The sequence below is a fragment of the Pongo pygmaeus genome, chromosome 15 (assembly GCF_028885625.2).
Source record: "Pongo pygmaeus isolate AG05252 chromosome 15, NHGRI_mPonPyg2-v2.0_pri, whole genome shotgun sequence".
In the NCBI taxonomy this organism is placed as follows: domain Eukaryota; kingdom Metazoa; phylum Chordata; class Mammalia; order Primates; family Hominidae; genus Pongo; species Pongo pygmaeus.
The window spans coordinates 50741356-50813444 of record NC_072388.2 but is presented as its reverse complement, the minus strand read 5'-3'; the positions used below and the strand labels follow the sequence as shown (position 1 = coordinate 50813444).

General features: G+C 39.8%; 1 pseudogene; it reads right to left on the bottom strand.

Moving 5' to 3' along the window:
* Positions 1 to 45527: 45527 nt before the first annotated feature.
* LOC129012339 (cytochrome c oxidase subunit 5A, mitochondrial-like) lies at positions 45528 to 70033 on the bottom strand (annotated as a pseudogene).
* Positions 70034 to 72089: the final 2056 nt, after the last annotated feature.

The window sequence follows — 72089 nt, the reverse complement described above, 5'->3', positions numbered from 1 at the left end:
GACCTTAACCCAGTGGCACTAGAGGAATTAAAGACACACACACACACACAGAAATATCACGCGTGGAGTGGGAAATCAGGGGTCTCACAGCTTTCAGAGCTGAGAGCCTTGAACAGAGATTTACCCACATATTTAATGACAGCAAGCCAGTGATAAACATTGTTTCTATAGATTATAGATTAACTAAAAGTATTCCTTATGGGAAATAAAGGGATGGGCCAAAATAAAGGGATGGGTCTGGCTAGTTATCTGCAGCAGGAGCATGTCCTTAAGGCACAGATCGCTCATGCTATTGTTTGTGGTTTAGGAACGCCTTTAAGTGGTTTTCCAGCCTGGGTGGGCCAGGTGTTCCTTGCCTTCATTCTGGTAAACGCAACCTTCAGTGTGGGTGTCATGGCCAACAGAAACATATCACAGTGCTGCAGAGACTCTGTTTATGGCCAGTTTGGGGGCCAGTTTATGGCCAGATTTGGGGGCCTGTTACCAACATCTTTTCTTCACGTTTTTTACTTTTTATTATGATTGGACAAAAGATATTTTATAATGCATGCTGTAATCCAGGATTCATTGTTTTTATTTTCTTGTAAACATTTTAGGTGACAAAGTTGACGTTCTACTTCCTCCTCATTTTCACAAGATGTGAGCAATTTGAAAATAAAACATTTTCTTAAAAGACTCAGCCTAAATGGAGTGAAATAACTAAAAATTAAATATAATTCCTACAAGTTATTTTGCCTAATGTTACCAATGTCTGTGTACCAAACAATTCTACAAAGATGATAATTATAAGTAAATTTCTATTATTCTACCTTGCATTATTATTTAAGGTCTCATAAATATTTATTTTAGAAGGAGATATTTTATTTCATAAAACTCTCCTGTGAACGTATCTTCTCTTAATATTTTAATTACCATTAATCTGTTTTCCTGTTTATTTAACTTTTCACAATCATGAATTGTTGCAGCATTTTCTTTTTGAGAAATTGAGAGAACTGAGAGAATTCCAATACATAACTGAGAGAATTTCAGTATACAAAGTACATAAGGAAATCTTCTACTTCAAGTTACATCTACATGTTTTAAAGTGAATATTCAGATATTATCAGTAAGTCTTAATAACTAATTTTGTTAATATTACTAAGATTGGTGACCTCATTTGATATGATGATAACTTAGCCACATGATCATTGATCCTGCATAGGTCTAGAGGTGACAAAAAATTTTTTTCTTTCTTTCTTTTTTTTTTTTTATTATACTTTAAGTTCAAGGGTACTTGTGCACAACATGCAGGCTTGTTACCTATACATGTGCCATGTTGATTTGCTGCACTCATCAACTCGTCATTTACATTAGCTTTTTCTCCTAATGTTATCCCTTAGCCCCCCATCCCCAGACAGGCCCCAGTATGTGACGTTTCCCACCCTGTGTCCAAGTGTTCTCATTTTTCAATTCCCACCAATAAGTGAGAACATGCAGTGTTTGGTTTTCTGTCTTTGTGATAGTTTGCTGAGAATGATGGTTTCCAGCTTCATCCATGTCCCTGCAAAGGACATGAACTCATCCTTTTTTATGGCTGCATAGTATTCCATAGTGTATATGTGCCATATTTTCTTAATCCAGTCTATCATTGTTGGACATTTGGGTTGGTTCCAAGTCTTTGCTATTGTGAAAAGTGCTGCAGTAAACATACTTGTGCATGTGTCTTTATAGTGGCATGATTTATAATCCTTTGGTTATATACCCAGTAATTGGATCACTGGATCAAATGGTATTTCTAGTTCTAGATCCTTGAGGAATCCCTATACTGTCTTCCACATTGACTGAACTAATTTACACTCCCACCAACAGTGTAAAAGCATTCCTATTTCTCCACATCCTCTCCAGCATCTGTTGTTTCCTGACTTTTTAATGATCGCCATTCTAACTGGTGTGTGATGATATCTCATTGTGGTTTTGATTTGCATTTCTCTGATGGCCAGTGATGATGAGCATTTTTTCATGTGTCTGTTGGCTGCATAAATGTCTTCTTTTAAGAAGGGTCTCTCCATATCATTTGCCCACTTTTTGATGGAGTTCTTTGTTTTTTTCTTGTAAATTTGTTTGAGTTCTTTGTAGATTCTGGATATTAGCTCTTTGTTAGATGGGTAGATTGCAAAAATTTTCTGCCATTCTGTAGGTTGCCTGTTCACTCTTATGGTAGTTTCTTTTGTTGTGCAGAAGCTCTTTAGTTTAATTAGATCCCATTTGTCAATTTTGACTTTTGTTGCCATTTCTTTTGGTGTTTTAGTCGTGAAGTCCTTGCCCATGCCTATGTCCTGCATAGTATTGCCTAGGTTTTCTTCTAGGGTTTTTATGGTATTGGGGCTAACATTTAAGTCTTTAATCCATCCTGAATTAATTTTTGTATAAGGTGTAAGGATGTGATCCAGTTTCAACTTTCCACATATGGCTAACCAGTTTTCCCAGCACCATTTATTAAATAGGGAATCCTTTCCCCACTTCTTGTTTTTGTCAGATTTGTCAAAGATCAGATGGTTGTAGATGTGTGATGTTATTTCTGAGGCCTCTGTTCTGTTCCATTGGTCTATATATCTGTTTTGGTACCAGTACCATGCTGTTTTGGTTACTGTAGCCTTGTAGTATAGTTTGAAGTCAGGTAGCGTGATGCCTCTAGCTTTGTTCTCTTTGCTTAGGATTGTCTTGGCAATGCAGGCTCTTTTTTGGTTCCATATGAACTTTAAAGTAGTTTTTTCCAATTCTGTGAAGAAAGTCATTGGTAGCTTGATGGGGATGGCATTGAGTCTATAAATGACCTTGGGCAGTATGGCCATTTTCATAATACTGATTCTTCCTATCCATGAGCATGGAATGTTCTTCCATTTGTTTGTGTCCTCTTTTATTTCATTGAGCAGTGGTTTGTAGTTCTCCTTGAAGAGGTTCTTCACATCCCTTGTACATTTGATTCCTAGGTATTTTATTCTCTTTGAAGCAATTGTGAATGGGAGTTCACTTGTGATTTGGCTCTCTGTTTGTCTGTTGTTGGTGTATAAGAATGCTTGTAATTTTTGCACATTGATTTTGTATCCTGAGACTTTGCTGAAGTTGCTTATCAGCTTAAGGAGATTTTGGGCTGAGACAATGGGGTTTTCTAGATATACAATCATGTCGTCTGCAAACAGGGACAGTTTGACTTCCTCTTTTCCTAATTGAATACCCTTTATTTCTTTCTCTTGCCTGATTGCCATGGCCAGAATTTCCAACACTATGTTGAGGAGGAGTGGTGAGAGAGGGCATCCTTGTCTTGTGCTGGTTTTCAAAGGGAATGCTTCCAGATTTTGCCCATTCAGTATGATATTGGCTGTGGATTTGTCATAAATAGTTCTCATTATTTTGAGATACCTTCCATCAATACCTATTTTATTGAGAGTTTTTAGCATGAAGGGCTATTGAATTTTATCAAAGGCCTTTTCTGCATCTATTGAGATAATCATGGATTTTGTCATTAGTTCTGTTTATGTGATGGATTATTGCCAGTATTTTGTGAGGATTTTTGCATCGATGTTCATCAAGGAAATTGGTCTAAAATTCTCTTTTTTTGTCATGTCTCTGCCAGGCTTTGGTATCAGGATAATGCTGGCCTCGTAAAATGACTTAGGGACGATTCTCTCTATTTCTATTGATTGGAATAGTTTCAGAAGGAATGGTACCAGCTTCTCCTTGTACCTCTGGTAGAATTCAGCTGTGAATCTGTATGGTCCTGGACTTTTTTTGGTTGGTAGGCTATTAATTATTGCCTCAATTTCAGAGCCTGATATTGGTCTATTCAGAGATTCAACTTCTTCCTGGTTTAGTCTTGGGAGGGTGTGTGTGTCCAGGAATTTATCCATTTCTTCTGGATTTTCTAGTTTATTTGCATAGAGGTGTTTATAGTATTCTCTGATGGTAGTTTGTATTTCTGTGGGATCAGTGGTGATATCCCCTTTATCATTTTTTATTGCATCTATTTGATTCTTCTCTCTTTTCTTCTTTATTAGTCTTGCTAGTGGTCTATCTGTTTTATTGATCTTTTCAAAAAACCAGCTCCTGGATTCATTGATTTTTTGAAGGGTTTTTTGTGTCTCTATCTCCTTCAGTTCTGCTCTGATTTTAGTTATTTCTTGCCTTCTGCTAGCTTTTGAATTTGTTTGCTCTTGCTTCTCCAGTTCTTTTAATTGTGATGTTAGGGTGTCAATTTTGGATCTTTCCTGCTTTCTCTTGTGGGCATTTAGTGCTATAAATTTCCCTCTACACATTGCTTTGAATGTGTCCCAGAGATTCTGGTATGTTGTGTCTTTGTTCTCATTGGTTTCAAAGAACATCTTTATTTCTGCCTTCATTTTGTTATGTACCCAGTAGTCATTCAGGAGCAGGTTGTTCAGTTTCCATGTAGTTGAGTGGTTTTGAGTGAGTTTCTGAATCCTGAGTTCTAGTTCGATTGCATTGTGGTCTGAGAGACAGTTTGTTGTAATTTCTGTTCTTTTACATTTGCTGAGGAGAGCTTTACTTCCAAGTATGTGGTCAATTTTGGAATAGTTGTGGTGTGGTGCTGAACAGAATGTATATTCTGTTGATTTGGGGTGGAGGGTTCTGTAGATGTCTATTAGGTCTGCTTGGTGCAGAGCTGAGTTCAATTCCTGGATATCCTTGTTAACTTTCTGTCTCATTGATCTGTCTATTGTTGACAGTGTGGTGTTAAAGTCTCCCATTTTTATTGTGTGGGAGTCTAAGTCTCTTTGTAGGTCACTCAGGACTTGCTTTATGAATCTGCGTGCTCCTGTATTGGGTGCAAATATATTTAGGATAGTTAGCTCTTCTTGTTGAATTGATCCCTTTACCATTATGTAATGGCCTTCTTTGTCTCTTTTTATCTTTGTCGGTTTAAAATCTGTTTTATCAGAGACTAGGATTGCAACCCCTGCCTTTTTTTTGTTTTCCATTTGCTTGGTGGATCTTCCTCCATCCCTTTATTTTGAGCCTATGTGTGTCTCTGCATGTGAGATGGGTTTCCTGAATACAGCACACTGATGGGTCTTGACTCTTTATCCAATTTGCCAGTCTGTGTCTTTTAATTGGAGCATTTAGCCTATTTACATTTAAGGTTAATATTGTTATGTGTGAATTTGATCCTGTCATTATGATGTTAGCTGGTTATTTTGCCCGTTAATTGATGCAGTTTCTTCATAGCATCAATGGTCTTTACAATTTGGAATGTTTTTGCAGTGGCTGGTACAAGTTGTTCCTTTCCATGTTTAGTGCTTCCTTCAGGAGCTCTTTTAGGGCAGGCCTGGTGGTGACAAAATCTCTCAGCATTTGCTTGTCTGTAAAGGATTTTATTTCTCCTTCACTTACAAAACTTAGTTTGCCTGGATATTAAATTCTGGGTTGAAAATTCTTTTCTTTAAGAATGTTGAATAGTGGTGCCCACTCTCTTCTGGCTTGTAGGGTTTCTGCCAAGAGATCTGCTCTTAGTCTGATGGGCTTCCCTTTGTGGGTAACCCGACCTTTCTCTCTGGCTGCCCTTAACATTTTTTTCTTCATTTCAATCTTGGTGAATCTGACAATTAAGTGTCTTAGGGTTGCTTTTCTTGAGGAATATCTTTGTGGTGTTCTCTGTATTTCCTGAATTTGAATGTTGGCCTGCTTTTCTAGGTTGGGGAAGTTCTCCTGGATAATATGCTGAAGAGTATTTTCCAACTTGGTTCCATTCTCCCCATCACTTTCAGGTACACCAATCAAATGTAGATTTGGTGTTTTCACACAGTCCCATATTTCTTGGAGGCTTTGTTCATTTCTTTTTATTCTTTTTTCTCTAAACTTGTCTTCTAACTTTATTTCATTAATCTCATCTTGAATCACTGATACCCTTTCTTCCACTTGATCAAATTGGCTATTGAAGCTTGTGCATACATCATGAAGTTCTCGTGCCATAGTTTTCAGCTCCATCAAGTCATTTAAAGTCTTCTCTACACTGTTTATTCTAGTTAGCCATTCTTGTAACCTTTTTTCAAGGTTTTTAGCTTCCTTGTGATGGGTTAGAACATGCTCCTTTAGCTTGGAAAAGTTTGTTATTATTGACCTTCTGAAGCCTACTTCTGTCAACTTGTCAGTCATTCTCCATCCAGCTTTGTTCTGTTGGTGGCAAGGAGCTGCAATCCTTTGGAGAAGAGGTGCTCTAGTTTTTAGAATTTTCAGCTTTTCTGCTCTGGTTTCTCCCCATCTTTGTGCTTTTATCTACCTTTGGTCTTTGATGTTGATGACCTACAGATCGGGTTTTGGTGTGGATGTCCTTTTTGTTGATGTTGATGCTATTCCTTTCTGTTTGTTAGTTTTTCTTCTAACAGGTCCCTCAGCTGCAGGTCTGTTGGAGTGTGCTGGAGGTCCACTCCAGACTCTGTTTGCCTGGGTATCACCAGCAGAACAGCAAATATTGCAGAACACAAAATATTGCTGCCTGATCCTTCCTCTGGAAGCTTTGTCCCAGAGGGGCACCCGCCTGTATGCAGTGTCTGTTGGCTGCTACTGGGAGATGTCTCCCAGTTAGGCTACATGGGGGTCAGGGACCCTCTTGCAGAGGCAGTCTCTCTGTTCTGAGCTCAAATGCCATGCTGGGAGAACCACCGCTCTCTTCAGAGCTGTCAGACTGGGAAGTTTAAGTCTGCAGAAGTTTCTGCTGCCTTTTGTTCAGCTATGCCCTGCCCACAAATGTGGAGTCTATAGAGGCAGTAGGACTTGCTGAGCTGCAGTGGGCTCTGCCCAGTTTGAGCTTTCTGGCCACTTTGTTTACCTACTCAAACCTCAGCAATGGTGGAGGCCTCTCCCCCAGCCCAGCTACAGCCTTGCAGGTTGACTTCAGACTGCTGTGCTAGCAGTGAGCAAGGCTCCGTGGACATGGGACCTGCCAAGCCAGGCACAGGAGGGAATCTCTTGGTCTGCTTGTTGCCAAGACCATGGGCAAAGTGCAGTATTTGGGCTGGAGTGTCCCGTTTTTCCAGCTACAGTCTGTTACAGCTTCGCTTGGCTAGGAAAGGGAAATCCCCTGACCCCTTGTACTTCCCTGGTAAGGCAACACCTCACCCTGCTTCAGCTTGCCCTCCATGGGCTGCACCCACTGTCCAACCAGTCCGAATGAGATGAACGAGGTACCTCAGCTGGAAATGCAGAAATCACCCATCTTCTCTGTCAATCACGCTGGGAGCTGTAGACCAGAGCTGTTCCTATTCAGCCATCTTGGAACCCAGTAGTAGTGACAAAAATTATGTTGAAGTAGGTGTCTGGCTTTTTGACTGTTCAAAAGCCAGGGCTAAAGCCAACATCAAACAGTAGATTTTGATAAATAGCAAAGCTGAAGGAAAACTTCAGCATGTCACTAAAGAGGTTTGCTGAATAGAAAATGCTGGATAGGAAATAAAAATGAGGCTGGATGCGGTGGCTCATGCCTGTAATCCCAGCACTTTGGGAGGCAGAGCCGGGCAGAGGTGGGTGGATCACGAGGTCAGGAGTTTGAAACCAGCCTGGCCAATATGGTGAAACCCCGTCTCTACTAAAAAATACAAAAATTAGCAGGGCATGGTGGCATGCACCTATAGTCCTAGTTACTCAGGAGGCTGAGGCAGGAGAATTGCTTGAACCTGGGATGCAGAGGTTGCAGTGAGCCGAGATCACACCACTGCACCCCAGCCTGGGTGACAGAGTGAGACTCCATCTCAAAAAAAAAAAAAAAAAAAAGAAATAGAACTGTGTTATGGAGAGGGGACTGCCATAGCAATGTAGAGGAATTTACTACCTAAGTGCCTGTAGAGGACACAACAGGAGAAACAAGTCAAGTAGCCCCACAGAGTCCTGGAGAGAATCAGAACTTGGAGACACTTGCAGAACTGCAGAGATGGTGATGAGATGGGAGGCTGACAGCAGGGAGAGACGGCAAGGTGTGTTTATGTGTTATGGGCAAAGTCCCCTGTAGTGAGACATATTCCTCATGCCCACATCTTACTCTACCTACCCTCTTGAGGAAATTAGGCCTTTATTTCCTTTTTGTAGAAGCTGAAAAAGAAAGACTACAGAATAGAGAATTCCAGATATAGAAAAGTGAAGGAGAGAAAAAGCATTTTTAAAAAAGAGAATGAAGTCAAATCCTACATATTGATCAATAAGACCCCTCCCCCAAACCCAACCTGCCACTGCTCTACCTGGAGTGACTGACCCCATCCCTATTTCCAGGCCTTTCCATAGGGCACCCTATCTGGGCATACTCTTTTTCAAACTTTTCTACTATTATTTACTTCTCCCCTTAATTAAAATGTGCCTGTCTTGTGTCCTACTCTTCCAGTGATTTTTATTTGCTGTGCCTCACCTGATGTCAATGAGATAAAAAAACAAAGCTGCCTAGGACATGCTGTAGTCACTCACTCCATGTGGCCATGATTGGGCACTTGAAATATGGCTGGTCTGAATTGAGATGTACTGTTAAGTGTAAAATACACACCAAATTGTTAAGACTTATTTTGGAAAAAATGTAAAATATCTCATTAGTAATTTCATGTTGATTAATGAGTTGAAAGGATAATTTTTGGATATATTGATTTAAAGAAAGTACAATATTAAAATTAATTTCATCTCTTTCCTTTTACTTTATTAAATGTAGCTACTAGAAGATTGAAATCTTCGTATATGAAATTATATATGTTGCTCATATTACATTTCTACTGGGCAGCAATGGTCTGGACTAATGGGTTGCGGACTAGACCTACTACTTGCAGTAGCTACCAGAAGATTGAAATTATATATGTTGCTCGTATTACATTTCTACCGGACAGCAATGGTCTGGACTAATGTGCTGGTCCGGGTGTTCATCATGTTGATGCTCAGGAGCGGTTTCCAGACGTCTCTGCTGTACTGGAGCCTGCCTGGCTTCTGCTGCTGCTCCGACATGAAGGCTGCCCGTATCCGCAAGTTGCTTTCGCACTTATTGTCAGGCCTGCACTCCTTCTGTAACTGGACCTCAGTGTGGTTCTCCAGAGCCTGTGCCTGGTGGGCATCCAGGGACCGCAGCCCCGGCTGCAGGCGATCGGGCATCCGTATAGGTAAAGAGTAGTTCATGGAGATGATGATGGGATGGAGTTTGTCATGGAGGTTGTCCATCTGGAGCAACTCCAGTTAGGGCAGCCTATCTCGGGCATGGAGAAGAAGCCGTGGAAGACAGCGGACTCGCTGCCGGCAAAGCCGAGGCGGGGTGGGCGGCGGTCCTTGTCGGCCTCCAGAGTGTAGGCCAGGGTTTACATACATAATTACATACATAATTTCAATCTTCTAGTAGCCACATTTAGTAAAGCAAAAAGAAATAGGTGAAATTAATTTTAATACTATATTTAAACCAATGTATCCAAAATATTAACATTCCAACATTAATCAACATAAAAATTAGTAATAAGATATTTTACATTTTTTCCACACCAAGTCTTAACAATTTGGTGTGTATTTTACACTTAACAGTACATCTCAATTCAGCCACATTTCAAGTGCTCAGTCATAGCCACAGATAGCGAGTGACTACCATTTTAGACAGTATGTCCCAGGCTGCTTTGTTTTTTATCTGGTTGACCTCATGTGAGGCACAGCAAATAATGAGCAGTGTTTCCAAAATTCCAGGTGAAAAATTAGGTATAACTATCTATCCATGAGTCGAAAGTAAGAGTAAAATCAAGATTTTTTTGAATATGCAAAAACTCGAAAATGTCAACTCTCATGAACCCTTTGTCAGGAGGCTGCTGGAGGAAGTGGCCAGAGTGAGAGGAGGTGAGGTTACAAGATCTAGAAGATCCTCCATATCAGTTTCCGTAGAAGGGGCTGTGGTCTGGTAGCTACTGTAAGTAGCTATCTCATGTGAGACATAGCAAATCCGGAATTCCCTCTTCTGTAGTCTATCTTTTTCAGCTTCTACAAAAAAGAAATAAAGGCCCAGTTTCCTTGAGAGGGTAGATGAAATAAGATGTTAGGGCCTATTGCTGAGATGAGAGATTACAGGAAGAGAGGGTCCTTCCCCCTGGTCAAAGTGAATACCTCCTTTGATGCTATGGGTTCTAATCCTGACATCTCTTCAGGGACCTTCTGAAAGCACGAACTTTTCCTCTTCTTCTATCTTCAGCCTCACCTTTTTTTTGCCTCCCGAGTCTCTGCTGCTCCTTGTTCATTACCATCCCTCCTCCAGCTGCTGCCTTTTCCTGCAGCCTCACTCTACTCCACCCTGGACATCATCCTTCTTTCTTCATTTCTCCAAAGTTCCACTGACAACAGATTGGGGCGTGCTACAGACATTTTCAGAAAGATTGGAGTATTATATGTTAATTGCTGCTCAAGGAAGGAAGCAACAATTGAACCTCGACATTATTATTGCAAGATTTAAAAAAAAAGAATATTCTATCCCCTGCCCCAGAACATTTCTCTTGGGTCCTACCTACTCTCTTCCACTGTGTCCTTTGAGCTGCTCCCTCCTTCTTCTTACCCAGTCATCTGAGGACCACTTCCAAATTCACATGAAGTATTATAGCTCCCTCCCTCCCTTTGAAATAAGGCTTTGATCCTTTGCACATATAAAAATTCATTTTTGGCTCAGCTAAACAAGGAATTATTTGATCTATGACTTTATTGTGAAAAAAAAAGACAAAAAACTGGCAGAAGCTTTGAAACAGCAGTTGTTCTTTAATATAATCCAGGATCAAATTCTTAGGCACAGACTCTACCTACAGAGACCCCAGGGGTATGGGCTGTTTCCTTTTTATAAATGATTATCTTACAAACGTTAGAAGTTATTGTATTATGTTTGCTCAGCTGTTTCCACTGCTTGCACCGGTGCACCACTGCTGGCAAAGCTGTGCAAAAAAAAGGTAACGTTTTCTGAGGCCCCATAGCTTTTTTGGTTAACCTTAGACTTTCTTCATTTTTAAGAAGAGCTTACAGAGCTTTTTTTAAAAAGAAATTGTGATTAAAGAAACATAAAACATTAGATTTACCCTCTTAACACATTTTAAGTGTACATACAGTACAATATTACTAACTATAAATGCCATTTTATAGAGCAGATCTCTAAAACTTTTCCATCTCCTGTTACTAAAACTGTATATCCATTGAGCAGTAATTTTCCCATCTCCCAATCCCTGCCAGCCCTGGCAAATGCCATTCTACTTTCTGCTTCTATAAGTTTGACTACTTTATCAATAACTCATAAAAGTGGAATTGCCAGGTGATGATGATTCCTGTCTGTAATCCCAGCTACTTGGGAGGCTGAGGTGGGAGGATCACTTGAGCCCAGCAGTTGGACACAAGCCTGGGCAACATAACAAGACCCTGTCTCTTAAAAAATAAAATAAAATAAAAGTGAAATCATGCAGTATTTGTCCTTCTGTGATGGGCTTATTTCACTTAATGTCCTCAATGACGCATCCATGTTGTAGCATATGACAGGAATTCTTTCTTTTTTTATGACTGAATAATATTCCTTTACATGCATATAACACATCCCCTTTATCCATTCATCACTCAGTAGACATTGAGGTTGTTTCCACCTCTTGTTGATTATGAATAATGCTGCTATGAACATGGGAGTGCAAATATGTCTTTGAGATCCTAATTTCAATTACTTCAGCTATATTCCCAGAGGTAGGATTGCTGGATCATATGGTAGCTCTATCTTTAATTTTTGAGGAAGCATCATAGTGTTTTCCATAATGGCTGTACCATTTTACTTTCCCACCAACAATGCACAGGAGTTCTGATTTCTCCATGTTGTTGTCAAACTTGTTATTTTCTATTTTCTATTTTATATATATACACCATCCTCACAGGTTTGAGGTCATATCTCATTATGGTTTTGATTTGCATTTTCCTGATGATTAGTGGTGTTGAACATTTTTTCATATACCTGTTGGCCATCTATATGTCTTCTCTGGAGAAATGTCTATCAAGTTCTTTGTCCATTTTTTGTCAGGTTATTATTTTTTATTTTTTTGCTATTGAGTTGTAGGAGTTCCTTATATATTTTAGGTATTAACTCCTTATCAGATACATGATTTCCAAATATTTTCTCCAATCCATGGGTTGCCTTTTCAGTTTGTTGAATTTTTTTTGTTTTTTTTGGTATTGTGGAAGATTTTTAGTGTAATGTAGTTCTGTCTGTCCATTTTTGCTTTTGTTCCCTGTACCTTTGGTGTTAGATGCAAGAAATCACTGCCAAGACCAATGTTGTGAAGATTTTTCCCTTCGTTTTCTTCTGAGAGTTTTATAGTTTTGGGTCTTATGTTTAAATTTTAAATTCATTTTGAGTTGATTTTTGTGTATGGTATAAGATGAGAGCCCAATTTTATTTTCTTTAAAAACATGGACGTCCATTTTTTCCAACATCTTTTGTTGAAGAGACTATCCTTCCTCCACTGTGTAGTATTGGCACCCTCGTCAAAGATCATTTGACTATATATGCATGAGCTCATTTCGGTTCTCTATTTTGTTCCATTGATCTGTATGCCACTTCCACACAATTTTCATGATTGTAGCTTTGTAGTATATTTTGAGAACAGATGGTGTGAGGCTTCTAGTTCTGTTCTTTCTCAAGAATAGAAAGAACAGTTGGGTTTATGGAGGTTTTATGCCCGCAGATGGAAGTGCTTTTCTAGTTTTATAGTCTCCTCCATTGAGGATATTCACCTCAAAATTCTATCATCTTTCGGCCAAAGATCGCTAGAGGTCTGCTCTGATATCTCACACTTCCCAAGGTGGATAAACTAATGACACCCCCCATACCGTGAGTTTAAGAGGCCTTAGAAATCACATATTCTCACCTTTTATTTAACTGATGTGAAACTGAAGCCTATGGAAGTAGTTAGTTGGTGGTAGACCCAGAGCTAGAACCCAGGATTCCTGGCCCTAATTCTATTATTCTTTCTACTCCATAAAATAAATGTACAGGAGGAGAGTTAGGGAGGCAGAAGACATAGCTGAAAGTTGCAAAACAGTATAGTTCTGAGTGAGAAAGGGGGCACATCCAAGAGGACCCTTCACTGATTTAAGGGTTGCTGAGCAGAATCCTGCTGTAGAGACAATAGAGGCACCACCAGGAGCCTGATAAAGTGTCCACAGACTATCCCTTGGGCCAGAGCCTTTTCTGACCAATTCAGGCCACTGTCAGTTTCCTAAAGCCAGGCATAACTTCTGGGCAAGGGGGATTATTCTGAAGGAGAAGCCACCTCTTTAGGGTCTATGAGCTTAGATTTAGGGCTTCCTTCTAATCACTATTGTTCTTGCCAAGCCCTCACAACCAGAAGTGATGGCCTCAGAGACAGAGATCATCAAAAGAGAATCAAAGGAGACAGGACCAAAATGCAACATTTTCTCCATCAGGCAACAGAGGGAGGAGGAGCCTGCAAAGGAGGTGAAGCGACAGTTAGAGAGGTAGGATTTAAACCAGTAGGGCTGAGTGGGAGAGTCCAACATGACAAATGTGGCAGAACTCAGAGGCAAGGGCTGCAGAAAACTGGAAACGGTTGCTCCTTCAGGGAAGCAATTTTTTGTGTGTGATGGTTACAGAGCCAGATTTTGAGGAAGTAAGTGAGGAAATGGTGAGAGGCAGCAAGTATGGACTACTTCTTTCAAAATCTGGTGTTGAAAGGAAGTAGAGGGACAGCTGAGAAGGGTGAAGAGATAATCTTGGTGTTTACTGATAACAGTTCAATATATGATGTTTGAAATTTATATGACGCAAGAGCTACAACAGCTTAGCCCTTAAAGGAAGGCGCTTGGAGGGAAAACTTTTAATATTAACAAAAAAGTCTTTGAGGAAGGAGCAAAGTTGGTGGACTAGAAGCTGCTCATGTGTATTGCTTGCTTGGAAAGGAAAAAAAGAGCTAGTGAACACTGAAGGGCTAGTGAACGCTGACCTTGCAGGCTGATCATCTGCGAAACCACCTCAGGATCCAACAAGGCAGCAGGGGGACACAGAAAGCAGAGAAAAGCAAAGCTGGGGACCAGCCTGTCTGGGCTCAGTGCAGAGCCAGGAAAACCTCTCCAACATGGGAAATGGTGAGTGAGTGAAAGCCCCCTGGGGGATTCACCCTCTCCACAGGGACCATTGTAAGACTGGAAAGGGAAGAATCCTCCTGGCTCCCCCAACACCTTTCCATTGCACTTCTATACAGAGGCAGAAAGCCATGTGGATATTTTGTAGGGGCAACTCTTGAGTCCAAGGGGACCTCTACCTGCCTTAGGCCCTTGAGCAGACCAGCACTGGTGCCACAGCTCCAATAGAGGCCACAGTCATGGTACCTATGAGCAGCAAGATTTTTCCACTTCCTCTCGCCAGATGGGGCTCATTGCCAGCTTCCAGCATAGTGGTCCTGCTTCTGCCTGAAATTGGCCAGCAGCCACAGCCACTTGTCCCAGAAAGCACTTGGATGGCAGGACAGGCAACCCCCACTCACCCCTGCCACTGGTAGCCAGATGGGCAATGCGTGCTAGAGCTTCTGGCCCAGTGGCTCTGCTTCTGTCTGAACTCAGACAGCAGATGAGGCCTCCCATTGACCTAGGAAACACCCAGATGACAGAGTGGGCAATTCTACCCACCCTGACCTCTCATAGCCAGATGGACCACACCTGCTAGTGCTTCCAGCCCAGTGTTCCCACTTCCGCCTGTACTCTACCAGGTGCAATCCAGTATTACCTCAGGAAGCACTTGGACAGCAGATTAGGGCCAACCAGCAATCATATGGCCTGTCTGACAACTGCGGCCCCTGCCTGAGGGAGCCCCATGGAACAGAATACCCAACAACAACAATAACAAAAAGTAGGCATGGAGACAATAATCAGAGGAGGCTCTGGGCTCCTCCAAGACCCATGAGCACACTAGAATTGAAGCCAGTAGACTGAACCCAACTTATTCCACAATCAAACCCCCAAAGGCATCAAAGAAGATAAAAGCAGTTTTAAAAAACCCATCCAAAGGAAGAAATTTCAAAGACTGAAGGAACATCAAACCACATGGAAGAGAAAAACCAGTGCAAGAAATCTGGCAACTCAAAAATTCAGAGTATCTTCTTATCTCCAAATGACTGCACTAGTTCCCCAGAAATGTTTCTTAACCAGGCTAAAATGGCTGCAATGTCAGAAATAGATCTCCGAATATGGATAGGAATGAAGATCATTGACATTCAGAAGACAGTTGAAACCTAATCCAAGAAATCTAAGGAATACAATTACATGAAAAACAAGCTACTCCTGAATGACTTTTGAGTAAACAATGAAATTAAGACAGAAGTCAAGAAATTATTTGAAACTAATGAAAAAAAGATACAACGTACCAGAATCTCTGAGACACAGCTACAGCAATGTCAAGAGGGAAGTTTTTAGTACTAAGCATCCACACCAAAAGATTAGAAAGATTTCAAGTTAACAACCTAAAGTCACAGCTAGAGCAACTGCAGAAACAAGAGCAAACCAACCTCAAAGCTAGCTGAAGATAAGACATAACCAAAATCAGAACTGAATTGAAGGAAATTGAGATGTGAAAAGCCATACAAAAGACCAATGAATACAGGGGTTGGTACTTTAAAAGAATAACTAAGATTGACAGACTGCTAGCTAGACTAATAAAGAAAGAGATAAGATCCAAATAAACACAATCAGAAATAATGACAAAGAGGACATTACTATTGGTCCCACAGAAATACAAAAATCCCTCAGGGACTACTATGAACACCTCTAGGCACATAAGCTAGAAAACCTAAAAGAAATGGATAAATTCCTGGAAGCATACAACCTCCCAAGATTGAACCAGGAAGGAACTGAATCCCTGAGCAGACCAATAACAAGTTCTGAAATTGAATCAAAAATAAAAAGCCTACCAACCAGAAAAAGCACAGGACCAAACAGAATCATAGCCAAATTCTACCAGATGTATAAAGAAGAGCTGGTACCATTACTATGGAAACTATTCCCAAATGTTGAGGAGGAGGGACTCCTCCCTAACTCATTCCATGAGGCCAGCATCATCCTGATACCAAAACCTGACAAACACAACAACAAAAAGAAAACTTTAGGCCAGTATCCTTGATAAGCATACATGCAAAAATTCTCAAAAAAATACTAGCAAACTGAATCAAGCAACACATCAAAATACGAATCCACCATAATCAAGTATGCTTTATCCCTGGGATACAAGGTTGATTCAACCTAAACAAATCAATAAATGTTATTTATTGACCATATAAACAGAACTACAAAGAAAAACCACAGGATCATCTCAATAGATGCAGAAAGGGCTTTTGATAAAATTCAACAACCCAGGAACTGTTGGTGGGACTGTAAACTAGTTCAACCCTTGTGGAAGTCAGTGTGGCGATTCCTCAGGGATCTAGAACTAGAAATTCCATTCGACCCAGCCATCCCATTACTGGGTATATACCCAAAGGACTATAAATCATGCTGCTATAAAGACACATGCACACGTATGTTTATTGCAGCATTATTTACAATAGCAAAGACTTGGAACCAACCCAAATGTCCAACAATGATAGACTGGATTAAGAAAATGTGGCACATATACACCATGGAATACTATGCAGCCATAAAAAATGATGAGTTCACGTCCTTTGTAGGGACATGGATGAAACTGGAAATCATCATTCTCAGTAAACTATCGCAAGAACAAAAAACCAAACATCGCATATTCTCACTCATAGGTGGGAATTGAACAATGAGAACACATGGACACAGGAAGGGGAACATCACACTTCGGGGACTGTTGTGGGGTGGGGGGAGGGGGGAGGGATAGCATTGGGAGATATACCTAATGCTAGATGACGAGTTGGTGGGTGCAGCGCACCAGCATGGCACATGTATACATATGTAACTTACCTGCACATTGCGCACATGTACCATAAAACCTAAAGTATAATAATGATAATAATAATAATAATAATAAAAGAAAAAAAAAGAAAAAAAAAAAAAGAAAACAAAACAAAACAAAACAAAACAACAAAAAAAAAAAACCCAGGAAGCAGACTTTGCAGTGAGCTGAGATCACGTCACTGCACTCCAGTCTGGGTGACAGAGCAAGACTCTGTCTTGAAAAAAAAACCTTCAGTTCTGAAACCCTCAACAAAGTAGGCACTGAAGGAGCATACCTCAAAATAAGAAGAGCCATTAGAACAAATGCACAGCCAACATCATACCGAATGGGCAAAACCTGGAAGGATTCCCCTTGAGAACTGTAACAAGACAAGTATGCCCATTCTCACCATTCCTATTCAACATAGTCCTGGAAGTCCTGGCCAGAGATGGTTTAGTCCTGACGTAAACTATCTCTGTTTGCAGACAACAATATAATTTTATACCTAGAAAACCCCACAGTCTGTGACCAAACACTCCTTGGTCTGATAAACAACTTCAGTGAAGTTTCAGGATACAAAAATCAGTGTACAAATTCAATAGCATTCCTTTTTTTAACTTTTGTTTTAAGTTCAGGGGTACATGTGCAGGATGTGCAGGTTTGTTACATAAGTAAATGTGTGACATGGTGGTTTGCTGCACAGATCATCCCATCACCTAGATATGAAGCCCAATATCCATTAGGTATTCTTCCTGATGCTGTCCTTCCCCCAACACCCCCTTACAGGCTCCAGTGTGTGTTGTTTCCCCTGATGTGTTCATGTGTTCTCATCATTCAGCTCCCACTTATAAGTGAGAACATTATGTTGTGTGGTTTTCTGTTCCTGTGTTACTTTGCTGAGCATAATGGCTTCCATCTCCATCCATGCCCCCACAAAGGACATGATCTCATTCCTTTTTATGGCTGTGTAGTATTCCATGGTGTGTATATACCACATTTTCTTTATTCAGTCTATCATTGATGGGCATTTGAGTTGATTCCATGTCTTTGCTATTATGTCTAGTGCCGCATTGAACATAATGCGTGCATGAATCTTTATAATATAATGATTTATATTCCTTTGAGTATATACCCAGTAATGGGATTGTTGGGTCAAATGGTACTTCTGCCTCTAGGCCTTTGAGGAATCACCACACTGTCTTCCACAATGGTTGAACTAATTTACACTCTCATCAACAGTGTAAAACTGTTCCTTTTTCTCCACAACCTTGCCAGCATCTGTGGTTTCTTGACTTTTAAATAATCGCCATTCCGACTGGCATGAGATGCTATCTCATTGTGGTTTTGATTTGCATTTCTCTAATAATCAGTGATTTTGAGCTTTTTATCATATGTTTGTTGGCCGCATGTATGTCTTCTTTTGAGAGGTGTCTGTTCATGTCCTGGAAGAGACACTACAAATAAAGAAAACTTCAGGTCAATATCCCTGATGAATATCAATGCCAAAATCCTCAGTAAAATACTGGCAACCCAAATCCAGCAGTACATTAAAAAGTTTATCCATCACAATTGAGTTGGCTTCACCCTCAGGATGCAAGGTTGGTTCAATGTACACAAATCAATAAGTGTGATTCATCACATAAACAGAGCTAAAGACAAAAACCACATGATTATCTCAATAGATGCAGAAAAGGCCTCTGACAAAATTCAACATCCCTTCCTGTTAAAAATGCTCAATAAACTAGGTATTGAAGGAATATACCTCAAAATAATAACAGTTATTTATGACAAAGCCACAGCCAATATCATACTGAATGGGCAAAAGCTAGAAGCATTCCCCTTGAAAACTGGCACAAGAAAAGGATGCCCTCTCTCACCACTCCTATTCAACATAGTATTGGGAGTTCTGGCCAGGGTAATCAGGCAGGAGAAAAAATAAAGTGTATTCAAATTGGAAGAGAGGAAGTCAAACTATCCCTGTTTGCAGATAACATGATCCTATATCCAGAAAATCCCCATCATCTCAGCCCAAAAGCTTCTTAAGCTGATAAGCAACTTCAGCAAAGCCTCAGGATACAAAATCAATGTGCAAAAGTTGCTAGCATTTCTATATGCCATCAACAGGCAAGCAGAGAGCCAAATAGTGAATGAACTCCCATTCACAATTGCAAAAAAAAAGAAAAAAGAAAAAGAAAAAGAAAAAAAAGGATAAGGTGCCTAGGAATACAGCTAACAAGGGAAGTGAAGGACCTCTTCAAGGAGAACTATAAATTACTGCTCAAAGAAATCAAGGAGGACACAAATGAGAAAGAACTGGCTAGTCATATGCAGGAAATTGAAAGTGGACCCCTTCCTTACGCCTTATACAAATGGAAAAACATTCCATGCTCATGGATAGGAAGAAATAATATTGTTAAAGTGGCCATACCAGACAAAGTAATTTATAGATTCAAGCTATTCTCATTAAACTACCATTGACATTCTTCACAGAATTACAAAAAACTATTTTAAAACTCATATGAAACCAAAAAAGAGCTCAAATAGCCAAGACAATCCTAAGCAAAAATAACACAGCTGGAGGCATAATGCTACCTGACTTCAAACTATACTATAAGGCTACAGTAACCAAACAGCATGGTACTGGTATAAATGCACACACATAGACCAATGGAACTGAATAGAGAACTCAGAAATAAGACTACCCACCTACAACTGTCTGATCTTTGACAAACCTGACAAAAATAAGTAATGAGGGAAGGATTCCCTATTTAATAAATGGTGCTGGGAGAACTGGCTAGCCACGTGCAGAAAATTGAAATTGAACCCCTTCATTATACCTTACACAAAAATTAACTCAAGATGGACTCAAGTCTCAAATATAAAACCCCAAACTATAAAAATCCTAGAAGAAAATCCAGGCAGTCCCATTCAGGACATAGGCATGGCCAAAGATTTCATGATGAAAATGCCAAAAGCAATCACAACAAAAGCAAAAATTGACAAATGGGATCTAATTAAACTAAAGAGCTTCTACACAGCAAAAGAAACTATCATCAGCGTGAACAGACAGCCTACAGAATGGGAGAAAATCTTTGCAATCTATCCATCTGACAAATGTCTAATATCCGGAGTCTACAAGGAACTTAAACAAATTTACAAGAAAAGCATTTCTATACACTAACAACATCCAAGCTGACAGCCAAATCAGGAACACAGTCCCATTCACAATAACCACAAAAAGAATAAAATACCTAGGAATACAGCTAACCAGGGAGGTGAAAGATCTCTACAACGAGAATTACAAAATACTGTTCAAAGAAATCAGAGAGTCCAGAAATAAAGCTACACACCTACAACCAACTGATCTTCAACAAAGTCAACAAAAAGAAGCAATAGGAAATAGACCCTCTATTCAATAAATGGTACTGGGATAACTGGCTAGCCATATGCAGAATTGAAACTGGACCCCTTCCTTACCCCATATACAAAAATCAACTATAGGTGGATTAAAGACTTAAATGTAAAACCTACAACTATAAAAGCTTTGGAAGATAACCTAGAAAATACCACTTTGGATATATGAATGGGCAAAGATTTCATGATGAAGATGCCAAAAGCAAAATTTGACAAAATGAACCTGATGAAATAGCTTCTTCACATCAAAGGAAACTATCAACAGAGTAAACAGACAACCTCCAGCATGGGGAAATATTTGCAAACTATGCATATGACAAAGGTCTAATATCCAGCACCTAAAAGGAACTTAAACAAATTTACAAGAAAATAAAACAACCGCATTAAAAAGTGGGCAAAGGGCATGAACAAACACTTTTCAAAAGAAGACCTACATGTGGCCAACAAGAATATGAAAAAATGCTCAACATCACTAATTATTAGAGAAATGCAAATCAAAACCACAATGAGATACCATCTCCCACCAGTCAGAATGGCGATTATTAAAAAGTCAAAAAATAACAGATGCTGGCAAGGTTGCAGAGAAAAGGTAATGTTTATACATTGCTAGTGGGAATGTAAATTATTTTAGCCATTGTGGAAAGCAGTGTGGCAATTTCTCAAAGAACCTAAAATAGAAGTACCATTAGACTCAGCAATCCCATTTTTGAGTATATCCCCAGAGGAATATAAATTATTCTGCCATAAAGACACATGCATGTGTATGTTCATCGCAGCACTATTTGCAATAGCACAGACATGGAATCAACCTAAATGTCCATCAGTGGTAGACTGGATAAAGAAAATGTGGTACATATACACCAGGGAATACTATGCAGCCATAAAAAAGAATGAAATCATGTCCTTTGCAGCAACATGAATGGAGCTGGGGGCTGTAATTCAAGGCAAACTAATGCAGGAACAGAAAACCAAATACCACATGTTGTCTCTTATAAATGGGAGCTAAACATTGAGTACACATGGACACAAAGAAGGGAACAATGGACACTGGAGCCTACTTGAGGCTGTTAGGGGAGGAGGGAAAGGATAGAAAAACTATCTATTGGATATTAATTACCTTATTACCGGGGTGATGAAATAATCTGTACGTCACACCCCTGTGACATGCAATTTACCTATATAACAAATATGCACATGTATCCCTGAACCTAAAATAAAAGTTAAAAATATATAAGAATTGAACAACAACAAAACAACAACAAGTCTATGCTGGCATAATTACAAAAGGTGGGGCAGGAGATGCATTCTTTTAAGTGGAGATCCACTAGCAATAGCCACGTCTTAGGCTTGGCCAAAGGATCAATATATCGAGGACAACATCATCATTCATCCTGGATGCTGGGAACTCTGCTCAGTTCTCTTTTCTTTCCTCAGGCCATTGATAGATCCTTACTTTTATAACCCAGAGGTTTAGAAGGCATATTTCCTATACTAGCTCCTCTCCTCACAAGCTGCAGAGGACCTGGGAGAGAGTGGAGAATCTTTGGGTAATCCTGTTATTAATTTCAGCTCATCTACCCTTTAGCAGAAAATTGGCACCTGCTTATTTTTATTTCCACAAGGAAATAAATAAATTAAAATTTAGAATGACATTTCTGAAAGATTATCATCAACTCCTGATATAAGTCATACAAGGGATGGTCAGCAGCTGAATTCCCAAGATATGGAGTGGAAGAGATGAGAGGAGTGTTGAGCGTTGGTCTCTCAGCTCTTGTAAGGTCTTAGAAATGAAATGAGACTGGAGTTGGCTGATGGGACCTGTTGAACTTCCCACTGGTGGTGGCCTCTGTGTTACTTGCCTTGGAAATTTCAGGAGGAATATGCTTCAGTTTCTGTTGCAGTCTACTAATTGTGTCTTACAGTGTGCCCAGCAAAGCAATAGAAATGCTCTCTAAGAAAAACCACTCTACTGAGATTCGAGCTTTGAAATCAAAGAGACGGGATCAGCAGATAGAATTTAGAAGGCTCTGCTAAACAGAGATATTTGTAGATGTGTGACATGTGCTGTATTTCCTGATGGGGCCAGCAATGGGAACAAACACATCTGTAGTATTTGGCTTAGTGACTTATGCCTGTTTTTTCATCAGGCAAAGCAAATGGGGCTAGGATCGGCGGCACCACTTGCCTGATAGTCAAAAGACAACTGTTTGACCTTTTGAGTGGTGGTGGTAGAAGACAGGGCCAGGTTAGCTACACACTAGGCTGTAAAGCTGTGTCAGTCTTTAGTCTTCCTTTATCCACCCCTCTAGTGGTACAGCACTAGGCTTAGGGTCCAGAGTTCTACATTCAAAGCCTGGTTCTGATATTAGCTGTATCTTGCACAATTTTTCAACACCCCATAACTCTGGTTTCCTTTGTAGTATCCTTCCTGGCCCTGCTTCCACTTCCAGTTGGAAGGAAAGTGTAGTGGTTAAAATCCCAGGCTCTGGGGTCAGACTGACCTGAGTTCAGATGCTAGCAGAGCCATTAACTAGCTACTGGACCTTGAGAGGAATTCCAGACATGATCACCAGATCAGCTGAATTAGAATGTTTGGAAGAATGGCCTTCCTCCTTAACAAACTTTCCAGGTTTCATAGGCATTTTAAAATGTGAGAACCACTGTCTGAGAGTTCTTTCTCCATCCCTTTCCATGGATGTGCCAAACAGACCATGTTCCATTTTCTTAATATTAGATCTTGTCATAAAATCTTAATTTGAGGTTTTAAAACAAGGGATTGTTATTCTTTATTTTTGTTATTAATTTTGTTTTATGTAGGTAGCTGGACTCTTTGGAGAGAAGAATTCAAAAGGTCCTTGAATTTGGAAAGAAAAAAATTACTTCTTTTCATTAACCTCGAACTGAAATTAAACATTCCAGTATGAGCACAGATAACACACTCCAGGAGTTATAGCAATCCCTGAGATGCTGTCACCACAGGAAATACCGATATTCTTATAGTACAGATATTCTCTATAGTCACTGCAGACACCTTGAAAGATCATAAACCCTCGTTGCTACTTTAAAATGATGGTAGCTATAAAGAAGCACCTATATTGTATCATAATTTAAAAATTATTTTGCACTTTGGGAGGCCGAGACGGGCGGATCACGAGGTCAGGAGTTCGAGACCATCCTGGCTAACATGGTGAAACCCCGTCTCTACTAAAAATATAAAAAATTAGCCAGGCGTGTTGGCGGGCGCCTGTAGTCCCAGCTACTCAGGAGGCTGAGGCAGGAGAATGGCGTGAACCTGGGAGGTGGAGCTTGCAGTGAGCAGAGATCGCACCACTGCACTCCAGCGTGGGGGATAGAGTGAGACTCCGTCTCCAAAAACAAAACAAAACAAAACACAAAAATTATTTTGATAACAATTTCAATATCATCTATTTCCATTGTAGTATGTGTTTTTTTTAAATGCATTTAAAAATATGATGCAGAGAAGGGATCCGTAGGCTTTACCAGTTTGTCAGCAGGGCCCAGGGCACAAAAAGCTTGAGAATCTTTGTACACAGGGAGTGTTTGACTCAACACACACTCCAACATGCAGCTAACTCCTGCTTCCCTGGTAGTTCTCCTTGCTAACCCAAATAAGCCTCTAGAGGATAGCATTTCAAGTGGGGTGAGGAAGATATTAGAGATAGGAGTGGTCCTGGTGATGGGCATTTTCCCTTAAATCTTACCTTCAGCTTACTGCATTGACCAGCTCTGGGAAGGTGTAAGGAAAAACAATGTGTCTCATCTGTTTCCTCAAGCAGGTCCTGACTTCCTACTCCTTAGGTTTGGCATGCCAGGAACCCCCATCCAGCACTCCTGGAGGTCTCTGAACTGTGATTTAATTGTTCTTTTTTTGCTTAACCTATTTGAGTTCAGTTTCCATCTTTGTAATTGAAAGAGTCCTCCTGATATAGTTGTAAATGTTATTTGACTCTACCCCTAGCTTCTGGGTAGACCTCATTTTCATATTTTATTACTCATGGGATATTTTTGTCTGCTTATTATTTACAAAAAAGTATTCCTCCTATCCCTAATCTCTCTGCCAGCTTGATAACAATCATTACGTTAAATCATTTGTTCAAGGTAAAAGGAACAGAAGTGTGATTCAAACTCAAGTTTGTCTAATTATAAAATGATGAGTTTTTTACTATATCAAGCTTTCTCTCCAACTTGAGGCAAAAATGTTTTCCATGTGAATTTGTCTTTGATATTATGGTGAAAGTTAGTGAATAAATAGATTAATTTAGCAAAATTCACTTTAAATGTCTTTTGTGGGTCAAATTTTTTCTGAGAATTACCACTAGAAGTGATGTTTTAGCAGGCGCAAATGCTTGTGCCTGTACTCCCAGTGACTCAGGAGGCTGAGGCGGGAGGATAGCTAATTCCCATGAGTGTGAGTTCCAGTAAGCCATGACTGCACAAGTGCACTCCAGCCTGCGCAACATAGTGAGAACCTGACTCTATTTTATTTATTTATTTATTTAATTATTTATTTATTTTTCATCGATTTGCATTTATTTCATAATCTCATTTTGTTTTATTTATTTTTTATTATTATACTTTAAGTTCTAGGGTACATGTGCACAACGTGCAGGTTTGTTACACATGTATACATGTGCCATGTTGGTGTGCTGCACCCATTAGCTCGTCACTTACATTAGGTATATCTCCAAATGCTATGCCTCCCCCTTCCCCCCACCCCACAACAGGCCCTGGTGTGTGATGTTCCCCTTGCTGTGTCCAAATGTTCTCATTGTTCAATTCCCACCTATGAGTGAGAACATGCGGTGTTTGGTTTTTTGTCCTTGCGATAGTTTGCTGAGAATGGTGGTTTCCAGCTTCATCCATGTCCCTACAAAGGATATGAACTCATCCTTTTTTATGGCTGCACAGTATTCCATGGTGTACATGTGCCACATTTTCTTAATCCAGTCTTATCATTGATGGACATTTGGGTTGGTTCCAGGTCTTTGCTATTGTGAATAGTGCTGCAGTAAACATATGTGTTCATGTGTCTTTATAGCAGCATGACTTATAATCCTTTGGGTATATACCCAGTCATGAGATGGCTGGGTCAAATGGTATTTCTAGTTCTAGATCCCTGAGGAATCGCCACACTGACTTCCACAATGGTTGAACTAGTTTACCGTCCCACCAACAGTGTAAAAGTGTTCCTATTTCTCCACATCCTCTCCAGCACCTGTTGTTTCCTGACTTTTTAATGATTGCCAATCTAACTGGTGTGAGATGGTATCTCATTGTGGTTTTGATTTGCATTTCTCTGATGGCCAGTGATGATGAGCATTTTTTCATGTGTCTGTTGGCTGCATAAATATCTTCTTTTGAGAAGTATCCTTCACCCACTTTTTGATGGGGTTGTTTGTTTTTTTCTTGTAAATTTGTTTGAGTTCTTTGTAGATTCTGGATATTAGCCCTTTGTCATATGAGTAGATTGCAAACATTTTCTCCCATTCTGTAGGTTGCCTGTTCACTCTGATGGTAGTTTCTTTTGCTGTGCAGAAGCTCTTGAGTTTAATTAGATCCCATTTGTCAATTTTGGCTTTTGTTGCCATTGCTTTTGGTGTTTTAGACATGAAGTCCTTGCCCATGCCTATGTCCTGAATAGTATTGCCTAGGTTTTCTTCTAGGGTTTTTATGGTTTTAGGTCTAACATTTAAGTCTTTAATCCATCTTGAATTACTTTTTGTATAAGGTGTAAGGAAGGGATCTAGTTTCAGCTTTCTACATATGGCTAGCCAGTTTTCCCAGCACCATTTGTTAAATAGGGAATCCTTTCCCCATTTCTTGTTTTTCTCAGATTTGTCAAAGATCAGATGGTTGTAGATGTGTGGCATTATTTCTGAGGGCTCTGTTCTTTTCCATTGGTCTGTATCTCTGTTTTGGTACCAGTACCATGCTGTTTTGGTTACTGTAGCCTTACAGTATAGTTTGAAGTCAGGTAGCATGATGCCTCCAGCCTTGTTCTTTTGGCTTAGGATTGACTTGGCAATGCAGGCTCTTTTTTGTTCCATATGAGCTTTAAAGTAGTTTTTTTCCAATTCTGTGAAGAAAGTCATTGGTAGCTTGCTGGGGATGGCATTGAATCTATAAATTACCTTGGGCAGTATGGCCATTTTCACCATATTGATTCTTCCTACCCATGAGCATGGAATGTTCTTCCATTTGTTTGTACCCTCTTTTATTTCATTGAGCAGTGGTTTGTAGTTCTCCTTGAAGAGGTCCTTCACATCCCTTGTAAGTTGGATTCCTAGGTATTTTATTCTCTTTGAAGCAATTGTGAATGGGAGTTCACTCATGATTTGGCTCTCTGTTTGTCTGTTATTGGTGTATAAGAATGGTTGTGATTTTTGCACATTGATTTTGTATCCTGAGATTGCTGAAGCTGCTTATCAGCTTAAGGAGATTTTGGGCTGAGACAATGGGGTTTTCTAGATATACAATCATGTCATCTGCAAACAGGGACAATTTGACTTCCTCTTTTCCTAACTGAATACCCTTTGTTTCTTTTTTTTTTTTTTTACAGGCTTTTAAAATAACCTTTATTTTTTAAAAGTTAATATGTGCATTATAGGAAATGGAAAAACACAAGAAGCAAAGAACAAAGCCATTCACAATCACAAGCAGTTTATAGTTTGACATGTTCTTCTAATTCCTGTGTGTAGGCACAGCGTCCAATTTTATGGGACTGAGATTGTACATTATGTATCACGATTTTTCACACATCATGAATATTTACCAATTCAAAATCCCAAAGCTATATGAGTATTTTGATAACCAAGAATACACTACACCAACTCAAACTGCTAAAAAAAAAAAGTAATCCTGCTTTCTTGAGACAAAAATTTCATAGAAGACAAAAATGGCAACACGCCTCTAGATAAAAGCATTGGCAGAGTTCCGATTTGAATGCTGCATTCCCTTAATGCTCAATTTAAAATAAAACACACGGCAACAGAATACACTAAGTATAATGTTTTTAAGAGAATTAATTAGCAGATCTATACCATTAAAATATTAGCAAAGTATATTTCCATTGAATTACTTAATGTATTCTTATAGTACAGCCAAAAGAGATGCATACATCAATGGCTATCAAAATGTAAATATGGACATATATGGACACATCTGCATATATCTCTCCCTGTATACTTCCTTCTGCCCCTCTGCTGCCAACCTAATGAACAAGTCCTGACATACACTGCTCAGAGGTGGCTTAACAATTCCGTGTCCAAGATGCATCTTTTCTATCAATTATAACAAACGTATTTACAAATAGGCTAATTCACTAGCTCTGGTTTTTATCATAAGTTGTCATCCCATTCATAAAGCTCAGATGTTGCAAAATAATAACTTTGTCCACAATGAACACAGGCACTTTACTAAAAACGCTCATATAGACTTGTGGTTATCATCTAAAACCACCGTCTAGATATGGAGATACTAGCAAAGAGCCCTTCCCTTCACCCTTCCTCTTCTCCCTCTTCCACCATCCCAGTGACTAAGTATAGGACATCTAGCTTCAAGAGGTGGACTAATAAAGGTCACTCCCAGAAGACAGGCCTTCCTAAAAACTAACAAAAGGACATTCACAAAGGGACTGGTTTACTACATCTATTTTTAACATACTTTGAGCATTAAGACTTATCCTTTAATACACAATATTAACTAAAATGCACATATAGAACAATGGTTAGACCATCTGAACTAATCTCAGGAGCACAGAACCTTTCTCCCTGCATACTTCCTCAGCCCCCGCCCCTGCCCCAACCACTCAATGAATAGTCTGCATTCGCTCCTAAGCATCAAGTTTTAACAATTCCATTCCCAAATGCAACCACTCCTAGGAAGTATTGAAAACAAATGCTTAGAGGGGTGTTACTTAAGCCCTCTACTTTTAACCCATGTTGTGCAAAATCTCTCAGCATTTGCTTGTCTGTAAAGGATTTTATTTCTCCTTCACTTATGAAGCTTAGTTTGGCTGGGTATGAAATTCTAGGTTGAAAATTCTTTTCTTTAAGAATGTTGAATATTGGCCCCCACTCTCTTCTGGCTTGTAGAGTTTCTGCCAAGAGATCAGCTGTTAGTCTGATGGACTTCCCTTTGTGGGTAACAGCGAATATTGCTGAACAGCAAATGTTGCTGCCTGATCGTTCCTCTGGAAGTTTTGTCTCAGAGGGGTACCTGGCCGTATGAGGTGTCAGTCTGCCCCTTACTGGGAGTTGCCTCCCAGTTAGGCTACTCAGGGGTCAGGGACCCACTTGAGGAGGCAGTCTGTCCATTCTCAGATCTCAAACTCTGTGCTGAGAGAACCACTACTCTTTTCAAAGCTGTCAGACAGTGACATTTAAGTCTGCAGAAGTTTCTGCTGCCTTTTGTTCAGCTATGCCCTGCCCCCAGAGGTGGAGTCTACAGAGGCAGGCAGGCCTCCTTGAGCTGCCATGGCTCCACCCAGTTCGAGCTTCCTGGGCCACTTTGTTTACCTACTCAAGCCTCAGCAATGGTGGGCGCCCCTCCCCCAGCCTCACTGCCGCCTTGCAGTTTGATGTCAGACTGCTGTGCTAGCAATGAGCGAGGCTCTGTGGGCGTGGGACCCTCCGAGCCAGGCATGGGATATAATCTCCTGGGGTGCTGTTTGCTAAGACCATTGGAAAAGCACAGTATTAGGGTGGGAGTGACCCGATTTTCCAGGTGCCATCTGTCACAGCTTTGCTTGGCTATGAAAGGGAATTCCCTGACCCTTTGCACTTCCCAGGTGAGGCGATGCCTCGCCCTGCTTCGGCTCATGCTCAGTGTGCTGCACTCAGTGTCCTGCACCCACTGTCCCGCACCCACTGTCTGACAAGCCCCAGTGAGATGAACTGGTACCTCAGTTGGAAATGCAGAAGTCACCCATCTTCTGCATTGCTCACGCTGGGAGCTGTAGACTGGAGCTGTTCCTATTCAGCCATCTTGGAACCACCCCCCCTCATTTTGTATCTTTTTAAAAATTTAACTTTTATTTTAAGTTTGTGGTACATGTGCCAATTTGTTATATAGGTAAACTTGTGTCATGGGGGTTTGTTGCACAGATTATTTCATCACCCAGGTATTAAGCCTCACCCATTAGTTATTTTTCCTGATCCTCTCTGTCCTCCCACCCTTCACCCTCTGATAAGCTCCAGTGTGTGTTGTTTCCCGCTATGTGTCCATGTGTTCTCATCATTTAGCTCCCATTTATAAAGTAAGAACATGTGTTCTGTTCCTGAGTTAGTCTGCTAAAAATAGTGGCCTCCAGCTCCATCCATGTTACTGTAAATGATATTATCTCATTCTTTTTTAGGGCTGTATAGTATTGCATGGTGCATATATACCACATTTTCTTTATCCAGTCTATTGCATTTGGGTTGACTCTATGTCTTTACTTTTGTGAATAATGGTGCAATAAGCATATATATGCATGTGTCTTTATAATAGAACAATTTCTATTTCTTTGAGTATAAACCCAGTAATGGGATTGCTGGGTCGAATAGTATTTCTGTTTTTAGGTCCTTGAGGAATTGCCACACTGTCTTCCACAATGATTGAACTAGTTTACACTCCCACCAGCAGTGTATAAGCATTCCTTTTTCTCTGCAATCTCTCCAGCCTCTGTTATTTTTTGACTTTTCATTAATAGATATTCTGACTGGTATAAGATGGTTTTGACTTGCATTTCTCTAATGATCAGTGATGTTGAGCTTTTTAAAATATACTTTTTGGCAGCATGTATGTCTTCTTTTGAAAAGTATCTGTTCATGTCCTTTGCCCATTTTTAATGGGGTTGTTTGGTTTTTGTGTGTGTGTGTAAATTCATTTAAGCTCCTTATAGATGATGGATATTAGACCTTTGTCATATGCATAGTTTGCAAAAATTTTCTCCCATTTTGTAGGTTGTCTGTTTACTGTGTTGATGGCTTCCTTTGCTGTGCAGAAGCTTTTTAGTTTAATTAGATTCCATTTGTCAATTTTTGCTCTTGTTGCAATTGTTTTTGGTGTCTTCATCACGAAATCTTTGCCTGTTCCTGTGTCCAGAATGGTATTGCCTAGGTTTCTTCCAGGGTTTTTATAGTTTTTGGTTTTACATTTAAGTCTTGAATCCATCTTGAGTTAATTTTTGTATATGGGGTAAGGAAGGGGTCCAGTTTCAATTTTCTGCATATGGCTAGGCAGTTATCCCCGCATCATTTATTAAATAGGAAATCTTTTCCCCGTTGGTTGTTTTTGTCAGGTTTGTGGAAGATCAGATAGTTGTAGATGTGCAAGCTTATTTCTGGGTTCCCTATTCTGTTCCATGGTGTATTTGTCTGTTTTTGTACCAGTACCATGCTGTTTTGGTTATTGTAGCCTTGTAATATAGTTTGAGGTCAGGTAACATGATGCCTCCAGCTTTATTCTTTTTGCTTTGGAATACCTTGGCTATTCAGACTCTTTTTTGGTTCCACATGAACTTTTAAATAGTTTTTTCTAATTCTGTGCAGAATGTCAATGGTAGTTTAATAGGAATAGCATTAAATCTATAAATTGCATAGGCGGTATGGCCATTTTAATGATATTGATTCTTCCTATCCATAAGCATGAAATGTTTTTCCATTTTTTTGTGTCACGTCTGATTTCTTTGAGCAGTGTTTTGTAGATCTTGTAGAAATCTTTCACCTCCCTGGCTAGCTGTATACCTTGGTATTTTATAGGTTTTGTGGCAGTTGTGAATGGGATTGCATTCCTGATTTCACTCTTGTTGGTGTATAGGAATATTAGTGATTTTTGCGCACTGATTTTGTGTCCTGAGACTTTGCTGAAGTTGTTTATCAGCTTAAGGAGCTTTGGGCTAAGACTGGGATTTCCTAGATATAGGATCATGTCATCTACAAACAGGGATAGTTTTGACTTCCTTTCTTCCTATTTGAATGCCCTTTATTTCTTTCTCTTGCCTGATTGCCCTGACCAGTACTTCCAATACTATATTGAATAAGAGTGGTGAAAGAGGGCATCCTTGTCTTGTGCTGGTTGTCAAGGTGAGAAGTGATGCCTTATATTATATCACACATGTCTAACCTGCCTACCCCAAATCCCTGTAAAATAAATGCGTATTTTATAGTGACTTCAATGCAACGTAAACAAAGAAAGATTAGGCCTGAAAGTGGCATTTGCCTTCAAATTGCTTTAACTCCAGTGCCGAAGATGCACATACAATGGAGCAAATATTTTGCAAGCCAGAGTTAGATATATGATACCATCAGTTCAAAAGATGGGCTATGGCCACAGAGGAAGGACCAAGTATTAGTGGGGATGGGTAGACCAGAGAAGAAAGGCTTCAAGGAGGGGGAAGCATTGAGCTATGACTTGAAGCATAAGAAGAATTTCTCAGAGAAGAATGTATATACAAGTGATCTAAGAGTTCACAGTCAATGCTGGATCCTAGAACACTGTAAGGTTTCTGTGTTGATCTGGATGTGCAAACGCTGGGCTAGGTGCTCAGAATACAAGGGGGAAGCCACAAAGTTCCCGCCCTCACAGCACTTACAGTTTGGGGGATACAGACCGACAAGAATTTGCAATGTAGAGGGATGAGGGTAAAGTATGGGGTGCGGTGGCCCTGTCTCAGGCAGCCAGAGACACTGAAGATGGGAGCTGATGGTTGGATGGGAATGGGCTAGGAAGAACGGGGGCACATGTCGTTAGAGGTCTTGATGTCAGTGGATGACCATTTTGGGGACTAGCGATGATGTGACTCATTTAGAAAGCTGCAGGTTGTTTGCTAGAACATTTCAAGGTGGGCTGGAGCCAGATGGTGAAGTGGGAGAATACATAGGGACAGGATGGATATAGGCCTTGAAGAGCACAATGAGGAGTTGGTTGCCCCAAACCTTGTTCTTGTCTTTGACATTAGTGTAAATGTGAAGAATTCCCATTTGGTAAGAGAGATTAGAGGCTTGTGACAAAGGACCCCAGTTGCCACTCTCTTCCATTTCTTGGTCATCATCGAACCCCTCCTCCCTCAGCTCAGCCTCACAAAGCATTCTGAATTTCTGTCCCTTCTACGTTATTGGTTACATGCAGTCCCCAACATACATTCATCTTTGCACCATATTTCTTTTTTAAAATGGTTATTTTATTTTAGTTTTTTTTTCAAGTTCTGGGGTACATGTGCATCATGTCCAGGTTTGTTACATAGGTAAACGTTGCACCATGTTTCTTATGCACGAATAACCTTGCAGGAATGGCCTCCTGGAGATGACCAGTCAAGTGACTTCCTTCCCCCTTCCCCCAATCCCAGCTCCCATCGCACTCCTTCCCTTTTCTCTCTCCTAATCTTCTCTGAGCTGATGTGAAGACTACTCACCTCTGCCCCATGGGCATGGTTTTTATCTCACCGTGGGGTAGCTTGGCAAGAGGGGAAGGAGAGGGAACTGGAGAGAGTAAACATCAAGGGCTGTTCTCTGCCTCTGCCTCCCTGGCCTTCCGCGCCAGGCCCTGTCTTCCTGCCCCCTCAGGCCTCCACTTCCTCACCGTGGGTGATAGATGGACCCCTCTGGTAACCTTGGCTTTCAGCTTTCTCTCAAATATCCAGGTCTGCCACTTCAGAATCAAAGAGGGAAGCCACAAAGTTCCTGCCCTCACAGCACTTACAGTTTGGGGGATACAGACTGACAAAGGTTTGCAATGTAGAGGGATGAGGGATGAAGTGTGAAAGGGGCCATTGCTAGAACATCTGTGTGTGGATTTCATCTTTCTCTATGATATTTCAATGAAAACAGAGCGAGGTGCAGAGGAGAGCCTCGTAATCCCAGGTCGGCCTCCCTTTATTATCGTAGATGAATTAGAACCCTTTTAAAAGAAAGCTTGCTTTGAGGATAGAAAAGTAACAGGAAAGCTCTGTGATTATCATTTGTTCCTTGATGGAAAGGTAGCAAAAGTTTTCACAGCTACAGACAGCCAAGCCCTGGGGCCACTGAGACACAAGGGTAGCAGGGGTACACCCCAGAGTTAAGCAGAGACCCTGTTCTCAGCCTTTCTCGTGATGACAATTTTTTCTCCCAGGTTTTAGTTGCTAAAGGATCAAATACACTTTAGATCTAGAAGTGAATGAAGAAGTGTGTCTGTAAAAGAACACTACTGCCACCTCAAAACAAAAAAACCATTTTCCTCCCAGCCTAACATAGGTAGGTCCTGCCGTGGTCTTGATGGTCGACCACTGGGGGGCAGAAGAGGATAAAAGTTTTCCCTAGAAGGTGCCTTGGCGACGGGAGTCATTGGGCTCCCTGGCGCTTTTCCAGTTCTCTCTCTGATCTCATTCAGTCTCTCTCAGAGGAGGTTTTAGAGGAAATTACAGTTTGATCTTCCGGGCAGGAAGGTTATGTAGGGCACTGGTCCTCAAAATGTCCTCAGATTCCTGGGGATCACTGAGACCCTTTCAGGAGGTCCTGGAAGTCAAACTATTTTCATAATAATAATAAGATATTGTCTTTTTTCCCTGGGTTGATACCTGCACCAATGGTGCAAAAGTAATGGTTAAATCTGCTGGCAGCTTAGCACAAATCAAGGTACTGGCACAAAACTCTTCTAACAGTCATTGTATTCTTCACTATCACACACTCGCAGTTAAGAAAAAAAGCCAGTTTCACCTAGGAATGGCCTTGATCAAGTGGTAAAAGTTACTGATTTTATCAAATCTTGACCCTTGCTTGGATTTATTTCCTTTTACTATTCAATGTGACAGAATGGGAGTACACACAGAACAGTTTTGCTGCATACTGAAGTAGGATAGTTATTCTGAGGAAAAACACTTCTGCAATATATACAAGATTCCCCCCTTTTTGGGGAACATCATTTTTACTTTAAAAAAAAAAGAAAACTAAAAAAGTGACTGAAAGAGAAATTATGGTTTTTCAGACTTCAGTATTTGGCTGACGTTTTCTCAAAAATAAAGTGAGTTTATCCCTTTAAGGAAAACAAGTAACTACAGTATGTGTGTCAATGACAAAATTTGAGCTTTCAAGCAAAACTTGGAAATCTAGAAAACTTGTGTCTACCACAGTGAGCTTCACAAGTTCTCCATATCTGAAGACTTTTTTGATCAATCTGATGGTGATATTAATAAATTTGATATTTTTTGTATTGTATAATGAAATGTGTCAAAATGGTGATGATTTGCGTAACTCACTGAATGACTATTTTACCCTACACATAGTAAATTAAAAGATCTATTCAAAGTGTAAGACAATAAATGGATTTTAATATAACAGAGTACAAAAAGTTCATTGATAAGGTTTCAGATTCCATATTACCACTAATCTTTCAAAAACTAACATTTTGGTAGTTTTTTTTTTTTTAATTGGCCACAAAAATATCTGAAAAGCTGTTGAAATACCCCTTCTTTTTCCAACTACTTATCTGTGCAAAGCTGGATTTTGTTATGTCAAACGAAACACTGTAGGGCCTGGCGCGGTGACTCACGCCTGTAATCCCCGCACTTTGGGAGGCTGAAGCGGGTGGATTATGAGGTCAGGAGTTCAAGACCAGCCTGGCCAACATGGTGAAACCCCGTCTCTACTAAAAAATACAAAAATTAGCTGGGCATGGTGGCAGGCGTCTGTAATCCCAGCTACTTGGGAGGGTGAGGCAGGAGAATTGCTTGAACCCAGGTGGCAGAGGTTGCAGTGACCCGAGAACGAGCCACTGCACTCCAGCCTGGGTGATAGAGTGAGACTCTGTCTCCAAAAAAAAAAAAAAAAAAAGAAAAAAAAAAGAAACACTGTATTACAGCCAACTGAGAACAGGAGCAGATATGAGGCTCTGCTAGCCACTAACCACTAATTCTACCATGTTTTGAATAAACATTCAGGAAAGTAGGTGTCTTGATTTGTTCCCCTGTCATTTAATTACTACAGATAAACATGACTTCCTCCTTTGTCTACAAACGCTCTTCTTTTGAAAACCAAAGATCTTGACCAGGATAGTTTTAATAGGCAACCTGTGCTTTGCTAACAGCAATATGATCTATCACTTATATTGCAAATGTTTTTAGTTTACAAATACTACGCATACATTCCACTCAAATACTCTGAAGTCAAGATGGGATTTGCCCAAGGTTGTGTAGTAAACAGCAGCAGAGTCACTAAAACTCTGTTTTAATGACTTAAGGTCACTTGCTGCCCCATGACACTGCTTGATCTGGAAAGTGGCTTCGCCTAGGCAGTTTGCCAGAAGAGGGAGGAGAGAAATTAAAGAGGCCAGATAACTTTGCATTTGGTAAAGAACAAATCTGTCTCTCTTAGGCAGGAGTGAAGAGGATGAGATTCTTGTGTGTGGTAGGTTATGGGTCTGAACTACAATTCAGATTCTTTTTTATTTTTTATTTTTAGATACGGTCTCTGTTACACAGGCTGGAGTGCAGTGGCACGATCTGGATTCACTGCAGCCTCGACCTCCCAAGCTCAAGCGATCCTCTCACCTCAGCATCTGAGTAGCGGGGACAACAGGCGCCACACCACCATGCCCGGTAAATTTTTGCAATTTTTGTAGAGATGGGGTTTCACCATGCTGCCCAGGTTGGTCTCGAACTCCTGGACCTAAGCAATCCGCCTGGCTTGGTCTCCTGAAGTGTTAGGATTACAGGCATCAGCAATTGCACCCGGCCAAACAATTCAGGTTCTTTTTGTTTTGAGACCTACTCTTAAACTGATCGGCCAGGCTGGAGTGCAGTGGCACAGTCTCAGCTCACTGCAACCTCTGCCTCCCAGGTTGAAGGGATTCTCTTGCCTCAGACTCTTGAGTAGCTGGAGTAAGGCTAATTAATAACTTTTTTTTTTTTTTTGGTATTTTTAGTAGAGATGGGGTTCCACAATGTTGGCCAGGCTGGTCTCAAATTCCTGGCCTCAGGTGATCCGCCTACCTCTGCTTCCCAGAGTGCTGGGATTACAGGTGTGAGCCACCGAACCTGGCACATTTGTTACATTTGTAGACAAGTGGGACAAAATGAAGGGAGGGAAGCTGTGTATAGAATAAAAAAGGCGATTCTTCAGGAGTTAAGAGTAGTTTATAGAATCTGTCACCAGTGTCTTCTCCTTGTATTCTGTTTTCCCGTTTCACACATCTCTTTCCTAAAGAGTTGGCAACTTTAACAATATTTACATTTGCATGGCCCTTCTCAATTTTCAAAGTATTTTTGCAATCATTGTTCACATTTCCTCTGTGAGGAAAGCTCACAGAGCAGGTGCTATGGGCTTCTCGTGCCTTGGCAAGCAGAAGTATTTCAGGAGATAGGCAAGCTGACTCTAGCCTAGTCTGAAGGATGAGCTGGTAGGATGGGGAGAGCCTACCCCAACTTGGCTGCCCACAGCATCAGCACCACGGCCTCCACTTGGAAAAGAGGAAGCACCAGAACCCAACGTTCCCCCAGACAAAAAGCCCCAGAGTTTCTGATTCAGTTGGTTAAGGATGGGGCCTGGGAATGTGCATTTCTATCACGTTCCCAACAGATGCTACTGGTCTGGGAACTACACTTTGAGAATCACTGCTTTAATTCATACCATATGTTTGCAGAATTGGTCCACAAACTTGTATGTTAGGTGACACCTGATAAAAGAAAAACTTCATCTGAATTAAATTTAAAGAAGTTTAATTGAGCAATGAACAATTTGTGAATGGGGCAGCACCCAGAGTCACAGCAGATTTACAGAGACTCCAGCACAACCACGTGGTGGAAGAAGATTTATAGACTAAAAAGGAAATGACATACAGAAACCGGAAGTGACATACAGAACAGCTGGATTGGTTACAGGTTGACATTTGCCTTATTTGAACGCAGTCTGAACACTCAGTAGTGTGTGAGTAGTTGAAGTATGGCTGCTGGGATTGGCCAAGACTCAGCTATTGTTACAGATGCATACTCCTAAGTTAGGTTTTCAATCTTGTTTATTAAGCTAGGTTACAGTTCATCCACAAGGACTCAAATATAGAAGAATGGAGTCCTTCTCAGGCTATATTTATTTTGCTTTAACACACCTATGTCCTTGAAGGAACCCATGAAGAGCCCTTTCATGAAGAGTCTGTTTTGCTGATGAGGAAGATGAATAGAAATAAGCAACTTGTCCAAGGTCATGCTGATAGAAATTTGGTAGAGTCCGTCTGAAGTAGACCCATGATCTTCTGATTCCTAACTAAGGGTAGTTCCTAAGGCTGTTAGTCTTTCACAACTTTCTTTAATAGCAGGCAGGGGTGATTAGCAGTTGTTATTTGTGAAATGCCTAAGAGTTGATGCCTGGGTTGGCCCTTGAGTTCATAACTGTGAAAGTAAACCCATTACAACTATTTTTGTTTGTTTGTTTGAGATGGAGTCTCACTTTGTTGCCCGGGCTGTAGTGCAATGACCTGATCTCGGCTCACTGCAACCTCCATCTCCTGAGTTCAAGCAATTCTCCCCCCTTAGCCTCCCAAGTAGCTGGGACTACAGGCACACGCCACTACGCCTGGCTAATTTTTTTTATTTTTAGTAGAGATGGGGTTTCACCATGTTGGCCAGGCTGGTCTCGATCTCCTGACCTCGTGACCTGCCCGCCTTGGCCTCCCAAAGTGCTGGGATTACAGGCATGAGCCATCGCACCTGGCCCCCCATCACATCTATTTTATGGTCGGGTCCCAGATTTTATTCACCTCTCTACCCCCGCAGCAACCTACACAGTGTTTCCTGCATTCTAGGTGTATTAAATAAATACATGTTGGCTGAGCACAGTGGCTCACACCTGTAATCCCAGCACTTTGGGAGACTGAGGCAGGAGGATTGCTTGAGCCCAGGAATTTGAGACTAGCCTGAGCAACATAGTGAGACCCCATCTCTAAAAAATAAGTTGAACCTTTTGCTGAGCATGACCTAATAGCAATGAAAAAAGAATCCTCCCTATTTTTATCCACGACACATTATAGGAGATAAAAATGTCCTTCAGCATACCCGAGATTATCAAGGATAGAAGTACATCAAATGTTAAATTTCAGCTCTTCAGAATTATATGCCTAAATGCTGTTGGGTTTCCAAAGATAATGGATTTCAACCCAATTTAATTTGTAAAAATGATGTTTACTCTAAACAAATAACTGTGCTGGGGTTGTAAGTAAGATCTAGTTTCTGACTTACAGGAATTTATTGTCAAATGGGAAGATGCAGAATGTTCGTAATTAACTACAGTATTACATGAAATAGAATGTAATACCTGCCAAAATAGAGATCTACAGTGCAAAGAGACAAAAAGGTGAGAATTGGCTTTCACTTAGGAGAATGAATGAAACATTTGTGGAGGAAATGGTATCTGAACCGAGCCTCTAAAGGGTAGTTAAAGAGAAAGAATCTTCTGGGCAGAGAAAATCACATGGGAAAAGAGATAGGCACAAAGCTCTCTTGGGAGCAGCTACTTTTCCATATGGACTGGGCGGGGCACGCGAGTGAAGTATGAAGTTCAACTGGAATGTCATTGGGAACAGCCAAGGCCGAGAACTATGGAATAGTTTTGAGCCAGGGGAGATATGATCAGGGCTGTGCTGCAGAGAAAGTGGCTGCAGCAGGGAGCAGTGTGGAAGGCAGGGGGAAGTGATAAGAAGACAGGGGTGAAGAGTTGGAAACCAGTAAGGACACTTCAGAACATGACATGAGTGAGACAGTGGGTTTGGGCTCCTCTGTGGTAAACCTCATTTTGAAACTGGTTTCACTCGCTACCCCTGCAATTCAGGCTTTAAAATAAGACTGTGTTTGGACTTTAGTTTTCTCACCTGTGAAAGGAGAGGGTCAATGCCGGCTCAAGTCGGCCATCTCTGATGGTCTGTGATTCTAAGCATCTTATTTGTCATCTGCTACAAATCCAATTCTGGATGACCCAGGTCACTTCTCATCCTTAAAATTTGCAAACATGAATTTGGTGCTGTTTGGTGCTGTTTGCAATTGGATATCCCACTGATATGGCCATGATTTGGGGCAGGATTGGGAAGATGAAATCATTGAGTTGGAGTTTATTCCAACTTGTCTTGTTTAAAACTAATTTCAGTTATACCAACTTTTCAAGCATGGCTGAAAAGAGAAAATTTATCTTGCTGGGTTTACAAACTCAGGGGACAGGAAGTAGGTTTCCAACTCTGAACATGTGGTAGGTTACTTAGGTTACTTCTTATAAACACAAGGGTTTTACATCAGGGGCAGAGGCCAGATTTCATGACTATAACTGGAAATCTTAGGGAACAGATGAATCATATAACCCATCACTTCAACCGGAAAGCAAATGTATCCTACTATTAGAGTTTATCTCGAAATGCTTTGGGAAATCTCAGGGGGCTGGAGGAACCCTTAGCCGAAGCCATGTGTGGAATGTGATGGTCCGGCATAGACTCCAGCCAAAAGACCAAATATTGCCTTTTGTTCTTTCCTGGAGGGTGGGAAGGATATGGACAACAATGATCTGGCCATGGGGAAGATTCAAGGGAATAAAAATGAATCATCACCGGCCACCAGGAACACCAGGAGCTCTCTAAATGGAATGCAGGCCTCCCATACCTTGGGTGGGTGAGATAAAACAATAGCTGGTCGGGGAGACAGAGGCGGAGATAGGGACACTCAGCTTTACTGAGGCTGGCAACCATGGTGAAGGAACTAACCAAAAGAAATATGAGCTTGCTGCTGCCCCGAATTTCAAAAGAAATCACTTTGGGGCTGGTTTCCTGTAGTGTCCCTTAGGGAGGTTATTTTTTTTTCTGAGCCACCCCTGGTGATTTTCTCATTAGCTGCCCCAGCTCTAGTATCCACCATGAGCAATGTCATCTGCATAAAAATGTGGAGAATGTAACCAACTATTCAATCCATGTCCAAAAGGGCTCTGTGAACTATGAGGCTGCACGTGCAGCCTGCTGCACAAAGAGCCTCCAGCCAGAAGACTGGAGTGCTAATTGGTACCCTAGGAAGGAGGGTGGAGAGTGGAGGGACATCTGCAGTCCAGCTCAGGTCCTCAGCTGCGGCTTTGGGGGAATTTTAGGCAAACCCTGCTAGTTGCTGGACCCTGGGACATAGGATTTGAGCTGGATTCTTTCTTGCCTTCTTGTGCTTTTTAAATAATTTAATTAATTAATTACCTTTTTAAAGCATCCTTATATCTCTCCATTTATTTTTGTCTTCTTTAGTGTTTCTAAATAAAGTCGTTTTTTAACCTTTAAAAATTAAGGATATTTTCAAACATACAAAAATTAGAGGATAGTATGATGAACCCACACCACCTAACTTCGATATCTGACCAAGTTTGTTTCACTTATGTCCCTTCCAGTTTTTTTCTAGATACGTAAAAACACATCCCAAATATCATGTCATCTGTAAAATCTTCAAAATATATTGCTAGCAGATAAGGAGTTTTAACAAATAACAGTACTACTATTATATGTAACAAAACTAGTAAATTTTTCATCTCACATAATACCCAGTGATCCACTTTCTTTTGTTGTCTAAAATGTCTTTACTGAAGTTGGCTTGAGTTGGAAACCAAGTAAGATCTATACAAAATACACATTAGTTCCTCTCTTCTTTTCATGCTATTCATTTGTAGAAGAAATCAGATAATAGGTTCTGTAGAATTTCGAGCTTTGGCTTATTGCATTCTTGTGGTGTTTTCCCAAAGAGCCCTTGTGTCCGGATGGTGGTCTTTCAATAACATTTCCCAGTTTTTTATGATTACAGAGTTTTTACTTATTTGATTTTATATTTGTATCTTGTTGTTCCTATGCTGAAGAGCTCAGTCTCTAACATAATTACTTATCAACTTTAGCTTACAACACATATATAGCTTAAAAATAATAGGCAATAAGACTACTGAACATAGGTTAAGAGTTCTCTGCAATAATTCCATGGAGGTAATATCTTCTTTTACATCCCTAAAGATATTTACTATAGTTCCTTTTTGCATTGATGTTTTCCTTTATTTCCTTTATTGTTTCTGTTTCACTTTTCAGGCATTGATAAACCTTGGCTGTTGCTTCAAATATAAATGATTCTAGAACATCAGAATAACTAGTAACAGTAAGATTACTCAAATAAGCACATAAAATCAAAGAAGGTAAGTAAAAATTTTATTCTAACATTTGAATTAGACATATCACTATAAACTCATTTTATCTTTTAAAATAAATTTTAAAATGCATATTTCATTGCTCTGTCCCTTGAAAAAGTCTAAAAGGAATGACAACTCAGCAGTAATTAACACAATAAGCATCCAGATTGTGGTTTCTAAATCCTATTGCCCACTAACAGGAACTAGAACTCTTTGGAAAAATGCTTGATTCCAATTCTAGGGCAAAAATTAAAAGGTGAGTCTGGGACATTGTTTTGTGTCAAAGAAGAAACAAAAAAGCCTTTCAAAACAAATGGGGCTGTAGTTATCCAATGGGTTCTTCCTGCCCGCTGCAGAGACAAAACCATTCACTGAGACCACAGTATTGCAGTAAAAGAGTTTAATTAATACGAGGCCAGCCATGTAGAAGAACTGGAATTATTCAAGTCAGTCTCCTGAAGGCTTGGAGGTTAGAGTTTTTCAAGGAGAGTTTGGTGGGCAGGAGGCTAGGGAATGGGAAATGTTGATTAGTTGGGGATGCAGTCATAGGAGCCTGGAAAATGGTCCTTATGTGCTGAGTCAGCCTCTGGATGGGGGCCACAGGACCATTTCAGTCACGAGTCATGGTCTGGGTAGAGTCAGTCAGTTGCCATAAATGTAAAAGTCTAAAAACATCTCAAAAGGCCAATCTTAGGTTCTACAATAGTGATGTTATCTACAGGAATAATTGGAGAAGTTACAAATCTTGCGACCTCTGGAACAATGGCTGGTTATTGTTTAACTATGCCTGTATCTTACCAGAATTCAGGCCCTTCTCATAATCCTAATCTTGTGGTCTTCCCTTATTTTTACAAAGGTGGTTTAGTTTTGGGAGTGGCTGTTATCATCCTTGCTTTAAGGTTAAACTATAAACTAAAATCCTCCCAAAGTTAGCTTGACCTGTGCCCAGAAATGACAGCTTGGAGGTTAGAAGCAAGATGGAGTCAGCTATGCCAGCTTTCTCTTACTGTCATAACTTTGTAAAGGCAGTTTTAGGGTCATATCAAAAAGACATAAGAACTGCCATTAAGGGGCCCCCACTGGCAAAAAATGGGATAATTTGTGTGTGAGAAAGAATTAAAACACATCAGATATCTAAAAATTCATGAGTATTTAATGACTTTTAAAATTTCTCCTTGGTCATCTTTGGAGGCTGCTAAAATTACTCAAAAATGTATTGAAAAGGGAAATATAAAGGATTTATTCTGCCTTTCTTGTATGTACTATATTTCAGGGTAACCACATTGTTGATGAGGGGAAGCTCTTTATAGGATAATTCCAATGAATAAATGCAGAAGAAATGATAGAATTAGAAAATCATTGTTTTGCAATCGCTATAAAATGAATCCAGGCAACAATTATGAGTTGCTTTTAACCCGTTTGCTAATACAGGTTAAAAGTTGACAAAGAACTTCATAATGGAAATATTAGGCTTCTCTCTTCAAAACCCACTCACCAATCTTGGTATCATTAAAAGTACAACTGGACCATATGATGATGTTGTGCAGTAGAAAAAACATACCACAACTTAGAAGTTTTTTTGCCTAAAAATCTTATCAAGTCAGTAGGTTTAACTACCAGTTTAAAGAAAACAAAAGAAATAGAATAATTTAAACAAGACTATGAAGATGCAATAAACCAAATCCTGAATGAGATATCCTACAAACCAAACAATCCAGTTTCTCCAAAAAATAATTGCATAAAAAAAGAGGGATAAATTTTTAGAGAATAAAAGATACTTAAGAGATGGAATAACTGATATCTAGACCTTGTTTGGATCCTGATTTAAAGAAACATACTATAAAATACATCTTTGAGATAATCAGAGAAATTTGCACATAGACTTAGTATTCAATTATATAAAGAAGTTATTTTAAGTTGTATTACTGTCATAATGGCATGATTGCCAGTTTTTAAAAAGTTCTTATTGGTAAAAGATGAATACATATTGATGTATTTACTGGTGAGTTGATATAATGTCCAGGATTTGCTTTAAAATACTCCAGGAAAAAAAAAATAGGAAGAGGAGGGGTAAAAAAGGAAGAATAGCTTTTTTTTTTAAGTGGCAGACTGCTGATTAATTGTTGAAATGGGGTAATAGGTGCATGTGAGTTCATTGTACTATTCTTTCTAAGTTTGAATTCAAAATAAACATAAAGGTTTCCAAAAATAGAGAAAATAGTAAATTCCTGATGAATAATTAAAAATCTAAATTATTTCTAAATAATAATAATTTAAAAACAGTGGAAAAAATAAATCTTAGTAATCATAGGGTATGGCAAAAAAGGAAACTGAATATTCAAAACAAATGAAAAGAGAAAAATTATCTCATGAAGTAACCATCTTTTCTATAGGATGATTTATCTTTATATTGTCACTACCAATTATCTAGAACCCAGGAACCCTCTCTTTCTTGTGACTCTGGTAGTACATAGACAAGTTCCAATTTTTTTGGACTTTTTTAAAGATGTTCCTTCTGTTTATATTTGTAATGTCATCACCACTTAATCCATGCCATTATGAAATTGCCCCGTGATTAACATGATTTGTGGATTTCAGTTTGTTTAATATGGCTACATATCAGATTTCTTTTTCTTGATGTCACTAAAGGAGGCACCCAAATTGTGTTTGCATCACAGTGTTGGTTGGGGTACAAATCATTCCTTCCAAGCTGGGCTGTTTCCTCTCCATTGGTGGATCCTGGTTTTGTCACTCCATCCCTGACACCAAATTAAGGACCCATTTTTCGCTCAAGCCTATTACTTATTAGAGTGACCCATCATCTACTTACTACAGTGACTATCAGCAGAAATGAATTTTTTAGTTTCTGAAAATGAGCCCATTTCACAACATAGCTAACAACTAGCCTGATTCAAGAATTCCAACTCTCCCAGTACAGACTTCTCCTTCTCTTCAGAGGCAAACGCTGGGGGTTGGGGCAGGGCGGGAACAACTGAGCCTTGTGCTCTGCCCTCAAGGTCAACAGATTGAATGTGGCCTTGTGTGTGTTGTGAATGTACAGTACATGACATCATGCATATTCAGTGGGCTTTTCCAACTGCCAGTCTCACTAATGATCAAAATTTCTTTTCAGAAAGGCACCCTTCTTCGGCTTTTGAGATTATTTGACTATCTTGGTACTCTTACCTCCTTTTCTGTCTTAGCCATGATTCTTCTTCATCCTGATTTGCTCCTTTTTCTCTCTCCTCTCCTTTCTCTTCCTCTCCTCCTCTCTCCTCTGTTTGCCTTTTCTCTCTTTTCCTTTCCCCTCCCCACACCTGTCCTCCTCTGCCTTTTCCTTCCTCTCCTCAATCTTCCTTCCTCCCTTTTTCCCTTTCCATTTTCCATACATTAAACCAATAGAGATACCTGACCTCAACTATCAATTTTAAGTGGATAAATTTAAACCTATACCACTTTACTCCAGTGCCAATTCTATACCTTCCATGGACTGTGAAATATTTATACTCATCCCATTATTAAATCCAAAGTATTAGGTTGGTGCAAAAGCAATTGTGGTTTCTGCCATTGAAAGAAATGGCAATTTCTTTAATTAATTTGCATCAACATAATAAAACTTATCTCCGAAAAAGATTCCTCTCCCTTTTCTTTGACCTTGTAGATGACTTCCATTCTCCAGACTTGGAGCCATGTAGTCATCTCTTATTCTTTCCTTAACCACTCTTTTGAGCTAGGCAATGAATTCTGTCCCTTCAACCTTTAAACCACATCCTAGCCCATTCCTCCCTCCATTTTTGCCAGTACGACAGTAGTCTGGGCCCTTGTCATGTGAATTATAATAATGGGCCCCTTCACGCTTCTGCCCTCTATACATTTTTCTTCTTGGGTCTCCTGGGCCCATGTTCAGCCTGGATGATTCTCACTTGAACACTGCTTAACTTGCCTTGATACACTTAAAACCTGTGAATATCTAACTAAACCTCCTCTGCAGGAACCTATATCCTTAGGCTGGCATTTGAAACTTTTCTTTGTTTTTTTTTTTGTTTGTTTGTTTGGAAGCCCATCCATGGGGTTTACACTTTGTCAAGGCCCAGTTCCTCCGGAGTGGAGATTCCCAGTTCATTTAAAGTTGGTCTGAGTTCCTGGATGACATAGGGGCAGATTTCCCTATGAGGTCCTGCTTGTCCTTAACAGCCTCTAGGATGCCAACTGCACTAGCAAAATCATTTAACTGTCTGAATGCCCATAAAGCAGCGTCAGTGATTTGGGCTCTGGAACCAGATCATAGCCAACAAGTGTGTTCACCCCTTTACACAATTCCCAGGCATCTATATCTGGCTTGTTGAAGTATGTTACCCGGAGAGCATCAAATTCCTCATCTGTCTCATGTGACCCATGGGAATAGCAGCAAACTACTGGATAGCCATGGCTGGGCGGGGGTCACGGCCGGGTGCAGAAGGCCTCGAGGGCCAGAGAGCTGTGCCTAGTAAGATTGCAGGCTGAGGCTGGAGAGAGGCCTGGCGTGAGCTCACAGGCTGCTCCAGAGCTGGCGTGTTGAAACTTTTCTTAATCACTTCCAACTGATCTGTCCAACTTTCTCTCCATTCAGGAGGGTTTCTTCCTGACTCTGTATACATAATTTTCTTTTCCTGTCCAAACTTCTTGTGCTTTCATTCCCTGTTAGGATGCCACTCTGCCTTCTTCCCATCCTATCTATGACCTTTCCATTCTCCAAGTCCATATGAAAGCCCTCTTCCTCCAGAAGGGATTTATAGATGAAATGACTTAGATGTCTGGTTTTGCTTTAAAGTAATCTGGTGGGCAATGGAAAAGAGTGTGAGAGCTATAAATGAGACAACCTCAGCGATGTGTTGATGTGTTACATATATGGGGGCTCATTATCCTATTATCTCTACTTTGGTATTTGCTTGAACTCTTCCATAATAAAAAGGTTTTTTAATGAAAGAAAAGAAGCTATGAGTGTGGTTATGAAACCTGATGCTCTATACCAGCAGGACTCATCAGCAGCTGGGGAGGATCCCAGCAGAATGGCTAGTTGGTCTTAGGATGGGTGGGAAAGAGGAGGCTGCTGGCCAAGTAATTTCCTATAAAATGAGCTCCACAAGGGTGAGGATTTGCCTCCATTCTGTTTATTGCTGCACCCAGCATATGGAATATTCCTGGCCCTCCGTAGTATTTATTGAGTGAATAGATGAATCTACAAATCAAGGTAGGTCTGAGAATAGCCTGCAAATCCATCCTGTGGGAGAAGAGGGAAATGACCATGTTTCTACTGGGCTCTAAATTTGCTCAGTGTGCCACAAAAGTATCGATAAAGGCATCAGACAGTTCATCAATTCCAAAGGGCATCATGGTGTGCATCCCTTGCTTTACGGGTGGATAAGGCAGAGAACAAAGAAGTCTCTGCCTTCTGGGGCTTATACACTGGTGGAGATACAGACAAGAAAACCCATTGTTAAATCCTATTGTCTGAGAGATAAATGCAGGGTGAGATACTTAGTGCCATGGGAGTACAGAAGAGCCTTCCCCATCTCTGGAAGCACAGCTGAAACCTGTTGGCTTCGTGAAAAGTGGGAGGAGATCCATTCAAAGCAGAGAAAACAGCTTGGAGAGGAACAAATGGAAGAGTTTGCTATGGGTGGGTTATTGAACAAAGGGGATGGGGTGGGGTGGTTGTTGAAGCATCAAGAGATAAGACTAGACAAAAAGGCAGGAGCCAGATGCTACAGGGTCTTGTAGGTCATTTTAAGGAATGTGACTCTATTCACAGAGCTGCAGGAGGATGTTTAAAGTTTTGGAGCAGCTGGAGTGATCTTTGCATTTTAGTAAGATCTCTCTGGCTAACGGGTGAAGAATAGATGGGTGGGTGAGAGGAGCGGAGCCTGGAGACAGCAAGAAGAGTTAGAAAGCAGTTGCAGTGGTTCTAGAGAGATGAGGGGAAATTGACCTGTGAATAGAATGGGATACAGAAATTTTAGGATGGATAATAAGGTCCTTTTTCAAATCAGGAAATGAAGAAATGAAATAGATATCTATTTGTATGTGTCTTACTCTAATTTAAGTTCTTTTTCCCAAATAGATTTTATTTGGGAAAATAAAGACATGTCTTTAAAGTCCTTCTACTATATAAGGAGTGCCCGACTTAGGGAAGGATGCAGTGTGGAGAAGGGAAAAGAATGGTGGCCTGAGAATGAGGAAACCAGGATTCAGCCTTGAAGTGCTGTTCTGATTGCTCCACTAACTTTGTATTATTATCCATGAGTTCTTCCATGGCTTTAGTTCATTGTCTCCATTCATGGAGGTTGATTTTCTCTAATACTTCATGTTTCTTGATTATGGGCTCATCTTTGTGGTTGAGATTTCCTGTTAAACTCTTCTCATCTGTTTGCATGGTCTTTTTGGGAGAGACAAGAATTGCCCTTGTGATTTGCATTCTGACTTGCTTTCAGGAAGAGGAAGGACAGGATGTGTCACCTGGCAAGGCCATTTAGTGGTTGCTCTGTTGGGTGTTGGTACTCCCCACTCCTTCCTAAGGTCACTGGCCACCTGTTACCCTGTCTCTGATCTAGTGTGGCCTGGAGGCAGACTCCCCATCATTGCTGCCTGATGGCTGCTGCTTTCACATCTACACCCTGTCTGTTGCCTCAGACCCCTTTCTGCTCCAAGTGTATACAGCTTCCAGGCATAGCCTACCTTTCTTATTAATCTTCTATAAGTTTGGACTATAGATTTCCTTTCCAGGCCAACCTTCTTGGGTGCAGTGGCTCATGCCTGTAATCCCAACACTTTGGGAGGCTAAGGCAGGCTGTCACTTGAGCCAGGAGTTTGAGACCAGCCTGGGCAACATGGTAAAACTTCATCTCTACAAAAAATTAGCTGGGCATTGGTAGCACTCACCTGTGGTCCCAGCTACTTGGGAGGCTGAGGTGGGAGGATCATCTGAGCCCAGGGAAGTCGAGGCTGCAGTGAGCTATGACAGCACTACTGCACTCCAGCCTGGGTGACAGAGCAAGACTGTGCCCAAAAAAAAAGAAAGAAAAAGAGAGAGAGAGAAAGGAAAGAAAGAAAGAAGGAAAGAAAGAAAGAAAGAAAGAAAGAAAGAAAAAGAAAGAAAGAAAGAAAGAAAGAAAGAGAAAGAAAAAAAAAAAAACAGGCTGGGCGCTGTGGCTTAAACCTGTAATCCGGGCAGATCAATTGAGGTCAGGAGTCCAAGACCAGCCTGGCCAACATGGTGAAACCCCATCTCTACTGAAAATACAAAAATTAGCTGGGCGTGGTGACACATGCCTGTGTAGTCCCAGCTACCTGGGAGGCTGAGGCAGGAGAATCACTTGAACCTGGGAGGTGGAGGTTGCAGTGAACTGAGATCATACCACTGCACTCCAGCCTGGGTGACAGAGTGAGACTCCGTCTCAAAAAACAACAACAACAACAAAAAACAAACAAACAAAACAACTTCTTTAACTTTTATTCCTTAAATTATTGGTAGCCAAATTCTTAATCTAGTTTTTAAGCACAACTATTTCTAGAAATTTGGAGGAAACTACAGCTTGTACATGGTCTACCATTTTGAAACAAAAGTCTCAGTTCTGGCTAGACCAGCCACATATCTCAGAAACCAACCCTCTGATGGCCATTGGGATTAGTGTTTATTCACCATCTTTGCTGTAAGCAACATAAAAAGAGGGTGTGCAAAGTTTGGAAGGAAGGACAATTTATTTTCTTAAAGCTGGTTTCTTGTTAATGCCTGAGTGGGAAGTAAGAAGTTTACATCCAAATGAATATAGTTTTGGTCATTGGGAAATGGGTCAATAAAACACACTCAATGTCAAAAAAGCATCTCTAGTTGCATTTTGGAGTTTGGAATTATATAATCCCACAAATGACTACATTTCAGGCTCCTGGGTTTGGCAGGGCTGCTCCTCTAGGCTGCGAAGCAGTTTGGTTCCAGGCAGCTAGAGGATTGAAGGGCACCTGAGCTCAATCCAAGTGAGGAGGAGAAAAGCTTGAGAAGGAGGTAGCCAGGAACATGGCACAATTAAGGCCACAGCTGGGCAGAGGGCAGTCCTCCAGGGCAAGCCCCAGCCTGAGGGGCTGTCATCAGTGCAGAGAGAATTTGGAGGGCTCTGGGATTCTCCTTAGGCCTTGGTGGTGAAATGGAATGTGGGCTTTGATCCTTTGGGGAGGGGCAGGCTCTGTTGAGAGAGATTCCAATGAGAGAATCTCTAGAGAGGGGAAAAAAAGGTTAGTCCTGAACAATTAAAAACTCTTTTTTTCCCCCTCTCTTTTCTTTTCTTGTTTTCTTTCCTTATTTCTCTTCTTCTCTTCTTTCTTTCTTTCTTTCTTTCTTTCTTTCCTTTCTTTCTCCTTCCTTCCTTTCTCTCTCTCTCTTTTTCTTTCTTCCTTCCTTTTTTTCTTCTTTTTTTTTTTTTTTTGACGGAGTTTCACTCTTGTTGCCCAGGCTGGAGTCCAATGGCACGATCTTGGCTCACCACAACCTCTGCCCACTCCAGGTTCAAGCAATTCTCCTGCCTCAGCCTCCTGAGTAGCTGGGACTATAGGCGTGTGCCACCATGCCTGGCTAATTTGGTATTTTTAGTAGAGACACGGTTTCTCCATGTTGGTCAGGCTGGTGTCCAACTCCTGACCTCAGGTGATCCACCTGCCTCAGCCTCCCAAAGTACTGGGATTACAGGCGTGAGCCACCATGCCCAGCTCTTTCTTTCTTTCCTTACTTCTTTCTTTTCTTTTCTTTTCTTTCTTTTTCTTTTGGATAAATTTGTCAATCTACTCAGGTTCATTGTAAATAGGGATTAATGATTTAAGAAATCATTGCTTTGTTTCCCTTCAAGAAGCTGTATAAAAAGATTCAGGACCACTTAGTCATTTTTAAATGTGTATGGTCTACACAAGGGTGGGTAATTGGGCATGAAGAGATTAATTATGGTGCTTAAACAATGTATTCACCTTGTCATATGTTTTTGTAAAATTTGTAAAAGTAAAACCAGGATCCCTTTGTATACTGACTTCCCCTCCATCAGCATCCATCCATATCATGTGGCATTTAGGGGCCCAGGGAATTTTGGGATGTGGCTAAAGGGATTTTAAATTAAGGATATATTCAGTTTGGGTTTAGTATATTTATGATATTATAAAAAATACAGTCATGAATTGATTAATGAGGATATGATGTTCTGAGAAATGCATCAGTAGGCAATTTCTTCATTGTATGAACATTATACAGTGGTGTACTTTACAAACCTAGATGGTATAGTCTATTGCTCCTAGGCTACAAACCTGTACAGCATGTTACCGTATTGAATACTCCAGGTGACTGTAACATAATGGTAAGTATTTGTGTATGTAAACATATCCAAACAGAAAAGGTACAGTAAAAAATGTGGTATAACAGATAAAAAATGATATATCTTGATAGGGCACTTACCATGAATGGGGCTTACAGGACTAGAAGTTGCTCTGGGTGAGTCAGTGACTGAGTGGTGGAGTGAGTGTGAAGGCCTAGGGCATTACTGTACACCACTGTAGACTTTCTAAACACTGTACACATAGGCTACACTAAATTTATAAAATAATACTTTTCTTTCTTCAATAATAAATTAACCTTCGCTTACTGTAACTTTTCTACATTATAATTATTTTAATTTTTAAAACTTTTTGAGCCTTTGTAATAACACTTAGCCTAAAAGACACGTTGTATAGTTGTATGAAAATATTTTCTTTCTTTGTATCCTTATTCTATATGCTTTTTTGTACTTTTTTTTAACTTTTTAAACTTTTTTGTTAAAAATTAAGACACAAACACGTTAGCCTAGGCCTACGCATGGTCAGGAGCATCAAAACCACTGTTTTTTGCCTCCACGTCTTGTCCAACTGGAAAATCTTTAGGGTCAATACATGCTTGAAGTTGTCATTTCCTCTGGTAATAATACTTTCTCTGGAATACCTCAGAAGGACCTGCCTGTTTTACAGTTAACTCGTTTTTAAACAAATAGAAGGAGTACACTATAAAATTATGATAAAGAGTACAGTACAGCAAGTACAGAAAATAGTAATATAGTCATTTATTATCAAGTATTACGTACTATACGTGATTGCATGTGCTATACTTTCGCATGACTGGCAATGCAGTAGGTTAGTTTACACCAGGATCACCACACCCATGTGAGTAATGCATTGCTCTATGACATTATGATGGCTATGATGTCAATAGGAATTTTCCAGCTTCATTACAATCTTTTTTTTTTTTTTCTGAGAGTCTTGCTCTGCTGCCCAGGCTGGGGTGCAGTGGTATGATCTGGGCTCACTGCAAATTCCACCTCCCGAGTTCAAGCAATTCTCCTGCCTCAGCCTCCCAAGTAGCTGGAATTGCAGGCATGTGCCACCAAGCCCAACTAATTTTTGTATTTTCAGTAGAGATGGGGTTTCACCATGTTGGCCATGGTTGGTCAGGCTGGTCTCAAATTCCTGACCTCAAGTGATCTGCCTGCCTCAGCCTCCCAAAGTGCTGGGATTACAGGCGTGAGACACTGCACCCAGCCAGCTTCATTATAATCTTATGGAACCACTGTTGCGAATGCAGTCCTTCCTAGACTGATATGTTGTTATGCAGCACATGACTGTATATATTTGCGTTCAGCTCCTGGTTCCTGGCACACAGCTCCTAACACCATTGGAATCTCTGGAGTGAAAAGATTGTCTTTTGTAAGTGAATGAGATGACTGAAGGTTGGGGGCCTGTAGATAGCCCCTTTTCCGATACCTCGACCTATACATCTCTTCCATTTTTCTTTCATTTGTATGCTTTGTAACATTCTTTATAATAAACAAGTAAGTGTAAGTGCTTCCTGAGTTCTGTGAGCTGTTCTAGCAAATTAGTTGAACCTGAAGAAGGGGTCTTGGGAACCCCTGATTTACAGCTGGTCGGTCAGAAGCACAGGTAAAACAACTGGGGGCTTGCAACTGGCATCTGAGGTGAGGGGAAGCCTTGTGGAACTTAGCGCTTGGCATGTGGGATCTGATACTCTCTCCAGGTAGATAGCATCAGAGTGGAACTGAGAGAGGACACCCCGCTGATGTCTGCTGGAGAACTGGTTGGTGTGTGGAATCTGGTTTTAGAAGTAGTGTATTGAGTGGTATGTGAAAGTAGGAAACACACTTCATTTATTTTCCATCTTTATAATGTTTACATAGTTTTCAGGCACTTCTGGGTATAGCTATTTCTAGCTATTTGAATGTAGGAAATGCTTCCAAGAATGCCTCTTGCTTTTTAAAAAAATTGAGAGATAACTCACATACCATAAAATTGACTTTTAAAGTATACAATCCAGTGGTTTTAGTATATTCACAAGGTTGTGCAACTATCACAGCTAATTCTAGAACATTGTCATTACCCCCTACAAAGAATTCCATTAGTAGTCACTTCCTATTCTTCCTTCCCCCACTGCCAGCTTCTATCTTTTAATCTACTCCTATTTTTTGTCTCTATGGATGTGCCTATCCTGGACTTTTCATATAAATAGAACCAGCCAGGTGTAGTGGCTCATGCCTGTAATCCCAGCACTTTGGGAGGCTAAGACAGGCAGATCACACAAGGCCAGGAGTTCGAGACCAGCTTGGGCAACATGGCGAAACCCTGTCTCCACTAAAAATGCAAAAATTAGCCAGGTGTGGGTGGTACACGTCTGTAATCCCAGCTACTCGGGAGGCTGAGGTATGAGAATTGCTTGAACCCAGGAGGTGGAGGTTGTAGTGAACCCAGATTGTACCATTGCACTCCAGCCTACGTGACAGAGCAAGACCTTCTGTGTCTGGCTTCTTTCTGTTAGTGTATTTTCAAGGTTCATTTATGTTATACCATGAGTCAATACTTTATTCCTTTTTATGGTTGAATAATATTCCATTTCTTTTCTCCATTCATCAGTTGTTGGACATTTGGGTTGTTTCCAGAAATATTCTCTCTGACCAACGTGTTAACTAACCCAGTGAGAAGGTCTAGGGCCAGAGGGAGTATCATACTATGAACAAGGTCCAGGATGCCTGATGTCAGAAGTATGAGGGTTGTGGAGAAAGAACAAGTTTGAAATACCCGGAGTCGGAAGCTGCCATGATGGAGGAATGACTAAATCTATCTTTTCTCTCTATAGAAAATGAAATTGCAAAATTGTTGTTAAGTGAAGAGATTATCAAAATATTTACAGTTCCCAAATGTAGAAAAACATAGAGGTGTCAGATAGTTAAGATAGCTTGTTTTTCTGAGTATCGATATATTTTTGGTAATTATCAGTTTTTTCAAAATGTGTAACTTATGGTTTATCTTCCTTTATTTATTATTATTATTATTATTATTATTTGGAGATGGAGTCTCGCTCTGTTGCCCAAGCTGGAGTGCAGTGGCGTGATCTCTGCTCACTGCAAGCTCTGCCTCCCAGGTTCACGCCATTCTCCTGCCTCAGCCTCCCGAGTAGCTGGGACTACAGGCACCCACCACCACGCCCAGCTAATTTTTTTGTATTTTTAGTAGAGACAGGGTTTCACCATGTTAGCCACGATGGTCTCGATCTCCTGACCTTGTGATCCACTCACCTTGGCCTCCCAAAGTGCTGGGATTACAGGCGTGAGCCACCGCGCCCGGCCCTATCTTCCTAATCTTAATCTAACTTATATTTGTAATTTTGCATTACTTTTCTTTAAGAATGCACCCCAAATCATGTACATAAAAGCCCCTCAAAACCAGGATCCACCTTGCTTTCAGGTAACAGTTTGAACCCACTTTCCTTGTGGTCAGAGGCACTTAGATACTGTGTGAGGGACTTCCTCTTTGGGAATTACATGGCAAGCTGGTCATTTCATTGCTTTCCATCCTTTTATTGTAAACCATTTTCTTTCTCAGCTTGAAGCACTTTCAGGAGAAACTAGCTCATGCAACACCTTCATTAAATGTGCAATATCTTGCAGCATTGCTATGGTTGGTTGAATATTGTTCAGCAAAAACTCCCTCTCTCTACTCCCCTTTCCTTCATAGTAGAGACTACTTCCTCATCCTTCTGACATTGGGCTTGCCCATGTGTCTCACTTTGGCCAGTGGAAACTAGACAGAGAAGACATGTTGACAGTTTTGAGAGCTCTTCAGGGTCTTCCCTTGTCTACCCTATTGGGAACTCATGCTCTGGTAGCTGGTGGTCCTTTATTGTGAGTCCTGGAAGAAGATACACAGGAGAGACCTAGATCTTGAATCCAATAGTCAGCATAAAGAGGAGACACTGCTGCTGGCCTACAGACCTTGAGTAAGAAATAACTATTTGTTATTCTGAGCCACCAAGACCTGGGGGTTGTCTTAAACCCAGTAGAATTGTAGCAGGAGCTGACTACTACAGTTTTACATTCCTAACCTGAACAGCAGAGCTAATATCACTTACCTCCCAGGAGGCACCTAAGCTTGGACCCAAAGCTTAAACTTCCAAGATCTCTGACAGCAGCTCCCAATACAGCACTTTTCCAGGTTCCCACTTTAGCATGCTTCCACCTTACAAGGAAAACTGTGTCTGGGAAAAGGTGCTGTCTCTTTTCCCTCCCTCCTTCAGCCATAATTATAAATGCAAGGTTGTTCATGGTTTCCAGTCTCTATAATCGCATTTTCGTCACTGCAGTTAATCTCCTTCCAGGTACAGACCACTACACTTTGCCAAATAAATGCTCTACTCTTTAGCTTCAGTTTGGCAACCCAATCAAAACTCTAAAAATATCTGGAGGATTCTTTAACCAAGCAGTTACACTTTCAGAAATTTAGCCTGAAACCCCGTCTCTACTAAAAATACAAAAAAAAATTAGCCGGGCGTAGTGGTGGGCGCCTGTAGTCCCAGCTACTCGGGAGGCTGAGGCAGCAGAATGGTGTGAACCCGGGAGGCGGAGCTTGCAGTGAGCCAAGATCACGCCACTGCACTCTAGCCTGGGCTACAGAGCGAGACTCCGTCTCAAAAAAAAAAAAAAAAAAGAAATTTATTCTGAAGGAATATTCACACAAATGTATAACAGTACATATATAAGGATACAAAATATAGTAAACAATCTAAATGTCCAACTATAGGCGATTTATTAAATAAATTAAGGTGTAATGGTATACTCACACTGCATCACTAAGAGTGATACAGTAAAAATGTGTTTTTCCTTGACATAGAAAGGAGAGGGTTATCAAGAGGAATGCGCAGTACAAATTCATTTTGTGATATATTATATAAATATATATATTTAGAAGGATATATGTTGATTATGTACAGTTGTTGTATCTGGTTGTTAGAATTATGGGTAATTTTTATTTATTTCGTTTTGCTTATGTTTTTTTCTTCTTTTAAAATCATATTTTCTAAAATGCCACACATGTTCAACTTTTGTAATAAAAAGTAAACAGTAAAATGTATTGTTATTTTTGCCCCTCACAACTGTTTTAGATGAATAAAGAGGGCTTCTTATTATGAAGCTGTCTACTTTTTTAGAGAAGAAATCATTTCAAATCCAGTGTTCCCCATCTGAAATAAACAACAGTAAAGAAATAAAATCAGGCCAGGCTCTGCGCCTCTCACCTGTAATCCCAGCACTTGGGGAGGCTAAGGTGGGAGGATTGATCACCTGAGCTCAGGAGTTTGAGACCAGCCTGGGCAACATGGTGAAACCTCATCTCTACAAAAAATAGAAAAACTTAGCTGGGCATGGTAGCATGTGCCAGTGGTCCCAGCTACTCTGGAGGGCTGAGGTGGGAGGATTGCTTGAGCCCAGAAGGCAGAGGTTGCAGTGAGCTGTGACTGCACCACTGTATTCCAGCCTGGGTGACAGAGCAAGACTCTGTCGCAAAAAAAAAAAAAAAAAAGGAAAGAAAAGACAAGAAAAGAAAGAAAACCAATAAAACGCAAAGCTAAAATATAGGGAAATAACTATAACAGTGTAAATAACTTGAGATAAAATGGTTAAACAATCCAAGTTTTAAAAGATCACAGAGTAAGACTGTGCTGTTTGTGTAAACAAAGGTGGTTAAAGCCGCAGTAGAGAAGAGAGCTGGACTTTTTCATAGTGGGAACTTCCAAACAGGGCTGAGTAACTCTGGAAAGCAACAGACCCTTGAGTAGGCTTGACCATTGCGGATCAGAACACAGAAATGAGTGGAGTGCTGGAAAGGCTCTGGATCTCTTCCTGGCTCTGTACTCAGTGAGATCAGGCTAGTAGCTTAAAATCAGCTACCATGGGAGTACTGACACCATAAAAATCAGCAGATGCTACAAATCAGGGCTCTCTTTTCCTGGAGAATTGGTTGTTAAACATTTACTTGAGACAAACCATATAATCTTCCAGGGAAAAATCCAGAAACCATCAGAATCCTGGCAGAAATTCAAAGTTTATACAAACACCTTCCCCAACGGTTTCTCACTAACCCCTGCACACCACAGTGCCCCAGGACTCCCACCAAGCCCACCTCCCCAAACCCTGCTCTTTGTGCCCCAGCTGAAGCTCCTCAGGGACTCTGAGTCAGGCCTGAAAATAGGGTATGTTCTCAAGGAGAAGCAAATGAATGAATAAAAAATGACTCCCGCCATGCACGGGCCATGCCACCTCTCAGCACAAAATGAAACTTGAACTCTACATCCCTTTGAGCTTCTAAGGAAAACATAAAGAGGAATTAAAATGCCCCTAATGGCACTTGAACTTGTAGAAGAGTACATCTAACTTCCTTTATATTTTTTTCTCGAATATTCGTAGGTCTATCTTGAGTAGAATTGCAGATGTTTTCTTGTTACTTTTTTTTTATTTTGAATGTCTGGAAAAACAGCTCAGCTTTCAAAGTAGAATTATTAAAATAATTCCAGTTAGGATGTAAAATCTTTCACTTTTTCCAAGACATCAGCTCTTCCTGTGTTACCATAAATTCTATAACTCGACCTACTTCTCTCCCTGTCTTGACTGCACTCTTGTTATAAAGTAGGTTCAAATGGTTCCTTCTTTTGATTGGGTTTTGGTAGGAAGAGGGAAAGGGGCTGGGGGCAGAGAGAGTGAGTAGGCAGCTACAATAAAATAACACCCTCTTCATGCCACCGCTCTCCAGCCTGGTGACAGAGACTCTGTCTCAAAATAAATAAATAAATAACACCCTGCTTTACTGTCCACTTGACATGGTTCTCATATTTTATGCTGGTGTCTGAGAGTCTTGTATCTCTATGACTCTGTCAATGATATCTGTTTAACATCGACTTTTAAGAGCAATTGAAGGGAGGAAAACGGGAAGGGTTGAAAAACTAACTTTTGGGTACTATGCTCAATACCTGGGTGAGGGGATTAATCATACCCTGAACCTCAGCATCACACAATATACCCAGGTAACAAACCTGAACATGTACCTCCTGAATCTCAAATAAAAGTTGAAATTATGTATAAAAGAACAATTAAATATTTAATTTAATGGCAACCATATGTAGGGAGAAACAAGAAAAAGAAGCACCAGGTTTTGGGCAAGATATTTTTTAAAAAAGAAATTGTACTTTGGTGAAAAGCAATGCTTTAAAGTTTCCATTATAAAAGTATCCATGCATATTAAAGAAAACTTAGAATATACTGAAGCATTAAAAAATAATAGAAAACACCAGAATCCCATTATCCAGCCATAATGGCTATCTCCATTTTGATCTGATTCTGTCTTATAACTATTTCTGCAGGCATGTCTTTATTCAAATATAGAGCAGAAGGTATAAACAAACAGCCTTCGGGAGAAAAAAAAGTCTGATGTGTTTTATTTGGCCTAGGCAATATATTTTTAATTTAAATTAGATCTTAACATGTAAAAATTAAGAGATGTCACATTAAATTTAGATACAGGGTTTTTCTTGAAAAATTGAACCTGCATTCCTAAATGGCTGAAGTTGAAGAAAGGTGGCTACTCTCAGAGGGGAACCTGCTTGCCAATTTTCCAATGTCTCATTGTTTGGCTCCTGTAGGTATTTATGTTGGATGCCCCTGTAGAATTTTTTTTTTTAATCCTTGCACTCATTTTATATATGCAACTTTATATTCAGATGCTTTCTCTGAGCAATATATTATTAATGTTGCCATATGTTGCCCCCTGATTATACCAGTGTACCTAGTAGTACATATCAAGTGCTTAAAAGTATAAACAGGAAAGTAACTATTATTTGGAATATGTTCTTCCAATTGTTTCTATGCAAATATCTTTTTAAATGGTGAAAATCATACAGCACACAATCTTCTATCCAGCTTTTTTCACTTTTTGTTGTATTATAAACATGCTACTCATCATATATATACAATGTAGCTAAGTCTTTTTCCCATGGTTGGATACACTGCAACCTCCGCCTTCTGGGTTCAAACCATTCTCCTGCTTTGGCCTCCCAGGTAGCTGGGATTACAGGCACACACCCACTCCTGGCTAATTTTTATTTTTTTATTATTTTTAGTAGAGATGGGGTTTCGCCATGTTGGCCATGCTGGTCTCGAACTCCTGACCTCAAGTGATCTGCCTGCCTCAGCCTCCCAAAGTGCTAGGATTACAGGTGTGAGTCACTGCGCCCGGCCTAGATTATCCTTTTTCTATCATAATTATGCTATGATGAATATTTCTGTGCTGCAGGATTTCTTTCTGTATTAAAGATTCTTGTCCTAGGATATATTTCAAAAAATGGGCTATGCAATTGAAGAATACAAACAATTTTAAGGCTTTTGATGTATGTTGTCAAGTTGTATCCTAAAACGTTATCCAGTGTTCTGATTTGAATGCCTGCCTGCATTGTGTGAGAGTATGTTTCAGGACACATTGACAGAATTAAATATATATATATATATATATACACACACACACATATATATATACACATATATATATACACACACATATATATATACATACACACACACACACACACAAACACATATATAGTTGTAATTGTATATAATGAAAACCTATATGTATATGTGTGTTACTGATTTGATACAGAATATGGTACCTTCTGGGTTTAACTTGCAGTCTTTTCCTCTCCAAAAGTCCAACTTTGCCCTTTGAAAGGACCAGAACAGCCAGGATGGAAACTCACTAATTCAAAAGGATGGCCTCAGCAATGCAGGTAGAGGCAAGTGTTGGGGCAGAAACCCAGAATTCCTCACATTAGGCAGAACTGGAGGAAGAGGCTAGGAGCAGAGACACCTGAGGACAGGATGAGGCAAAGAATTCGGGGCCACAGAAGTCAGTCCTGTGAAAACCAGGAAGGTTCACACAGTCTAGGATCCAGACCTCACAGCTAAACCCAAAATAGCTAAATCCACAGGATCCAGATTTTTCATCTTCTAATGTACAGTGTTTTCAGGTCTTAAGTCCTAATGAGGCCCACATTCTGGGAGGCCACTTTAAAATTTCTGCCACAGGCAATTTATTTCGCTATCAGCTCTTTCTCCTCAGTTCATTCCATCAGCTAGAAATTCCTCTTGAAAAATGATTTGTCCAGAACAGAATGTCTTGAATGAAAATCATTTATTCAACTCACAGAAGCACGTAACCAACCTAGAAACCGAGTACCACAGACCTGGACTGCCACCCTGTGTTAAAGCCACCCAAGACAGGAAGGAGAAACCCAGGTGGCCCATTAGACTGGCACCAAGGGCAACATAAAGAGTGGCCAGCGCTCACTGCCTGGAGCTATTTATTATCAACACCGAGTGAAAAATATCTTCATATTTTTTTGTGAACACTTCATGAAGTGACAAAAGAAGTATGAGTATCTGAAACCTCATATGAATAAATGAGTATACGTAGCTACAGCAATCTGTAATCAAACTTGAAGAGAACTGTTGTTTCTAGATAGAATATGAAATCTTTTTCATTAGAGGCATTTTTATTCCTTTCCATCTCTGGGTTTTTGGATTTGATACTAGTGTTTCTATTGCCTGGTAAACTGGGAGGGAAGGATGAAAGTGATAGCTGTCTCTTGCTCGCAATGTGTTAATGTAGGTATTGAGCTCTACATCAGGGTTAGCAAATCTAGCCAAGTACTAGCCTGTGTTTGTACAGTCTGTGAACTAAGAATAGTTGTTAGACGTTTGGAAGGTTGAAAAAAATCAAAAGGAAATAATTTTTTTTACATGTAAAATGATATGAAGTTCAAATTTTAGTGCCCCTAAGTCAAGCTGTATTGGAACACAGCCATGACTTTTTGCTTATGGATTCTGTGTGGCTGCTTCTGTGCTGCAATGGTAGAGTTGAATAGTTGCAAAAGAGACCATACAGCCTAGAAAACCAAAAATATTTATTCTCTAGCACTTTATGGAAAAAATTTGCTGACGCCTGCTCTAATACATTTAGAGTCATAGCCTTATATAATTTAACACCCTAACCACGGGTTCTATCACAGCGGGAAGATACAAGAGAAAGACATCCATATGACTTGAAATCAAGTATTGAGCTTGTGTTTGTTAAATTTGTAGATGCTGTTAAATCAAGCAGGATGAAGAGGGAGTTGTTAATGGAGTGTCAGAGAAGGAATTAAAAGTGAAGATGATTAATGGTAAAGTTTAAGTGGGCATTTAAGATCTAAAATGAAATGCTATAGATATAAAATGAGGAAAGCCTGAAAGAAGTATGGCATTAATATTCTGATGAATGTTGTCAAATTGTGTTAAATAGCAATGTCACATCCTCAAGAGAAGGAAACATGGGCAAGCTGTGGGACAAGCTCAACATCAGGGCTGCACTTCTTGGTTTGTGTTGACTTATTGTTGATCTCAATGTTGGTGTCTGGATTTTGAAGCTCCATGCTCTAAAGAAACATGAAGCTGAGGGTCCTACAAAGATGTAAGTGGGGAGAAACAGATGTATGAAAAATGGTGAAATGTGCTGGTGTATTTAAATACCAAAGCTGTTGTGGAACAAGGACTGGATGTGAAAAGAAGACTTGTTTTCTAATGCCTGGCCTTGCCACCTTCCAACCATGCACTTTAACCTCTCTAGGCTTCCTTATCTATGAAACAGATAATATCTCTGTAAAAGATTCTTGAAGGAATTAAATGAGATAATATGAAAAGAGCTTTGTAAACTCTCAAGCACCATGCAAATGTGAGATACTGTTGTTGGAAAGCCATGCTGTAACAGTGAATACCTGGAGTACTGAAGAATTATCCCATACAGTTGTGGAGTTCGTGCACTGCACAAGGGGTTGCAGCCCGGAAGGCCAACGGGGCCTTGCAAAAAAGCTGTGGCTCAGGCTGGATTCCTCAGGAAGGGGAGCACTTTCTTCTCATACTAAGGCATCGTCTGCTTGTAAAATCATGTACCCACCTAGAGGAGGTATCTTTCTTCATTCATTCTTATAAAGGTGCTGGATTGGTTTTACACATTTATATATAAATATACAGCAGTGTTATATATCTCAATGGTAATCAAACATTATACTACTTAAAGTGATAATAGAATGTCCATTTTTGCAGAATCTTTTAAGGCAAAATGGAAAACCCCTTCAGTGTCTGCCAGTTAAATGTCTACCTGATACTCCTGGTTCTCTGATTCTGACGTTTATCCCTAGATTAAAAGACACATAGCCTTCTAAATGGCTTCCCTGCGCTTCACTCACACGGAAATAGAAGTTCCTTTTTCTTAAATTTGTATTTATCCAAATATCAAACTGCTCTGTATTACCGATGGGATGGTGAAGTTAAGTAAGAAGAAAAATAGATAGGGAATATTTAAAACTTTTTGGAGTTTTTATAAATGTTTTGTGTTCTGTACATATATCCTATGTACAAAATTTTCCTAATGTTTATTGATAAATCTATTCAGCTTTTTAGCCTAGTCCGTAAGAAGTGCTTCCTGCATTAGCAAGAGGCTGAGTGATATAATCTGTAGGCATCAGTAGTGATAATGCTGCCTGCTCTGAAGTAGGAGTTGAAATAAAAGCACACAGGTGAGCTATTGGCTTGAGCCAGATGTAACTTTCAACGATCCGGCATGTTAATTTCCCTTCCATTTTCAGAAAGGCTGTGAAAATTGTAGCTGAATATTTTTGGGCTGAAATAATGGCTTCCCTCAGGAATACTTTATGCAGAGGACTGTGCTTTAAACACGTTTTTGCAAAGCAATGACCTTGTTTTCTGTCTGACTTTGCACCATAGAGGACTGTCTGGTTTTTCAGTAAGAGCAAATGGCCTACAAACTACTGCTTAAAATCCATGTGAGGTCTGAAGGGGATATCAAACACTTTTAATATAGAATAGTTTACATTATAAGTACCTTTCTATATTACATAATTTTTATTAACCCTTGTAATAACTCTGAGAGACACAGACAAATATGATCCCTGTTTAACAGATAAAGGGATACAGTTGGAAATAAGTTAAATAATGAATTCAGGATCACACAATAAGTCAGTAACTAAATTAGGTTTGAACCATTACTCTTGGTCAGGTTCTTTTTGAGCTACTTCCTCTGAATAATAGAAAAAGGTGGCTTATTTTTGGCTATTCTGAAAGATAAACAAGCAGATATCACCATCAGATCACATTAGATGTTCAATTATATCAATTCAGTCAACCTCCATGCCGCTGCGTATCACATGGTTTAAAAATTATTTTCAGGGGTCTCATGAGTACAGCATAGGATAAGATAGGAGGATCTTGACCTGCTTTTAATTGTTCTTCATTTTCCTGGATTTAGACCTCTAAAGGTTGTTTTCATTCCATTATCAGCCAAATAACCCCCCACAAATATACTGAGTGTCTGCTATTGAGAAATTTACACTTAAGTCAGGAAGGCTGATTTTACATATTCAAAATGGAAAATACAAATTTAATGCCAGTGTCCAAAACTGGTAAATACAACTGTGGTCTCTTTGATGCACATATCTAAGTCTTGGCTGCAAGATGTCCAATCTCTTCCAAAGCCTCTCTCCTTAATAGATCTTGATCTCCTTAAATAGATCTTGAAATTCCCAGAGATGCATACTTGAGTCCAAGACCCAGTCTTGGTTATTGAAGCAACAGTGAGTGACAAAGCCAGGGTTCTGAGATCCTGGTTCTGTCCACCCTACAGAGGTGTCTGCTTGGACTGTGAGGTACTGCTTGTCCTGCATGGCCACTGCCACAGCCACAGATGTGGCCACCACCAAGAGGCCAGCTGAGCTGTTCTGTCCAATTGCTGAGACTGCTTCTATGTTGTCCTTTTTCTGTGCAAGTGAGGGAAACCTATTTATTCAACAAATTCTTATTGAACATCGATTATCTGCCAGGCACCATTATCATACATCTAGGCAGACTGAAGTTTCAATGGCAAACAAGGCAAAATTTCTCTTCTCAAGAAACTTAGATTTCTAATGGGGGAGAGAGACAAGAAACAAGCACACAAGCCTGTCAAAACAAAATCTTGGCAAGGTGTGGTGGCTCATACCTGTAATCCCAGCCCTTTGGGAGGCCAAGGTGGGAGCATTGCTTAAGCCCAGGAGCTTGAGACCAGCCTGGGCAACCTAGCACAACCCTGTCTCTACAAAATTTTTTTAAAAAATAGCTGGGCATTGTGGCATGTGCCTGTAGTTCCAGTTACTTGGGATACTGAGCTGGGAAGATCGCTTGAGCCCAGGAGGTTGAGTCATGTCATTGCACTCCAGCCTGGGTGACCAAAGGAGACCCTGTCTCAAAAAAGAAAAAAAAATCTTAAAGAAGCAGGATTTACCATGAGGACCTCAGTCTCTTTTTGTGCAGTGTCATCAGTAAAAAGCAGAGAAATACAAACATGTATGACAATAATTACAAATACCAAAAGAACATTGGAATCAATTTTTTTCTCTATGGTTCTTTTATTTATCTATTTTTAATTTTTCTGGATACATAATAATAGACGTATTGGAATAATAGATATACTGATTAGGCCTAGGCTAACTGAAAATTAAAGCAAATTAATTTTACTTGGCCTAGCCCTAATCAGAAGAATATGCTCAAAGATTGGTTTGATCAGTTTTAATTGAGCAAATGACTTTTACCCCTTTATTGATTGATTGTTTTTGATGTATTTACTTAGAAGCAATAGAATGCATTAAATATTAATGATTTCATTTTCACTGGCCAGTAAATAGTTTTGGGAAATTTTATTATTTAGGACAATTTTAGCCACCAAATTTATACTGGCCTCTTGAACTCAAGGTGGAGTTTTTAATTTTTTTAATGTAAGTTGCTTTTTTGATTTCTCTATTGTCAGAGATAAATTGTGGATTCCACATTATACATTCAAGAATCCTAATGTAAAACAATGAAATACACTATATTGAACTACTTTTGATAGGGTACCATGTCAAGCTCTCAATAAAATGTAAACACATGAAAAAAAAAGACTTTGAATACTTGGGAAAACTAGATTACCATGTCCAAGGAATAGATCACATTTTGGCCTGGTAAGGACAATAACTCTGTTATTATTCAAGAGGAATAGACTTAGGTAATATCCACTGAGGTACTGTTTAGTGAGATAGGTACTAATAACAATCTGATCTTAATAGGTCTAATTTTGGATGACAAAATCCCTGGGAGAGTTTTAAGAATCATGCAGTGATTCCTGTATAGCTTTATGGGAAAATAATTGGACCACAGTTCACATAATTAGTCTTACATCCCCTTATTTTCTGATGTCCTTGGATGCCTTTGGGGCTCTGAGAAATGTCAGTAACAGCAGTTAATTGATGGGGACCTATGATCCCATTAAAGTATATGGATGTGTCAAAGTTAAAATATATATTTTAGTGAGTTTTGAGAATGTACATCAAATTTAATACTTAGCAAGATTGTTAGTCACTGAAATTCCTTGAGAAAGGCAAATTTAGTTCAGAGAATTTTATAGGAAAAGAAGGAGTTAAAATGAGAGCAAAAGGATTAACATGAAAGGAGAGGTAAAGAACAAAGAGACAATACAATCTAAGTCCAATTACAAGTCCTTTGACACAAACATAGATGTTGATCTAAAGATATTGAAAGGAAACTGTCTACACCTAATGTCATCTTTTTCTTCTCTAGAGGATTGGGAAGGAAGCTGAGGATTTCCAGAAGTTGTCCGCTTCTAGAGGGTTTTCAGTGAACCTTTGGGTCAGATGTACGATGGTGCAGATTGTCAGATACGAACGGAGGATCCTAAGCATGTTTACTGGGAAGCATGTGTCTACAGTGTGTGTTCTGGAACTGCAGAGTAGTATTTGTGGTTAAGAGTACCTGAAATGGCCCTTTTCAGTGTAGTTTTAAGGCTGATTTTTATTGGGATCATTGCATTTCATGACTGGGGTCTGTTTGAATATATTTGGTCTTCTAAATTTATATCATGTAGTGAATCCAGCAAGGTACCTTTTGGAGGTGCAGCTCACATCTGTTGGATTTATGACTACATATCCTCCTCATCATATCTGACAAGACCAGAATGTTCCAAATGATATCTGATATCTGTCAGAGGGAGAGTCAAGTGTATCTCACGGGGCTTTATGTAACAATTTTATACAGTGAGAATTTATAGAGATTTTGACAGATCTCATTAAAATGGAAAACGGGGACAGTTTTGATTGTAAAATACCATTAGCTCATTTTATATTTTTAGAGCTTCGGGATTAATATGTCAATGACATTTCTTGAAATATTTTAACTGTAAAGTGAGTTTTTAAAAAAAAACATACAATTTTTTTCTGTTTTATGATTATTAGAGATAAGGCAAGATTTGATCGCCTATTGAATCTCTCAGCTAATTTTTTTTCCACCCATAGTTTTATAAAGTCTGAACCAATTTCACCCTGATTTTGTCACTTTTTTTGGCATGTAGGTATAAAACATAAGCCCTTGAGACAGGGTTTGGAAAGACATCAAATAGTTTGAGAAAATTTTGCAATTGTCATTATATTTATATAATGTAAATATATAAATAGTTATATATGAGTAAGTCTATTTATTATGAAATCACATTGAACAGCTATATTTTAACGGCAGTAACACCATTAACAACTGTACATTTTGTGTAATACAGTTGACCCTTGAACAACAGTAGGGTTGCGGGGGGCTGACCCTCCATGCAGTTGAAAGTCTGCATATAAGCTTGGGGTCCCCCAAAACCTAACTACTAATAGTCTATTGTTGACCAGAAGACTCACCGATAATATAAACATAATTTGTATGTTACATGTATTATATACCACATTCTTAACAATGAGTTAAAGAAAATATTAAGAAAATCAAAAGAAAAACCATATTTACTATTTATTAAGTAGATCATCACAAAAGTCTTTATCCTCATCATTTTCATGTTGAGCAGGCAGATGAAGAAAAGGAAGAAGAAGGGTTGGTTTTGATGTCTCAGGGGTGGCAGATGCAGAAGAAACTATGTATAAGTGGACCCATGCAGTTCTAACCATGTCATTCAAGGGTCAATTGTAGTTGGCTGGTGTATTTTCTTTTAGAATAAGCTTTAGTCTTAAGTATTGAGATTTTCTTTAGATGGTAGATTGCTTCCAATAAGTAAACAATTTCCTTTAAAAATTTTTGATTGAGGTGCCCGCAGAAGTTAGAAAAATCCTTTGTTTTTTTTTTTAACTAATATGTCAAAATCATAAACATTAACTTAGATGTGTCTTAATTGTAGCATGCGCATGTCAGAGATATGTGAAAAGAAAAAGCTATTGGTAATAGAATATTTAGAATATATTGTTTAAACAGCACAGTGTATACATTGATTATTCTTAAGGTATTAGCGACCACCAAATAGTATCATATTAGGGTTGTCATTAGGGTTGAAGTGGTCAGTCATAACAGAACAGGGCATGATTAGAGCAGATGTTGGACATTGTGAGAGTCATCTAAACTAGGAAGAGAAGTTAGGGTCTCTGGATTTAGATCAGAGCGGCATTTAATCAGCGTGTAGGAAGCAGACAACACAAAAATTTTATAGGTGGCAATCAACTGGCTTATATGCACTTGTCATTGCTAGGATTCCTGCATCAGATAAACATGGTCGATAAACCTTAGATGAGGGCTCAAGAGGAACAGTAAGGTAGGCAATGGGTTCATGATAAGTTCCTAGTTTTTAATAAGTACCCTTAAAATTAACATTGTCTTTAATGTACAAGTTGTGAAAAGGGTTTAGCATAGTTAGAAATAGCCAAAGTAAGGGGTTGGCCTAGTTTTCACTTAAGAAAGAAAAATGCTGACTTGGCTTCTGGATCCCCAAATCAGGCGTTGACATACTTATTTCAGTCATTCGCAGAGTTGATAAAGCTAACTGAAGTATGAATTTCACGAAACATACCTTATTATTTTCGTATCTCTCCTTTCATAAGGTTAGGAGATAAATCTGGGACCATCTGGAAAGCCTCAAAGATAGTTTAGATGTAAAAGAATCTTAACGTTTAAAAAAATACTTACATTTTGGGCTTAAATTTAGGAAAGACAAAAATAGGGAGTTTATATGCATTGGTGGTGCTTTAGGAATAATGATACAGCATCTATATGATGATTTGTAATGGGGCAAGTCTACGGCCAAGGACGTTAGTTAGGAAAATATTGCAATGGTCTAGGCATGAGGTGATGAGGGCCTCAACAAGAATCTGGCATTGAGAATAGACAGGAAGGAGCAAATTGGCAGCAGCAAATGAAGCGAGAACTGGCCAGATTTAGTGACTTCCTGAGAGAGAAGGCAAAGGAGAAACCAAAGATGACTTCTGGCTTTTTCAATCCTGGGTCATTGGGAGGAAGAGGGGAACCCTGAGCAGAAATAGGGATATAGTGTGGTAGAGCTAAAGTAGGAAAATTAAGGAGACAAGTCAGATATAATCTTATAAAGGAGGAAATAGAAGGAAAGATATGTGTGTTTCTACTCATTCATTCATTCACCATACCACCTCATTCCATAATAAATCTGAAACCATTTATAAAATTACATAGAATATAAATAGATGAGGGAATTGGTAGATGAGAAAGATAAACATAGGAAATATCAAATCCAGATGTGATATTAGCACATAGTTTTGCACACTGTAGATTCTATATGCATGTTACTGGAGTTATGGTGTAAATTTGGCTTTAGACTTCTTAATGACCTGTGCAGACACAGAAGCACGACCCATGGAGGATTGCCAGTATCTGTAAAAATGAATCTGCTGTTCAGCAGGACATAGCTCTTCATGATCCTGAAGCCTATATATTTTCCTCTGCTCACAGAAAGAGGACACAATGATGTAACAGATGACGTGCTCTCTTGTCTAACAAATCCTACAGGGATTTGTGATGGAGTAAATTTATAATATTTAATGTATGAATGTCACCAGCCTTTCCCACCCCTCTACTCCTCAAGAGTATTTTGGCTTTGCTCACTCAGTTTCTTCTCCTCCTCCACCATTTGAAGAAAGTTATGCCTTTGTGGGCTTTTTTTTTTCTGGATTTTATTGATGACTAATTGGGAAGAAAGGGAAAGGGATTGAACTAAGGCTGGGAGAGGGGCCCCTTAAAGAGTTTTTGGAGAAGAAGTTGGCTTGGAAGAGTCAGGAGGCATGAAAAAAGTACAAGGAGAATAAAATGACTTTAAGAAACAATTATAATATTGGCTATATGTCTCTCTCACAGTGTTTGAAAATACTAGTCAGGGATTGCATTTTTTTGAAACCTTAGCTGGTTGCTGGAGTTTTTTCTTGGATATAGGCACCACTCTAAGACAGGAGGATGTGGGTCCTAAACTCATGATGAATATATGAGGGGGCTGAATAGCCAGGTTGAATAGTAGACCTATGGTGCCATACTCTAACTGTGTGTTAGACTTAAACCATCACTGCAGATATGACCAGACAGCATCACTTTATTCTAATGGTTAGGCCAAGAGCACAGTTGGTCTTACAACTTTGGAACAAGGGCCAGTCAAACTTAATACTTTACCCATTTGGAGTTGCAAGCTAAGGGATAATGCACTGGCGCATGTTCACTAAACAGAGGTTGTTTCATTAGAAAGAAAAGAAAACAAAACAAGAATTCTCAAGAAATGGCTAACTTGAAATTGGTTTCCATGTTAATATATATGAATGCCTACTCTCTCAAGAAAACCTCAAGAGGCACAGGCCAATCCCCACTCTGCTTGGCTGGTATTGTCCCAGCAGCACATTCAATGATGAGATATTTTTTCAAGTGTAGGGCATTTCTTTGTGAGGGCTGCAAAACGTAAGTGCTCTTAGTTTCTCCTTCTCCTGCCTTCACTCCTCCTCAAAGAAGATTCTGGCTTTGGCTGTTTAGTTTTTCCTCTTCCCTTGTCTTCTAAGCAGGATCCTATGGTTAGCAGACTAGTTCTTCTGGGTTTTATGATGAAGAATTGGTAGGAAAGGAGGTGGGGTGGTGTGATGGTTAATTTTACATGTCAGCGTGACTAGCTAAGGGATGCCCACATAACTGATAAAGAGTAGTTTCTTCATGTGTCTGTGGGGGTGTTTCTGGAAGAGATTGGCATTGAAATCAGCAGACTGGATGAAGAAGATCCCCTTACCAATGTAGGTAGCCATCATCCAATCCACTGAGGGACTGACGAGAAGAAAAAGTCAGAGGAAGGGTGAATTTGCTCTCTCTGTCTAAACTGGGACATCCATCTTCTGCTCCCATTGGACATCAGCACTCCTGTTTCTCAGGCCTTCAGACTTGGACTGAATTACACCACTGGATTTTCTGGTTCTCTGGCTTATAGAAAATAGATGGGGGACTTCTCAGCCTCCATAATTGCTTGAGTCAATTCTCATAATAAATCTCTCTCTCTCTCTAGCTCTCTCTCTCTTTGGTCTCTATAGAAACAGAACCAATAGATTATCTATATCTATATCTACCTAAAAATATGGAAATTCTATTAGTTCTGTTTCTCTGGAGAGCCCTGGCTCATACAGGTGGTGAAAGAAAATGGGTGAGCAGGTTAGGACAAGTCAGGAATTATCCCAGAGATTTGGGAGTTGAGAGACTCTGAAGGAAGTGTGTATATGATGGTTGAACACATGTGGCATTTTTTCCTGTTAGTTTCATTTATTACTTTTTACAATGTTATTGAGGTATAATTGATATACAGTAAATCACACATATTTAAAGTGTATTATTTGATAAGTTTCTATAGTAGGGATTCATGAAACTATCACCACAATCAAGAAAATGAATTACAGATGAGATTTTTTTCTTTTTCAACTTTTATTTTAGATTTAGAGGGCAAAAGTGCAGGTTTGTTACTTGGGTATATTGCATGATGCTGAGGTTTGGGGGTACAAATGATCCCTTCACCAAGGGATTATCATACCCGCCAGTAAGATTTTCAACCTGGCCCCTCTCACCCTTTCCTCTCTAGTTGTCTCCAATGTTTATTGTTGCCAACAGATAAGATTTTAAGAACTATTACTGTGTGGCTGGGCATGGTGACTCATGCCTCTAATCCCAGCACTTTGGGAAGCCAAGGTAGGAGGATGGCGTAAACCCACGAGTTCAAGACCAGCCTGGGCAATATAGTGAGACCCTCATCTCTACAACATTTTTAAAAAAATTAGCTGGGTGTGGTGATGCTTGCCTGCAGTCCCAGCTACTAGGGTCCTGAGGTGGAAAAACTGCTTGAGCTCAGGAGGTTAAGGTTGCAGCGAACCATGATTATGCCTGGGTGACAGAGTGAGACCCTGTCAAAAAAAGAAAAGAAGAGAAACAGAAATATTGCTATGAAGTGTGTATTTCCTTCACTGTGCTTAACAAACACAAGTTATATGTCTGCATTATTTTGAAATTACTTTTTAGTTGCTGAACTATGTTTCTTTTACTAGGATGCCACTCAGATTCTGGAACAGTGCTTCAGTAGGGTTACCTTCTAATACAGAATTTATATGGCTGTTTCTTTAACATTCTTCCATTGAAAATATAACCTCAAAATGTAATTTTGTGGTTGACAGATGGCTTGGGAGGGAGAAGGAGGCATAGCTTTACAGCCATGGTTGCTAGACAGCTTGCTTGAGCCAAGGACAAAGTTGCTAATCTTCAATAGAATGAAGGATTATATGCCATTTGGCAAGCTCCATTCTTGCAGCTGAGCTTTGGATAAGTCTTGGACTACAGAGAGTTGAAAGCTGTAATATCTAGCAAAAACTTGGAGTTGCTAATAAAAGCCAGATCCAAATGCATTAGCAATCAATAGAGTCAAGGGTAAGATTATGATTCTCTGACTGAAATTAAGGAGCCTGACCAGAATAGTTGCCTGGATGAATGACTACCCTATCTCTGCATGGCAGAACAAAAATAATCCTCAGGAAACATTTCTGGGTCTACTCTAATGCATAGGTATGTGAGCGATCAAGACTCTAGGATTCCAAAGTTCTATGACACAGAAGAGATTATTTAAATTGAAAATTTTTAAAAGAAGATAATATTAACTTCCCCCCAATGTTTTTGCAGAATTATAGATTGAATATTGAAAACATGTGCTAAAGATGATGAATTTCATTAAGACTCATTCTTAAGTCATTCCTTCTGGCAAAAATTTATTAGCAGGACTAATAATCTATAATCTATAATAATATATAAAGACTACTCCTAGTATACTGCAGT